This window comes from Silene latifolia, chromosome X, assembly GCF_048544455.1.
Source record: "Silene latifolia isolate original U9 population chromosome X, ASM4854445v1, whole genome shotgun sequence".
Taxonomy (NCBI): domain Eukaryota; kingdom Viridiplantae; phylum Streptophyta; class Magnoliopsida; order Caryophyllales; family Caryophyllaceae; genus Silene; species Silene latifolia.
Window position 1 is genome coordinate 28,802,662 of NC_133537.1, and position 72,089 is coordinate 28,874,750.

The 72,089-nt window shown below is 39.4% G+C and overlaps 3 protein-coding genes and 1 non-coding gene across 4 annotated transcripts; 2 read left to right on the top strand and 2 right to left on the bottom strand.

Annotated features, from left to right (window-relative positions):
• Positions 1 to 21,676: 21,676 nt before the first annotated feature.
• LOC141624586 (small nucleolar RNA R71) lies at positions 21,677 to 21,783 on the bottom strand. The gene has a single exon (XR_012534391.1). It is a non-coding gene; the product is annotated as a small nucleolar RNA R71 (small nucleolar RNA).
• A 9,654-nt stretch (positions 21,784 to 31,437) lies between these two features.
• Positions 31,438 to 31,935, bottom strand: LOC141617104 (uncharacterized). Its single transcript, XM_074434280.1, has one exon. The coding sequence runs from the start codon at positions 31,933 to 31,935 to the stop codon at positions 31,438 to 31,440; it is 498 nt and encodes a 165-aa protein (XP_074290381.1).
• A 16,039-nt stretch (positions 31,936 to 47,974) lies between these two features.
• LOC141617105 (uncharacterized) lies at positions 47,975 to 50,160 on the top strand. The gene is made up of 3 exons (XM_074434281.1): positions 47,975 to 48,218; positions 48,330 to 48,682; positions 50,152 to 50,160. The coding sequence occupies exons 1-3, from the start codon at positions 47,975 to 47,977 to the stop codon at positions 50,158 to 50,160; spliced, it is 606 nt and encodes a 201-aa protein (XP_074290382.1).
• Positions 50,161 to 67,239: 17,079 nt separating this feature from the next.
• Positions 67,240 to 70,099, top strand: LOC141617106 (uncharacterized). Its single transcript, XM_074434282.1, has 5 exons — positions 67,240 to 67,713; positions 67,959 to 68,097; positions 68,206 to 68,656; positions 69,174 to 69,506; positions 70,090 to 70,099. Exons 1-5 carry the CDS (start codon positions 67,240 to 67,242, stop codon positions 70,097 to 70,099), a joined length of 1,407 nt encoding a protein of 468 aa, XP_074290383.1.
• The last annotated feature ends 1,990 nt before the right edge of the window (positions 70,100 to 72,089 follow it).

A 72,089-nucleotide genomic window follows, 5' to 3' on the forward strand; every position in this document is an offset into this window, starting at 1 on the left:
TTAGTATTATTTATTTTACACATTCATCTAAAATAAGAATTTTAGAAAGATAAAATCTTCCTTCTCCTCCCACTCTCTTAACCGAAATAATAGAGAGACCAAATTATTTTGGGTCATTTTACACAAAATTAATATTGTTCTAGTAATAATAATATTAATTTTATTAAGTTGTTATCTTGGGTATAAAACCTTGGGAGGGATTCTCTTCTTGAATCCTTGTTCATCCATTAAGGAGAGCTGAAGAACAAGAGAGTAGGAGAACTCTCTTGTGCCCATATAAACCGAAATCCTCAATGTAAGAATGAAGATTTCTTCCTTATTTTACTTATAGTTTGCATGCATAAGATCATCTTTTAATTTTATGACTAAATTAAAATTATAACATATATGAATATGTTTAGTAAGAGATCTAGATTTCTAACAAGCGGTATCAAGAGCCTTGGTTGTTTGCATGCAAATCGGTTATAGTTTTTCCGAGTTATACGATTAACATATAAAACTTGTAAATTTGTGTTATTATGATATATCACGAAATAACTTTATGCATGTTAAAGTTTCTGGTCCTACAATGTTTTTAGGATATTTTGGTTAATTTATGGATTTTTATTGTTCATCTTATATAATAATGGCATTAAAAATATGATTTTATGATTAAAATATCATTTTCGGACTAAAATTAGCTAAACTTCGAATGTTCCAGTCATTTTTGGATATGTTAACACATGTTTTGTTTTTAGATGACCTGTAAATTTTCATAATTTTTGGAGTTCTTATGCTAGAACTATGGATTTTTCATGATAAAAATCGAATTTAGAAGAAAAATAGGTTAATATGAGATAAATTTCGAATCTGGTCATAGAAATTTAGTATGTTATCACATGCAATTTTACAAGATGTGTGTAAAATAATAGGCTATATTGAAGTCTTTATGCATGATTTATGAATTTTTGATGAAAAATAGCATAAATAGTGACTTAATTAGTGAATAATTACTAAAACATACTCCATGACTTAGGAAAAACGTCACATGTTGCATTTTATTATCTTTTTCAGATCTAAAATTGAAAAGTTGATGAATATAATTTTTTTCATGTTTTTATGATTATTATTGATAAATCCGATAAACCGCAACATAGTTTTTCCGATAATTTTACGAAATTTTAACCTAAGTTTTTGAATATTATGAGTGTCATGGTATTTTTCTAGAATGTTCATAAGTTTAAATTTTGAATTTTGAATTTATTTGGAATTTTTGTGATTTATTTGAAGTTTATAGCATTTTTATTGTATTGTTAGGTCCATTAATGAACAATTTTAAGAAATATGAGTTAATTATAGTCAAATAGTTAGTGGAGACTAATTTTGAGTCCTAAGAGGTTAGGGTAATTAACTTGTGCATAAATATGAATTTATGTAATTTTTGTGATTATAAAACGTTGAATCACGCAAATCCGTAAAAACCGTGTAATTTACGATATTGGCTCCTTAAAGGCGATTTAGCATAAAATTGGGCATGTTCAACCATATTATAATGCTGCATTTTATTTATGATTGTCATAATTTTATTTTATGTAATTTTACTTAGTATGGCCCTAGTTTTTAATTGGTATTACCCGAAATGTATGGGAATATCGATTCGGTTGTAATTATTGTGATCTCGTATTACCGTTTTTTAATTTAATAGATTAATTTTATTTTAATTACAAATGTATAATAGGAAATTATGTAATTTGTTATGTAATTTATTTATTCCGGAGTTCCTTGAAGACGGTGTCATTCAAGAAGGCGATACATAAAGACGGTGTTACCTCGAGTTGCGTGCCATAACCAAAGTTCAAGGGACCAATGGAGTTAGTTTCCGAATATGTAATAGTTAATTAGATTTTCTTTTTTTTAGGAAGGCCATACTAGGATTTATTTTATGTTTTGCATTTTATTTATATGTTGCATGCATCGCTAAATCGCCATAACTATAACATGCATTGTCTTCATAATCGAGTTTATCGACTGTGTCAATTAGAATTATCGTAGTTCACCGCTTTAGTTCACTTAAAACGTGATAGATAATAAATTGACATGACCTCTCGCTAAAATAATCAATTGAGACATAGCCTTACCAAAAAGTAGAAACCATGAAAACCTATTTCGTGAGGGAGTGCACTCGGCTTTACCGGGGTACAAACCTTGTTACGTAGGGGAAGTAGGTGATAAATGTCTACCTACCGAATTTATAAAGATGAGGGTTGTTTTCGGCTTTACCGATGCCCAAGTTGATGTAAGTTTGGATCATGGACACATTTATTCGAAATTTGGGTTGAACTCAACGAAAGTATTCTCGACGGTTGCCGGATGTGTTTCGGGCTAAAGATAAATTTTAATGTAAATTTATCGACCAAGAGTTCTAAAAGTAGAATCGATTAAAAGGTTAATCCACCGAGTTATATTGATAAGGGTTGTTTTTCCTTTACCGATGCCTAAATTAATATGAATTTGGGTCTTGGAATCATTTATCAAGTTGGGTAGAGGTCACTAGATAAATGCAATAAAACTTGTTTAAACTTATTTTTACGAGTATTATTATGAAAACGGCATTTGTTTTACTCCTTCTATTTTGTTTTGTAGACCGCTTCTATTTCTCATAACAAATGGCTACTCCAAACCCAAACGCCACACCTCTCGCTAATACTTCATGGCTCCGATCCTTCATGGATCGATGTAAACCTGAAAAGAATGGGTCAAATTTCTCCGATTGGGATGCCCAACTCAAGTTAGCCGCCCAAGGTGACGACAAGCTTCGTTACCTCACCGAGGCCTCTGCACCCGAACCTAATACTAGGTCGACCGCCGCCACTAGGGAAGCATATGAGGCTTACCATAAGGAGTCCACCGCAATGAAAAATGTGTTGATCTTTGCGATGGAGGTGATGCGTGTCTTTTATATAAGGTTTTCACCTCATCTTTACACGCATTTCTATGCTTTTATGTAGCATCTGGCTACAAATACCCCCGAATATTCTACTTTGGTCCGTTATTTTTAATTTGCAGGAATTGAACCGAAGAGAAGCTAAATCGAGCCATAATTGTCCCAATTGTATGCATTCATGGAAAATAAGGAGCCGGAGCTGGGAAATCTAACACTTGGAAGACGTATGAGCTGAGTTCGGAAGCAATTCAAGTCCTAACGTACCTATATAGCTCGATCGAGTGATTCACTACTCGATCGAATGCTCTATATACTCAGGATTGGTCGATCGACCAGTTTAAGGGGCCATCGAGGAGTTTTTGCAAGAGCTGCTCGATCGAGTGATTTGTATCTCCTCGATCGAGTGGTTTGGTGATGATTTTGCTCGATCGAGTAGATTATCCCTACTCAATCGAGTGGTTTCGTGTGCTTTAGTTAATTTCCGCCTAATCATATTATGGGCTTTTGTAATTAGTCCATAGATTAGGTTTTAGGATGGATTGCTAGTATAAGACTGGAGAAGAGTAACTACGTTACTGATCTCTTCCACACACGTTAGTTGGACTCTATTTCTTGTCACTGTTCTTTGGATTTTGCCTTTCTTTTACTTTTGCTACTCGGATTTGGGATACGATTGGTATTTTCGATCTACTGTTATTCTTAATTTCATTATTGCTTTTAATTCTTCCTTCTTTCGAATTGTTATCATTGCTTCAATTGAATTGTTGTCAGATTTTATCATTATGTCTAGTTTTAATTATTTGTTCGTTGTTACCGATAATTCAATGGTTATGAGTAGCTAATTTTCTTATGCTAAGACTATAGGGGATCCGTAATATGAAGGGAGAGTAATCGATTTATTAGGTTAATGTATTTGTCTCTCGTTGGTTAAATGCTACATTTAACTGTATCTTTCTAATTGAGTCGACGCAATTAGACCTATAATTCCTAGTGATCCTTGACCTGGACCGAAAGGTTGGAAAAGGTAGACTAGTAACGAACAATAGAGTATTGCAGTGAGGACGAAAGTTAAGCTGTTTACACTTTAGGGTGAATTAAGGGCCGCAAGGTGACGTTCGCTACCCCTTAGACCGTATTTGCATTGACCTGAGACCTAGATTACTCGACCGGATGATTATGGTGAACCGTTTGTCTTAGCTGTTTTTCTCTATCTGTTTTTACCTCTCTTTTATTTCTCTTCTCCTTTCTCTTAGTTTAGAAATCACATTTATAAACCCCCAATTTGGTTACCTTGACGAACCTAGTTTTAGCCGACAATTTCCTACCTCTCTGTGGATTCGACCCGACTTCCCTAGCTATATTAGTTAGAGCCAGTTGGTATTTTTGACAGGTACGCGACAGACGTGTCAAATTTTGGCGCCGTTGCCGGGGAGGTGGCGCAAACTTGTTACTTTAATTAAGTTTGTCTCTCGTCTCAGGGAATTTATTCCTTGAGGCCGATCTCATTTCTGCAAAGCTTTGATTGGTTTTGCAGGTTAGTTGTTGCTTTGAAAGTTTATTTGCCAAGATGCCTACGATTACAGAGCATATAGAGCCATGTGGTAGATGTGGCGAGGAAGGGCACGACCTTTATGAATGTATGGCAAGTGTAGAGCGCGCCCTTGCTTATAAGAAGTACAAGCAAGGGGTTCCTTTCTCTCAGCTATATGAAGAGATAAAGAGCGTCTCTGCCCCCTCCACGCCAGCTCCGCTACCGATTCCTCCCTCTGCAAACGAAGAAATTGCCGAGTTAAAATCCATTATGATGAGTATGTCACGGCAATCTGAAACGGTTATATCGGAATTGAAAGAACAAGTCGCGCAGTTAACACTCGCAACAGACCAAGCCAAGCTTCTTCCAGTTTGTGATCCAGTCAGCGCAGTGAATTTTCAAAATGACCCTATTCATGAAGAAGACGAGGTTTTGATAGCTGATGATAACTCAGATGATGATCTAGACGAGTTTTTGAAGGAAATACTTGCTGCGTGTGCTGTAACCACTCGATCGAGTGACTCTTCTACTCGATCGAGCGGTTCTAATCATCCAGTAACTCGATCGAGTGGAAATGGCGGTCGATCGAGAAGCACAGAATTCCAAGTTGGTCGATCGAGTGACAATCTTACTCGATCGAGTAACTATGCTGATGAAATCACTCGATCGAGTGATAAACATGGTCGATCGACTGATAAAAGTACTCGATCCAGTACTTTAAGTGGCGGGGATTCTAATTTACTATCTAATACCGCTACCGTGTCATCTTCCCCTGCTGTGGAGACGTCACGCATTGATAAGGGTAATGAAAAGGTTGCGGGACCGCTCATCGCTACCACGGTACCCTTCCCAAGTCGTCTGAAGGACGCAAAGATCGAGCAACAGTACGGTAAGTTTGTGGACATCGTGAAGGACCTCCAGGTAACTGTCTCTTTTTCCGAACTTGTTACTCAGGTACCCACTTACGCTAAGTTCATGAAAGATATTGTGACGCGTAAGAGAAATTTGAGTGAATTTGAGACAATTTCATTTATGGAAGAGTCTAGTAATCTGCTGTTGAATAAGGCCCCTCCAAAAATGAAAGACCCGGGCAGTTTTTCTATTACCTGTGTCATAGGTAACATGGTTATTGATAAGGCCCTTTGCGATTTAGGTGCCGATTGTCGAGTGTCATGCCCCTTCCCGTCCGCAAGAAATCGAAGATGAGTCATTTCAAAGTGACTAACATTACCCTACAGATGGTGATAGATCTGTTAGGAGACCCTTAGGTGTCTTAGAGGACGTGCATGTGAAAATAGGCAAGCTTTACATCCCAAATAGATTTCATTGTTTTGGATATAGCCGAGGACACTCGGACCAAAATTATCTTAGGAAGACCATTCCTTTGTACACTGGGTACATTATCGATGTCGACAAGGGCGTCGACTCTTGCGATAGGGGATGACGCTATCACGTTCGATGCGCCAGTACTTTAGCTCGCCCAATGATAGAGGACACTTGCTATTCGGTCGATGTCATTGATGAGTCTATTTATGACTTCTGGTCGGGTTCTTTTATGAAGGACCCACTAGAAGCTCTAATGCTTTTTGATGAGTGTGTAGATAGCCCAGACGATGATGACGCTGCGTTGGATTTGCTTGTTGATGATTTAGATGAGCATGAGGGAGAACAGGTGGAACAAATGATTAGCACTCTTTGCTCCATTGAGGTAAAGGTACCGGAACGTAAGCCTCTCCCTTCTCATCTTAAATATGCTTTCCTAGACGATACGAGAGCAATATCCGGTCATTGTTAGTGCAAGCTTAGTGATGATCACTGACCTCTTTGTTAGTGTACTTAAGAAAAAACAGAAGGCAATGGGCTATTCATCGGACGATATCACGGGGATTAGTCCCGATATTAGTATGCACATGATAGAGCTGGAGGAGGATCATAAACGTTGCAGACAGGGTGGTCACTGAACCAAGAAGATGCAAGATGTCGTGACGGCCGAGGTAATGAAGTCTGCTGGATGGGTATTATTTATTTCGTCGGTAATTCTAGATGGGTGAGTCCAAGACGGGTGGTCCCGAAGAAAGGCGGGACAACCGTAGTTAAGAATGAGAAGAATGAATTAATACCTACTCGAGTAGTAACTGGTTGGCGGATGTGCATAGACTACGATGCACCGAATGCCGCCACTAAGAAAGATCACTTTCCCCTTCCTTTTATTGATCAAATGGTAGAAAGGTTAGATTCTCATAAATTTTTCTGCTATTTAGACGGGTATTCAGGGTTCTTTCAGATCCCTATCCACCAGCACAATCAAGCTAAGACTACATTTACCCGTCCTAAGGGCGTTTTTGCGTACGCACGAGAATGCCTTTTGGTTTATGCAATGCCCCCGCCACCTTCCAAAGGTGTATGATGGGGATATTTTCAGAGTATATTGAGTCTATCATGGAAGTTTTTATGGACGATTTCAGTGTATATGGAAGTTATTTTTCTAACTGTCTGTCTAACCTTGAGAAAGTGTTTATTTAGTATTGTATTGAGGTTAACCTTGTGCTGAATCGGGAGAAGTGCCACTTTATGGTCAACGAGGGAGTTGTCTTAGGGCACTTAGTTTCGATAGGGGAATAGAAGTTGATAAAGCAAAAGTGGAAGTGATTCAACAATTACCACCTCCCGTTAATGTTAAGGGGGTGAGGAGCTTCCTTGGTCACGCCGGCTTTTATCACCGGTTTATCAAGGATTTCTCCAAAATTGCTAAACCACTTACACGGTTGCTACTTAAGGATGCCCCTTTTGTGTTCATGATGCTTGTCTTTCTCGCTTTTAACAGGTTAAAGCAGGCTTTAGTCTCTGCGCCGATCATACGACCTCCCAACCGGGACTTGCCGTTTGAGGTCATGTGTGATGCGAGTGACTATGCACTAGGAGCGGTGCTTGGCCAGAGGAAAGATAAAGCCTTGAATGCTATCTACTATGCGAGCCGAACTAACGGATGAGGTTCAAGTGAAGTACACTACCACCGAGAAGGAGCTATTAGTCGTAGTTTATGCCTTAGAGAAGTTTCGTACTTATTTAGTTGGGTCGAAGTCACGTTTTTACCGACCATGCAGCTTTGAGGCATCTCCTTGCTAAGAAGGAGGCCAAACCACGGCTATTGAGATGGATACTCCTTCTTCAGGAGTTTGATTTGCAGATCAAGGATAAGAAAGGAGCCGAGAACGTTATAGTGACCACTTGTCGCGATCGATGCGACAAGAAGGGGAAGATTCTCTACCCATTGATGATTCTTTTCCGACGATACTTTGATTGTTGTTATATCGTCTATTGTTAACCAAGAACCTTGGTATGCAGATATAGCTAACTTCGTTGTCGTGGCAAGTCGCCGCCCGACCTTCTCATCGCCAAAAAAGCGTTTTCAGATAACGCTAAGCAAGACTTCGGGATGATCCTTACTTGTTTAAGGAATATGCGAGACGGTCTCTACACACGGTGTATTCCGCAGTGGGAGACCAAAATAGTCCTGGAAGGCTGTCACTCCTCTTCATATGGTGGTCACCACGGTCCATCGCGCACCGTGGCTAAGGTACTTGATCTGGTTTTTTATCGCCTTCTTTGTTTCGACGCTAAGTCTTTTGTTTCAGCTTGTGATGCTTGCCAACGATCGAGAAACATTTCAAAGAGACATGAGATGCCACAAAACGGCATCCTAGAGGTTGAGGTTTTCGATGTCCGGGGCATTGATTTCCAAGGACCGTTCCCATCCGATAAAGGTAACGGTACATCTTAGTAGTGTAGACTATGTGTCAAAATGGGTTGAGGCAATTGCTTCACCCCATTGTGATGCTAAGACCGTGATAAAGATGTTCAAAAAGATCATATTCCCCCGTTTTGGTGTCCCTAGGGTCGTCATTAGTGATGGGGGGATGCATTTTAAAGAAAAGAAACTCACTTCCATACTGTCTAGAGTTGGTGTCCAACACCGGCGTGGTTTGGGGTATCATCCCCAAACTAGTGGTCAGGTAGAAGTCTCTAATCGCGAGTTAAAAGAGATCTTGTCTAAGGTAGTTTCTAAATCACGGAAGGACTGGAGTCTTAAGCTCGACGACACATTATGGGCTTATAGAACCGCCTTTAAGACACCAATTGGTGCATCACCTTATAGGTTAGTTTATGGGAAATCGTGTCACTTACCTGTTGACTTGGAATGTAAGGCCCGGTGGGCAATTCGTGAGCTTAATTATGATCCTAAGTTGTGTGGTCAGAATCGTCTTTTGCAGCTAGATGAATTGGAAGAGTTTAGGCTTAATGCCTATGACAGCTCGCGCATTTACAAGGAAAAGACGAAGAGATGGCATGATAAGAGAATCCTACCTCGGGAGTTCCATGTTGGGCAAAAGGTCTTTGTTGTTTAATGCCCGGTGAGACTATTTCCTGGCAAGCTGAAGTCCAGATGGAGTGGTCCTTATACGGTAAGAATAATTTGTTACTAAATTTGGATCCGTGGAGCTTGAAGATTCCGAGGGTCACAGATTCAAGGTGAATGGCCAATATGTGAAGCATTACCACGAGGCGACCGGCATAATCGTGTTGAAGTCTTGCGATTCGACGAGCTCGACGCGCCGATTAATTGATGCGAGAAAGGTCGTGCGGGACCTCTTAAACAGCGCTCTCGGGAGGCAGCCCGGATCGTTTTATTGTACTTCTGTTGAACTATTTATTTTTCTTTAGCCTTACGTTGAACTTTAGACGCTGTTTTAGGAACTTCCTACGTTGTTTTCTTGCTTTTTATGCGTGTTTTGCAGGTCAAAGTACTCGATCGAATGATATTGTGTTCGATCGAGCATTTTCTGAGGCAGCTATCACTCGATCGAGTGATATTCTCCTCGATCGACCAGAACCTGACTCGCTCCCACTCGATCGAGTGGTTTTTCATTCGATCGAGCCCTTCCAATGCAGCAGTTCATTCGATCAAGCTGTTCCAAGTGCTCGATCGAATGGCTTTGACTTCCAGCTGTTGTTTTACGTCTATGGAGCTACTGCTTGACTTTCTTTGACCTCCCATGTTCATGGTCGGTTTGGGGAGGTCCATCCTTATGACGTTTTGTAAGTTTTCCGACTCCACCTCTCCTTTTCCTTTCATTTTGCATTTCCTTCCCTATTTTTGGTACAATGAGGGCATTGTACGGTTTGGTTTGGGGAGGTATGCATCCATATCTGTGTCTGCATGTTTTCTTGCATTTTTGCTTCCATGTTTATTATTTCCGCATGCATTGTTGTTTCTTTTACTTAAAAAAAAAAATCATACAAAATTTTCAAAATTTTCAAATTTCATGTTTAATTTTGGGTCGGAACGTTTGAACATCGACGCTACTTTGAACCCTTACTTGAGCCCTGCATATTCTTGACATTTAGTTGGCGTGGTCATGTGCATAATCTACGAGTTTTTGTTTCTTCCTTATCTGAACGAATAGACTTGATTCATTATGTCGGCAAGCTACATTACATTCTGAGGTTAGAGCTTATTAAGCTGGTGACATTCATGACCGGTTTCATTTAGGATGTGAGTAGTACTCTCTTTAAGACATGTAACATCAATTTGCATAAGCATGAGTCTAGTCTTCTTAATACCTGTATGCATTCGGTCTGTGGATGGTGACACGTGTTAGGAGAGGCAGTCCCCTTTATTTCATTCTACCCATGAGCCTCAGATAGCCAAATTGCCCTTTTTGTCCTAACAACTACTTTCTGTAATACTTCCTACCCTAGCTGAGCTAGTAACGAGTAGTTCTTGGAACGTTTTATTGCAATATGGTTATTTTATCTGATTTCAGAAGATGGTGGGAGAATTGAAGGGAAAGAAAGAAAAAAAAAAAGGAAAAATGTTGAATTGAAAAAAAAAGAAAGAACGAAAAAAAATAAAGGAAAGAAAAAAAAGATGGAAAAAGAAAGAAAAAAAATATCAAAAATGAAAAAGAAAGTGAATTGTACAATGATTCACACTCCCATGTCTTATCTATATTTTATGGGGAGTTGACGATTTTTGGTGTTTTGTGAGTTAGTGCATAATTTTGCACCGTTTTATCTTCTTTGTCATGAGTACGAAGTTGGGATGCGATCTATATTTGGATCCGTTGTTGCTAGCTTGGCTACTAACCCCACATATCCAAATTCATTTTAGCCCCTTCTCACCCATTACCTCACTTACCCAAATGTAAGTCCTCGGCACGTGTCTTGGTCATTAGTATGGTTGGAATGCATATGTACGGTTGTAGAGACTTTATTCATGTTAACTGCATGCATGTTCTTATAGGTCGAGTTAGGTGAGTGTCTTACTTCTTCCTATCTTTCATATATATACTCACCTTGTGCCTGATTTGAGTGACGAGCGACCCGTGAGAGTTCCATATCTTTTGAGTCTTGCAAGGTTGACGGTTCAGTAAGTTTGAAACATTAAATTAACTCGTTTGCACTTTTCACTGCCACTTTGTCATGTTATCGCATTAAATTGGTTCTAGTGGATGATTTGTAGCTGATGCGTTGGTCCCGTTCCATTGTTCACCCTTAGTTGCATTCATATTTGCTTGGGGACAAGCAAAGGTTTGGTTTGGGGAGATTTGATGCGTGTCTTTTATATAAGGTTTTCACCTAATCTTTACACGCATTTCTATGCTTTTATGTAGCATCTGGCTACAAATACCCCCGAATATTCTACTTTGGTCCGTTATTTGTAATTTGCAGGAATTGAACCGAAGAGAAGCTAAATCGAGCCTTAATTGTCCCAATTGTATGCATTCATGGAAAATAAGGAGCCGGAGCTGGGAAATCTAACACTTGGAAGACGTATGAGCTGAGTTCGGAAGCAATTCAAGTCCTAACGTACCTATAAAGCTCGATCGAGTGATTCACTACTCGATCGAATGCTCTATATACTCAGGATTGGTCGATCGACCAGTTTAAGGAGCCATCGAGGAGTTTTTGCAAGAGCTGCTCGATCGAGTGATTTGTATCTCCTCGATCGAGTGGTTTGGTGATGATTTTGCTCGATCGAGTAGATTATCCCTACTCGATCGAGTGGTTTCGTGTGCTTTAGTTAATTTCCGCCTAATCATATTATGGGCTTTTGTAATTAGTCCATAGATTAGGTTTTAGGATGGATTGCTAGTATAAGACTGGAGAAGAGTAACTACGTTACTGATCTCTTCCACACACGTTAGTTGGACTCTATTTCTTGTCACTGTTCTTTGGATTTTGCCTTTCTTTTACTTTTGCTACTCGGATTTGGGATACGATTGGTATTTTCGATCTACTGTTATTCTTAATTGCATTATTGCTTTTAATTCTTCCCTTCTTCTGAATTGTTATCATTGCTTCAATTGAATTGTTGTCAGTTTTATCATTATGTCTAGTTTTAATTATTTGTTCGTTGTTACTGATAATTCAATGGTTATGAGTAGCTAATTTTCTTATGCTAAGACTATAGGGGATCCGTAATATGAAGGGAGAGTAATCGATTTATTAGGTTAATCTTTGATCTTGTCTGTTGGTTAAATGCTACATTTAACTGTATCTTTCTAATTGAGTCGACGCAATTAGACCTATAATTCCTAGTGATCCTTGACCTGGACCGAAAGGTTGGAAAAGGTAGACTAGTAACGAACAATAGAGTATTGCAGTGAGGACGAAAGTTAAGCTGTTTACACTTTAGGGTGAATTAAGGGCCGCAAGGTGACGTTCGCTACCCCTTAGACCGTATTTGCATTGACCTGAGACCTAGATTACTCGACCGGATGATTATGGTGAACCGTTTGTCTTAGCTGTTTTTCTCTATCTGTTTTTACCTCTCTTTTATTTCTCTTCTCCTTTCTCTTAGTTTAGAAATCACATTTATAAACCCCCAATTTGGTTACCTTGACGAACCTAGTTTTAGCCGACAATTTCCTACCTCTCTGTGGATTCGACCCGACTTCCCTAGCTATATTAGTTAGAGCCAGTTGGTATTTTTGACAGGTACGCGACAGACGTGTCAGGAGGCGGATCTCCAAAGGAGAGCCTTTAAAATGGGCACCGCTAATGAAATCTACTCCAAGCTTGTGACAATGTTTTCACAAACTCCGCGGATCGTCCAATATGAGGCGGCCGCGGCATTCTTTGATCTCGACTTCAAAGAGGGCCAAAAGGTTAGCCCTCATGTGCTCAAATTAATGGAGCTAGTCGAGACTTTGAAGATTCAAATAGTTGAAATCCCCAAAGAACTCATTGTAGATAGGATTCTACACTCCTTATCCAAAGTCAAGGCATATGTTCAATTCCGGGTGAATTTTAACATGCAAGACAAGGACGTGTCTCTTGAAGAATTGCACAAGTTACTTGTGCAAGCCGAAAGAGACATGGGGTTAAATGTGAACCCACCTAAGGATGTGCTTAACATTAGCACCAAAAGCAAGGGGAAGTTCAAAAAGAATGGGAAGAAGGGTAAGAAGCAAGCTCCCACTTTCACCAAAGCTAAGACTTATGAAGCTAGCACCTCAAAGATCAAGAAGGGTCCTCTTGATAAATGCCATTATTGTAATGTTGTTGGACATTGGAAAAGAAATTGTTCCAAATACCTTGGTGACATTAAGGCTGGAAAATCACTCCAGTAGGTAAATGACTATCCTTTCTTTTATGTTTCTATTTCAACTATGGTATGGTGATACAAAGTTGTGATAATGTATCCCCCTTTTTATTGTAAATAGGGCCTCCACCAAGCAAGGACAAGGGAAAAGAAAAGCAAGCTTGAGAAACCATAGAGAATCTAGGGATAGCTTCCATGAAGCTTCGCTTTTTATTGTCTTATTTTAATTATGTTTCGGATTTTAGAACCTTTCGATTTCCGTGTTCGACATGGAAATGCATTTTGGATATTGGTTGTATTTTGGATAATGGTGGCTTGGTTTGCAACCCAAGTCACCCGTTTTATCGTTTTTATCCTTGTTCTAAAATTCGTCTTTATCCGCTTGCTTATATAAACATATGATCATTCACTTAAAGTGATCTAATTAACAACTATAATGATGGGATTCATTATATGTCCACAAGCTTAAGGCTTGTGTATGATCATTTATAAAGTGATATTGAGTTAATGAACTCTCTTAAAGGAAAGTTAATCACCAAGTACACTTGCGAAATCTAAAACAATTAGTCAACCTATGAGATAGTCCTCCTTCTACTTCAAAAATCATTATTTGTGTCTCATAAGCTATCTTTGAATCTCTAGTGTATTTATTCTAAAGATAGAGTGGGAGAAAGATGAGGACACAACACCACGATAAATTTGTGTGTGTACTTGTGTAAATGAGATCTACGCAAAGGAGAATGATTTGAATAAAGGTATATATATATATATATATATATATATATATATATATATATATAGTATACCCAATAGATGAGATCTATGGTCTCAAATAGATCTACATGACAAAAGAGATCAAGTGAAGTAATCAAAAGAATATGTTCTCAAGATTACTACACGAGGAGACCAAAAGAAAGTTTTGGAATAAGAATGACTAATATAAAGTCTTAACAAGAGTTTTGACTAGTTTATGATAAATTTTGACCAATAGTTTCAACATTGATATTTACTTAAGAGCCTAAATGAATCAAAGTTACATCCTAGAAAATAAATGAGATTTATGATTAGAAGTTGCACGGATTGATATACCGATATCCTCAATAGCTAAGTTAAGTATTAACCACGCTAATGTCATTACTTAACCTCATTATGAAATGAAATGGTTAAACCTCCTTCCGAAAGGGGTATTTTGAAGGACGTGTATTAGATATTATTTATATTTAAATAATGACATTGCTACGCATCATTATGATATGAATGAGTTAGAGATTAAAATCTCTTTCCATAAGGTTAAGATGAGACCACTTCAAAATAGGTATTTTGAAAGGATATAAGGGAACATATATGGTTTTATCTCAATAACTTAAACAAAGCAACATATATTTCAATTCTTGAAATGTCTCAATTGAGTAGTCAATTACGAAACATCTGGAATTAAGTGGGAGTTTGGAAGTTATCATGTGAAGACATGGAATTTAGTGGGAGCAATCATCTTGTAAAAGTTTATAACTCATCACTCATTGAAGAATGACGAGCTAATACCTTCCTTCATAAAGGAGTATTTGAGTTTTCAATTCTGGATGAAAATGGACTATGATGAATCCAATCACATCATGAGATGTTGGATAAGTATTGAGACATACACATCGAATCAACAAGAAACGTACGTTATTCATGTAAATGAAAATAGAATTGCCATTAGCAGTCATGGTCGTTCCTTGAACCTAAGAATAGTTGATGACATGATTAAAGGTTACAAATGTTTCCGCCATTAGAATAATCATGCACATATCCAAAATGAATCATATGCAGAAGAGCATGATGGATCATTGGGAAGCCATAAAAGAAACGTCATGAATTCTCGAGGAGAATCCGATGAGCGATTTCATTGTTTGACAGAAGACTCTGTTGTGTATCAAAAGGTTGCACATATTGCAGTTCGAACACATGTAAGGATTTATGAGAATCCTAAGCCTTTCAAGCTAAAAAGAGAAATAAAAGTTTTGGAAAGATACTTAGTTGAATAAGAAGTTACTCAAAACTAATTTTTCCTATTATGCTAGGACTTGTGAGAAGTGCTAGGCTATTCATCTTGATAATTGTTGCAAGACTCTATGAAACATATACCTAGTGCATTGTATGTGGGTGGAGTAGTTGACCAGTACAAGTTATATCATTCACCACAAATTCGTTCGTTATGTGATAATCGACAAGGAAGTTCTTTCAAGATAAAGAACCGAAACCGAGGTTGGGAACCTAGATGTGTACTTGGTAAGGTTCATGCTAAGATAGATAACATGAACATAAAGGAAAATGCGATCAAGTTTAAACACATGGACACATGATATGTTAAACTTCTATTGCAATCAACAAGTGTTTACACACTTACGATATGCATCACAAGGTTGTAATATGGTATTGACTACTAGAGTGTGATGTTGACATTTGTCGTTTGAGGTATTATTAACTCACCTTATACTTTGTTACATCCAAACGGGTTGTAGAGACAATTGAACCCCGTTAAAGTGAACACGGATTAGCATTGTATTTGCCCATAGTTACTTACATGAGGTGACGTCTCGAAGTGACTACAGTGTGATGCGATTGATGGCAAGTTCAAATGCCATGGAGTTATATGAGAATGACTAGTCGATCACATAGGCAGACTGTTGGGAACATTTTGTCGAGCCTTATGACCGCTTATAGAGTTCTGGCAAATTTATATAGTCTGGTCGTGGCGAGAGCTACTATAGTATTCTAATGAGTCGATTCTTTTGACTAAAGACTATTCGCCTAAGATGGCACAGTTTCAGATTAACTTTGATTTGTGTTACTACGACCTTCGTAAATGGGGTCAAATGGGCATATTTTGGGTTATAATGGCTGTGGCTAGTCGAAGGGAATGAGTGCGATAGGAATTGTCCACCCCTAGTCAGGGTTATAATAATATCTCAGGGCCACTCGAAGAGTAATGAACTGGAAATGCGTGGCCAGGCTCGGACTATATCCATGGTGGATAAATCCGGTCAATTAGTTATTCTCCAGATCGAGGAAACCACTCTCGATATGATCACTTGCAAGTACGACCTGAAAAACACCTTGCATTGAGTGGGACATAGTAATAGGAGAAGAGAATTGCTGACGCACACTTGTCGAGGACAAGTGGGAGATTGTTGGAATATGTGTCCTCCGACAATAATGCGATCACAACTGTTGATCATGATGATCACATGTTAAAGTCTCGTTTTAAAGAATACAATTGGGAAGTAATATTTTACTGTCAACTGGTCCACACATATCGGTAATGACTGGCTAACTAGAGTTTGACATTACTGTCGTGCGACGGTGGTGATCAGTTGATCCCCTTAGGTCATACCTAAAGGGTAACACACTTGATTGATCATTTAATTGATCGTATGACGATACGGGTTAATTAAATTACTTAAAATTGACGGACGATTTTGGAAGTAATATTTACGTGTCTCATTGTAATTTGATTAAATAAGATACGGTCTAAGTAATCGAATTGTTTTAATTACTTAGATGAAATTATTGTTTAAGGAAACAATTGCATTTGAATGAATAAATTATTATAAATACAAGATGTTGTGATTTATAATTGGTAAAATATTTTGGTACAAGTAATTATGAATTACTAAGTCGATTTTTGTATATGATTTATTTTTATTAATGCGTTGATTTTTAATATTTTAAAAATACATAACAATTTTATGTGACATGTGACATGTGACATATGACAAATTGACATTTTGACAAAGATAAAATGGAGTCCATTTTATCCATGTAAACCGAAATTAAGGGGAGTATTAGGAAGATATTGTGTTGATTATGTTAGTGGTAAACATAATCATTTCCTTCTAGACCTAACAATGCAACCCTAGTGCCTCTTGTGAAGAGCACCTTGCTCATGCATTGGCCCTAAAAACCTCCCCCCTTACCCGGTTTTGACAATAGAAAAGACCATGGGTTTTCTCTATAATTTGTCTAATACACTACTTGAAAAATTAGTATTATTTATTTTACACATTCATCTAAAATAAGAATTTTATAAAGATAAAATATTCCTTCTCCTCTGATGTAAAACCGGGTACTAAATCGGTGTGAATGTTAGACACGAAAAGGCCTGATTTGGTAAAGTATTGTGAGTGATATTTTTGGTGTTTTATGAGTTTAAATTGCAGCGGAAAATGTTAAGTAAAATGGATATGGATTAGCTAAGAAACCTCGCAAGATAACTCAACTAAAACTGAAATCTCCAACCAAGACCACACAGGAACAAGGAGGGAAACAAAGGATATTTCAACCAAGAACACACAGTAAACAAGGATGAAATAAGGCGCCGACCTCGCAAGGAAGACAAGAACACTCGCAAGCGTTCAAAGTTTGAGAGAAAATCTCTACACTAGGGTTTATATTTCTGAAAATTGGATGATTACAAATGAGGATTTTCGCCTCTTATATAGCCTAGGATGTACTTGGGCTCCAAGGCAGCATTAAATGCTAAAAACTATTTCCTAGGCATGCTTGGGCACCAAGGCATTATTTAAAATTATATAGAAAAAATATGCTAGATTTTTGTAAAAACTAGGTGAGGAAAACTAGGTGAGGAAGACTAAAATAATCCTCTAACATGGGCGGCACTCTCCTTGGACGGTGCTTCGTGTACGGCATTTCTCGGATCAGTTTGAGCTCGACGTCTAACTTATCTTTGTGACATAGCTCGCATTTCTTTTAGTACCAAAATAAGGACTCGGATCAGCGTTAAGTAAGAGTGCGCTCGACATTGCTCCCACATCATTATCTCCTTCTTCAAAAGAATTTGTCCTCAAATTTTCATCATCCAAGTATGGAGAAAGATCACCAATATTGAAAGTAGCACTTATACCACCATATTCATCAGGGAGTTCAATTTTGTAAGCACTTTCACCGTAGCGCTCAAGCACTCTAAATGGACCATCGGCCCTTGGCATTAACTTGTTCTTTCGCTTCGAGGGAAACCTCTCCTTGCGAAGATATAACCAAACAAGATCTCCCACCTTGAATGTAAGCTGTTTTCAATGCTTATTAGCTTTCTCCTTGTATCTTGCATTAGCCTTCTCAATTTGAGTTTTGATTTGCTCGCACGTACGCAAGAATGCAGCTTGTCTTTCCTTAGCTTCAAAACTTACCATCTCCTTCTTTGGAATAGGAATAAGATCAATAGGGAGATAAGGATTTATCCCATAAACGATCTCGAATGGTGCACGGCCAGTAGTCATAGACGGTGTACGATTATAGGCAAACTCAGCATGTGCCAACTTCACATCCCAATCCTTTGTGCTCTTACTCACTAAACCTCGTAACAAACTTCCAAGAGTTCGATTTGTCACCTCCGTTTGACCATCAGTTTGGGGATGGTGAGAAGTACTAAACAACAACTTAGTACCAACCAAACGCCACAATGTCTTCCAAAAGTAGCTTAAAAACTTAGTGTTTCGATCGGAAACAATAGTTTTAGGAATGCCATGTAGACGAACAACTTCCTTGTAATACAACTCAGCAACTTTAGAAGCATCATCAGTTTTGTGACACGGTATGAAATGAGCCATTTTTGAGAATCGATCAACCACCACCATGATTGAATCTTTACCTCTTTGAGTTCACGGCAACCCAACAATAAAATCCATGCTTACCTCGTTCCATGAATGTGTAGGAACTGGTAAGGGAGTGTAAAGCCCCTTAGTGAATGAACTTTTCGATACTTGGCATGTAGCACACCTTGCTATCACATCTTGCACATCCTTGAGCATCTTAGGCCAATAGAAGTGCTCTCCAAGTATATCATAAGTCTTATTGACGCCAAAGTGTCCAGCCAACGCTCCTCCATGTGCTTCTCTAACCAATAGCTCTCGAATTGAGCTCTTAGGAATACAAAGCTTGTTTCCTTTGAACAAATATCCTTCTTGCACCGAGAACAAATTAGTAGGACTGATAAGTTCATTTGAAAAATCAGGATCATCTTTGTATAATTCTTTCAATTGCTCAAATCCAAGTAACCTCGCATCAAGTGCAACAAGCAAACAATGCCTCCTCGAAAGCGTATCAGCCACAACATTAGAGTTTCCCATTTTATACTTTGAAGAAAAGGTGATGTGACCATAATTGGCGCATATTTAGCCCCCGAATTAGCCTTGTTTCCATGCTTTTTAGTGCTTATTTGGGTCATTTCTTATCTTTAGTTCTTTGTTTTGCATATTCTTTGAGATTTTGATCCCTTGGTAGGAGAGGAGTAAGAATCTTGCATTTTCTTGGCAAAACGAGACTAAATTGATCGAATTCAATGACCAAGCATCAAGGAGAGACAAGATTAGAAGGCCTTTGTACATATCATAGTAGAAGAGCAATGTTGAGGAAAGATCCTTGAGTCCCCAAGGAAATCCCCAAGGAATTTATGAAGAAAAGGGAAGAAAAGAAGAAGTTACTATGCTGACTGACAATCCGAGCGGATTGTCAACAATCCGCCCGTCCAGCCCTTGCACAATCCGAGCGTCTCGTGCCTGAATCCGCTCGGATTCCCCCTCAACAATCCGTCCGGATTCCTCAGAATCCGCTCGGATTCCACCGCCCAAATCCGTCCGTCCCGACCTTATTCCGCCCGGATTTCTTCACAGCACGGATTGTCTTCTTCAAGCTACGAAAAGAGAAGCCCTTCTCTCCAAAAATACCGGGTCCTCCTTGCTCAACTTAAAAAGTGTAATTACTAGTTTAGCCCTTAGTTAACCCTAATGCATCCTCCCTAATTTTCACTATAAATACCCCATTAGGCTAATTAGAGGAGCATGTTCTTCTTATCAATAATTAGTGTAGTTAATATCAATCAAATCTCTCTTCAATATTGTAATCAAGTATTAATCAAGTTTTAATCCAAGTTTTAGTTCTTTAATCTCTCTTTTGTTCATCCTTTATTTTGGGTAATTGAAGATTATTTGGGTTATTATTGGGAGATTGACAACCTCTCAATCTAGCATTCAAGTACTTCTATTATTCTTGCTTTATTATTGGAATCATTAGTAGGTATAATCTCTTAATCCCTTTTTAATTATTGTTAATTACTTTTATTTATTCATCATGTTTCATATTGTTGGTATGATTGACAACCTTGCTAGCATGATCAACATGATAATGAGTGAGTAGTCTCTTAGCTAGGGTTAATGGGTGATTAGGGAAACCAACATGGGGAATGATTCATGCTTAAATTAATATGCTTTCATGTTTTATTTGCTTGCTTGTTTTGATCTCAACTCATGCACATGTTATATTTGATGAAATGCTAAGCCTATGAATCCTTGCATTTACTATCATCTCCTATCTTTTCAATGAGACTTGTAAGACATAACCCAACTCGAGTCTCATTAGACCATGCATGTTGTTGAGTAGGGAAGATTAAGTCGACTTTTAGGTGTTGTACAATCTAATCGATTCGGCTCCGGGACCCAAACTTTCCTAGGATTGTAAGATATAACCCAACTCAATCCATCACAACAATAATTGCTTGCTTATAATTTGAGAACATGTTTGTATGATCATATCCCATGATTCCCCCATGATCCCATGACACCCTAGTGCCTTTAATCAATTGTTTACACCCCTTTTTATTCATCTTGCTTGTTTATTTTCATTGTTATTCTAGTTTAGTAACCTTCTACATCAACCCAATTTGTGACACCCCTTAGACACCGCTAGTTACAATAGAAATCTCATTTCAACTCCCGACCCTTGGGATCCGACCTTTACTTGCCTCTTTACTAATTATAGAGTTGCTTGTTAAGCTATAAATTGTGTTTTGATTCGACCGTGACCAACGACCACATCTTAATTTGTGAACACTTAGCGGGATCGCATCAAAAATGGCGCCGTTGCCGGGGACGGTGTTTGTTTGATTTAGATTTCTTTTTATTGTTATTAGTTGTGTCTTTCTTCGCCTTGAGGAAGTAAAACTCCTCAAGGTTTGTTCTAATTGTTTTCGAGTTGTTTGATATTTTGCATGTCTAGAAGGTTACAAAGTGATTTGTTACCTTTTGACCGTGAAATCGAAAGAACCTTGACGAACAATAGGAGACTTGTTAGGAGGAATTTGAGAGGTGTTGGTGAAGTTGTTCAACCCACAAGTGAGTTTGTCAATCCTTTCGCAATAGAAGGAGAAGAAAACCCATTACACAATACCCCACAAAATCCACCTACAATGCTAAAATACTCGTCACACTCCGTACCCACCGAGGAGAATCTACCAAATGGTACTCCTACACCGCAACATCTCACCGGAAATTTTATTGCCAAGTCCGCCTTCATCCAACTAGTTGAGAGGAGCCAATTTGGGGGGATGCCTAGTGAGGATCCTCATTCTCATATGGAAACCTTTTGCGATTATTGTGATGCTATCTCTCAAACGGGCGTGACTCAAGACCAAATTAGATGGGTCTTATTTCCTTTTTCCTTAATCGGCACCGCAAAGCAATGGTAGAAGGGCCTTGATAAGGCCACCCTTGGAATAGATTCTTGGAAGAAGTTGGCTCTAGCTTTCTACAAAAAATTCTACCCACCGGAAAAGACGAACATGCTAAGAGCTCAAATTAGGGGTTTTAAGCAAAGGGATGAAGAGTCTTTGTGTGAAGCTTGGGAGCGGTTCAAGGGAATTTGTCGCTCATGTCCTCACCATGGACTTACCGAATGGTTTTTGGTGCAACAATTTTGGAACGGTCTTTATGAAGACTCAAGAAATATCCTTAATATGGGATCGAATGGGATGTTCACCGAGGTTGATGACAACCAAACTTGGAGCAAAATTGAAGAGATGGCAATCCACAATTCACAATATAGTAGGCCTCGCAAGGCCACTAGAGGAGGAAAGTATGAAGTGGACGCCGTTACTCAATTAGGTGCCCAACTAAGCTCCCATATCGATACAATCAACTTGAAGTTTGAACAAGCTATGGCTAAACTTGAGGAAAACTCAAAATCATCGAAGCATCATGTCAATGCCATGACGGCATCCTCATCAATCCCAAGTGGGATATGTGAGAATTGTGGAACTTTGGGTCATGACCCAAGTGAGTGTAGGGGAACAACCGAACAAGTGAATGCTTTCCAAGCATACAAGAATGGTACCCCCTATTCAAATTTTTACAATGAAAACACCAAATTCCATCCAAATCTCTCATACAAAAGCCAAAATGTTCAAAACCCTCAAACAACATACACTCCACCACCCATGAGAAACCAAAATCAAAGACCCTTTTACAATCAAAACCAAGGTTACCAAAATCAAAATCCATACAATCACCAAAATGACCAAGGTTTTGATGTCCAAAAAGCGGTCCTCCAAATGCAAAAGAATCAACAAGAATTTTTCACCCAAATGCAAAAAGATAGCCAAGCAAAAGAAACCACCATCAACAACATTCTAGCTCACACCAAGATGTTGGAAACACAATTGACTCAACTAGCATCTTCAAACTCACAAAGACAAAAGGGGCAATTACCACCTCAAAGTAATCCCCCTAGACATGAAACGGTTAGTGCCATTCACTTGAGAAGTGGTACAAGGTATGAAGCACCGAAGAAGCAAGTTGAGGATGAAGTTGTGGAAGCTAGTGAAAAGGAAGAAATTGTGCAAAACTCCAAAGATGGAGAATCATCAAAAGAAGAAAGTTCAAAGAAAAATGAAGACAAGGCCAAAGAGAAGGAGCCCATTGTGATTAGACTTCCTTTTCCAAGTCGTCAAGCCAAGCCCAAATTTGATGATCAACTTGGGAAGTTCATGGAAATTGTGAAGAATTTAGAAGTCTCAATTCCTTTCACGGAATTAATCAATCACGTTCCGGCCTATGCGAAGTACATGAAAGATATCCTCACAAAGAAGAAGTCGATCCGGAAACTTGAGACTATCGCCTTCACTAAGGTGAGTAGTGCAATACATCAAGGGAGTTCACCTCCAAAGTTAAAGGATCCGGGAAGCTTCTCAATACCGTGTACCATTGGCGACACGACGATCAACAAAGCCTTATGTGATCTAGGGGCTAGTGTGAGTGTCATGCCGTACTCGGTGAGTAAAAGGTTGGGGATGGGAGAGCTTAAATGCACCAACATCACACTCCAAATGGCCGACAGATCGACGAAGCCACCGTTAGGGATATGGGAAGATGTCCCCGTGCGAATTGGGAAGTTTTTCATCCCGGTGGACTTTGTCATTGTTGATATGGAGGAAGATTCCAACATTCCAATCATCCTAGGAAGACCTTTCCTACACACCGCCGGTGCGGTGATTGATGTGAAACATGGTGAGCTCACTCTAGAAGTGGGAGATGAAAGCATAACTTTTAATCTTGACAAGACTATGAGAGCTCCTCGTTTGCATGAGCCATGTTTCATGATTGATCATTATAGCCGAAAAGATGAAAGGAAGAAATCGGAACTCCAATGGAGGAAGAAAATTGAAGATGCTCCATTCAAAGAGCAAGTGAATTATGACAAGGAGAGCTTGCAAAGCTCATCAAAATCAACCAAGGAAGAAGAGGATGGCCTCATTGGCCAAGAGAAGAAATTGGGAGAGTTGTCTCCATCTAAGCAAGAGATTTTCAATGATCAACTCAATGAAGTTTGTGGTCTTTGGGACGACGAATTTGAAGGGATTTTCAATCCCTACATTGGACATGCCATCGATCATGATCAACAACAAGGGCCACGGTCTATTGAGGACCTCTACCATAATAATGAACAAGCTTTTGATTACTTCTTCAAGGTGTTGAGCAACATCAACAACACCTTGAACATGCCCCCTTGACATCTCATCAAGAATGAGAGTTTGGTGGAGTCCTCCCTAAACCACCACTTGTAAATATTTCTAACCCCCTAACTTACATTTCAATTCTTGTATTGCATTTTTGTCATCTTTGTATTTTTATTTACTTTGATCAAAATAATCGTGATGTAAGAGAGAAGTGAGGGAGGGACTAACAATTTCAATTGATGTGTAGTGCTTTACCTTAGTGTGGGGATGGCAATTGCCTAGGCTATCCATGCCTTAGTAGTGCCCCCACAATGAAGAACACAAGACTTGAAAGAAAGAATGGAAGAATGATAAAGGGAATGCGCTGTGCACGGGTGGAACTGAATCCGTGTACATAGGGGAAGAATCCGAGCGGATTCCCAAGAATCCGCCCGTCTTATGCAATCCGAGCGTCCTGCAGAAAAGACGCCCGTCTTGAGTGAGCTGAATTTTGAAATTTTCGATGTTAAAGAATCCGAGCGGATTTCTGAAAATCCGCCCGTCTTGAAGAATCCGTCCGTCTTGTGAGAAAGACGCCCGTCTTTGCAGCTGAGGAAAACAAGCAAATTTCTCTGGACAGAAATCCGTCCGTCTTTGGAGAAATCCACCCGTCCCGTGTTCAGCAAATCCGAGCGGATTGTACCAAATCCGCCCGTCTTTAGGCGAGTTTTTGCAAAGGTAGAAGAAGCAGAATCCGCACGGATTGAGCCTACTCCGCACGGATTGCCCCCGATTTTGAAATTTTCGGCCTCTTTAAAACCCCTCCCACCTTCATTCATTCATTCATTCATTCATAAACACTACCCACAACATCAAAACCCTCATCCTCTCCATCATAAAAACAAAAACCCTCAACAACATTCACCAAAATCAAATCAAACCATCCTTCCAACAACAAATTAATCACTCCTTCTTCAACAAAAATCAAAACCAAGAACAAAATCTTCAACCTTTGAGTCGATTTTTGTTTTCATAAAGGCAAAGCCTTTCACCTTCAAATCGATTTGGGCATACTACAAATTGAAGATTTTTCACTCTTTTCTTGGTTAAGCTCATCAATGGCAAGGACTAAGGGAGCAACAAAGGCAACAAAGGCACCAAAGGCTAAGGCACTCTCACAAAGGCAAAAGGCTCTTCAAACAAAGAAAGCTTTGGCTATGGTGGTGGCAACACCAAACTTGGAAGTGCAACAACAACAACAACCTTCTATGGGACCATCAACATCTTCTACTCCGGTAATTAATCAACTTTTGCATTATCCGGAGGTAACTTTTATTTCCGATACCCATAGAAATACCTTTGTCAAGTTTGCTATGAAATCTATTCAATCCACCAAATTCATATGTAAAGATACCTTGGAAAAATTGGGTGTTCTTGAACAAACAAAAGCCTTTTTCAAAGCCATGGGGTTGAAGAAATTGTTTGAAACAAAGGAATTGACATACCCCTCCCTTGTCTTGGAATTTTTAAGTTCTTTGAAAGTCACCAAAGTTGAGAATAGAGAAAATCTCGAGTTTCGTCTAGCTAATGTTAGTAGACGCATTACCTTTACGGAATTAGGTGAAATTTTGGGTCTTAGTGATGAATCGCGTTATCTTAAGCATTATGGAAAGTATGACCCCGAGCCTCTTTGGGAGGCAATCTCCGGGAAGAAATTTGAGGATTTTCATGCATGTCGTGCTCTTTTGGTCCATCACCCGGGCATAAGAGTATGGCACAAGGTTGTGGGAAATACCATAATTGCTAGGAAAGACACCAATCATTTCACAAGACTTGATTTTATTCTCCTTGAATCGGCTTTGAATATCGGAAGAATTCATACCGAGCCTTACAATTCTTTGAGGCTCTTGGTAGATAGATGGCTTAATGTTGATAGTGGGAAGAAGGGCACGACCGTTATTGTCAACGGCGGCCTAGTCACACTCCTAGCCAAGCACTTTGATCCTAACTTCAATAAGGATAACAAGTACAAAGCAAAGGAAGGTGGCCATCTTATTGATATGCATATTATGATTCACAAGTTCAAGCGGGTTGCCCATAACCCCCTTGACACTAAGTATGGATGGCTAACTAGTGAAGCTAGATCGTTCACCTTGCCCTCGAAGATTTGTCGTCTAAGCGTCCACCGGACCAATTATCTACTTCCCCTTTCCGAAGAAGCCGAGTATATCATCCAACAACAAAAGGGTGATCTTGAAACCCCCTCCTCTTCCATTGTCATACCACCTTACCCCTTTGAGTATGAAGAGTTCAAGCCGGAAGGAATTGAAATTGGGAAAGACTATGTGACTCTTCTCATGCAAGCAATGCACAAGCAAGCCCATGAAGATCGGAAAAATGCGTATTTGGCTCAATATCCACCCCTCCTACATCTAGCTAGGCAAGGACTCCTTGATCCATCTTGTCCTTTGCCTAGTTGGGCGGATAGACAAGTCTTATTTCCGGGTGCATCTAGGGACGTGGTGGGAGACAATGAGGTTGTTGGAAATGATGAAGAAGTTGATGATAATATTGAGGAAGAAGCAAGTGAAGAAGAAAGGGATGGTGAAGATGATGAAGATAAAGATGAGGAAGAAAGTGAAGAAGCAAATGACAAGGAAAGTGGTAATGTGACCACTTCTCATGAGGGAAGTGATGATGATGATAGCATGATGGAAGACTAGCAAGCCTTGGAGACTCCTACACTCCCATGGTTTGTCTATTTCTCTCTTTGTATTTTATTTCATTTTGATCATTGTTGGAGTAGTCCTAGCCCCATCAAAGGACTCACACCTCGGTACCATTGAGGTGTTCTTATTCTATTGTTCCCATTTGTAAAATCCAAAATGACAAATTAGTTTCATGCATAGCATAGTGTGTGCATAAATTATACCCATCCTTGGACATTAGCAATAGTGTCTTACTCGGTTTGGGGAAGTTAATGCATACGCAACGGGAGGTAATCTAAATTATCCTCTCCGTCATAACAAAAACCATGCATCATGTAGTGTAGCTTAGTGTAGATTGCATTTAGTATAGAAATCATGCATCATCTTTGCATAATTTCCATCATTTTGGCCATTGAGGACAATGCCCATATTAGTGTGGGGATGGGAATTCTAACATTTAACTCTTATTCAAAAATCCAAAAAATTGAAAAATTTCAAAAATCATAAAAATTTGAAAAATTGAAAACCCAAAAATATGTTTATTTCCTTTGTATATATTGTCTTGTATATATTGTGTTTGTTTTATCCTTGTTCACATTGATCGACTACGCCACATCCGAGACATGAGGATATTGAAGACCGCATGGTATGATCTTTCCAATCTCCTTTTTCCTCTTTATGTTAATGACTATGTGGCTTTATTTTGATTGATGCGGTAAAAACAATGTGAACTTAGGACTTGCATTTAGTTTATATGTCATATTAGTTGGTAGAATCACTTGCATTAGAATGTTTATATTAGTTGCATCATGGCATGTAGTTGCATGTTAGAAATGTTTTGAAAAATGCCTATTTAGGAACTTTGACAAGAGCAACTAAGCCATTATAAATACTTGTTCAACTTAAGACTTTGCCTACTAGAATGGTGGTAAAACACCCTAGATAGTGTCATACTAGTGTCTTTTGACCCATGACCCAAGACCTAGTCAAGAGTTTGCATGTGAGTCACCTATCCAACCCCGTGATGCGATATGGACTTGGTTAACTTGTCTAGGTGACCTTGATTGACCTTGTGGTAAGGCAACCCAAAAATTTTTCTATCAATAAGCTTGAAGTGCTCATTTCAAACAAATTTTGTCATGTGGAAGTAATGTAATGCCAAAGAAACCTCAAATGTTATGAATTGTTGAATGTTGAGAAATTTTAAGTTGTTTTGATGGAGGTTTACCACTTCGATGTGCTTTGGTGTGGGATCCATTGAATTGGGCCCCCATACGGTTGTGAATTCGGCCGCCCAGAGATAGAGTGACTTCACCCCGAAAAGCTATTGTCTAGAGGTTAACCGGTTGCCTAATAAGCGATTGGCGAAAGCAAAGGACACTAGCCCGGAAGGGACAAACCCCATCTTAAATTTTTGAAATGTGAAAGTGAAATGAGGACAATTTTGAAATACTAGTCATATCCACCCATTGTGAATAAAGATTTGAGCATTTCATTCCCAAAAAGCCTTTTGTCAAGCCACTTGGTCGAGCTTGGGATGATCCATGACCTTTACTTTTGTAGAGAATTTGAGACTTGTCATGTCATATGCCACTAGCATCATAGGGATCATCATTCCACCACCATCCGATCGCTCTTGACGAAAGCATTTGGAAATTGAGGACAAAAGTAGTCTAGTTTAACACCATTTGGAGGTGATTTAGTGCCATCCTCTTAGACTTAGTAATTTGTTGAACTAGTATTTGTGAAGGATTACATGCTCTTAAATTTGTTCCTCTTTAGTGCCTCCGCCACTTGATGAGGGAGTGGCTATTCTTTTTGTAGATGCATCCATTATGTGTTTTTGTGTGCTTAATGTTTGGATGTGTCGCCATTTTGGCAAGACCCACCTTGCCTTGCAAGAAGGCATCCTACCTCATGGTTGTCTTGTTGTGAGTTGAAGGGGCGGAGTGAGACCCGCTAATTGTCTCATATCGGCTATATTATTAGGATAGGTTAGTATCGGTCCTAGTCTTTTTCACCTCTTTACTCGGGACGAGCAAAGGTTCGGTTTGGGGATATTTGATGTGACCATAATTGGCGCATATTTAGCCCCCGAATTAGCCTTGTTTCCATGCTTTTTAGTGCTTATTTGGGTCATTTCTTATCTTTAGTTCTTTGTTTTGCATATTCTTTGAGATTTTGATCCCTTGGTAGGAGAGGAGTAAGAATCTTGCATTTTCTTGGCAAAACGAGACTAAATTGATCGAATTCAATGACCAAGCATCAAGGAGAGACAAGATTAGAAGGCCTTTGTACATATCATAGTAGAAGAGCAATGTTGAGGAAAGATCCTTGAGTCCCCAAGGAATTTATGAAGAAAAGGGAAGAAAAGAAGAAGTTACTATGCTGACTGACAATCCGAGCGGATTGTCAACAATCCGCCCGTCCAGCCCTTGCACAATCCGAGCGTCTCGTGCCTGAATCCGCTCGGATTCCCCCTCAACAATCCGTCCGGATTCCTCAGAATCCGCTCGGATTCCACCGCCCAAATCCGTCCGTCCCGACCTTATTCCGCCCGGATTTCTTCACAGCACGGATTGTCTTCTTCAAGCTACGAAAAGAGAAGCCCTTCTCTCAGAAAATACCGGGTCCTCCTTGCTCAACTTAAAAAGTGTAATTACTAGTTTAGCCCTTAGTTAACCCTAATGCATCCTCCCTAATTTTCACTATAAATACCCCATTAGGCTAATTAGAGGAGCATGTTCTTCTTATCAATAATTAGTGTAGTTAATATCAATCAAATCTCTCTTCAATATTGTAATCAAGTATTAATCAAGTTTTAATCCAAGTTTTAGTTCTTTAATCTCTCTTTTGTTCATCCTTTATTTTGGGTAATTGAAGATTATTTGGGTTATTATTGGGAGATTGACAACCTCTCAATCTAGCATTCAAGTACTTCTATTATTCTTGCTTTATTATTGGAATCATTAGTAGGTATAATCTCTTAATCCCTTTTTAATTATTGTTAATTACTTTTATTTATTCATCATGTTTCATATTGTTGGTATGATTGACAACCTTGCTAGCATGATCAACATGATAATGAGTGAGTAGTCTCTTAGCTAGGGTTAATGGGTGATTAGGGGAAACCAACATGGGGAATGATTCATGCTTAAATTAATATGCTTTCATGTTTTATTTGCTTGCTTGTTTTGATCTCAACTCATGCACATGTTATATTTGATGAAATGCTAAGCCTATGAATCCTTGCATTTACTATCATCTCCTATCTTTTCAATGAGACTTGTAAGACATAACCCAACTCGAGTCTCATTAGACCATGCATGTTGTTGAGTAGGGAAGATTAAGTCGACTTGTAGGTGTTGTACAATCTAATCGATTCGGCTCCGGGACCCAAACTTTCCTAGGATTGTAAGATATAACCCAACTCAATCCATCACAACAATAATTGCTTGCTTATAATTTGAGAACATGTTTGTATGATCATATCCCATGATTCCCCCATGATCCCATGACACCCTAGTGCCTTTAATCAATTGTTTACACCCCTTTTTATTCATCTTGCTTGTTTATTTTCATTGTTATTCTAGTTTAGTAACCTTCTACATCAACCCAATTTGTGACACCCCTTAGACACCGCTAGTTACAATAGAAATCTCATTTCAACTCCTGTCCCTTGGGATCCGACCTTTACTTGCCTCTTTACTAATTATAGAGTTGCTTGTTAAGCTATAAATTGTGTTTTGATTCGACCATGACCAACGACCACATCTTAATTTGTGAACACTTAGCGGGATCGCATCAAAAGGTAAAGGATTGTAGGAACTCTACCCATTTGGCATGTCTTGCATTCAACTTTTGCTGTCCATGAATGTGCTTTAGAGCCTCATGATCAGAATGCAGGACAAATGGTTTTGGGCGAAGATAATGAGCCCAATGATCCAGTGCTCGCACAATCGCATAGAACTCCTTGTCATAGGTGGAATACTTCAGCCTTGCTCCACCCAATTTCTCACTAAAGAATGCAATAGGTCGTTTCTCTTGGATTAGAACAGCTCCAACTCCAACTCCGCTAGCGTCGCTTTCAACTTCGAACAATTTGTCAAAGTTGGGCAAGGCTAGAATAGGTGTTGAACACAACTTATCTTTGATCTCATCAAATGCCTTTTGTGCACTTGGATTCCACACAAACTCTCCTTTCTTTGTTAGCTCGGTGATAGGTGCAACAATAGAGCTAAAATTCTGAATGAACCTTCGATAAAACGAAGCCAATCCATGAAAACTTCTAACTTTAGTAGTTGTTTTAGGAATAGGCCACGATTGAATTGCTTCCACTTTTGAAGGATCAACGCTCACCCCTTCTTCTCCAACGATATAACCAAGAAAGGTCACACTAGGCACCATGAACATGCATTTCTCGAGCTTTCCATAAAGTTTCTGTTCTCTTAACTTCTCAAATACCTTTCTCAAATGTTCCAAGTGTTGCTCCTTATTTCTGCTGTAAATAAGAATGTCATCAAGATAAACAACAACAAACTTATTAAGAAATGGCCTTAGGACCTCATTCATCAGCCACGTGAAAGAACTAGGAGCATTGCATAACCCAAATGGCATAACAAGCCACTCATACAACCCTTGCTTTGTTTTGAAGGTTGTTTTCCATTCGTCACCTTCTCGAATCCTCATTTGATGATAACCACTTCGAAGATCAATTTTCGAGAACACACGAGCTCCATTCAACTCATCAAGCATATCATCTAGCCTCGGCATAGGAAAGCGATACTTGATTGTAATATTGTTCACCGCTCGGCTATCAATACACATACGCCATGTCCAATCCTTCTTGGGTACCAAAAGAGCAGGTACGGCACAAGGACTAAGACTCTCTTGCACATAGCCTCAATCAATCAACTCTTGCACTTGTCTTTGCAACTCTTTAGCCTCTTCTGGATTGCATCGATAGGCTGGTTTGTTTGGAAGTGTAGCTCCTGGAATAAGATCAATTTGGTGCTCTATGCCACGCTTAGGAGGTAATCCAAGTGGCAACTCTTCCGGGAACACATCACCAAACTCATTCAACAACATTTGGACAGTCTTGTCATGAACTCCAATTCTTTCTTCCATATCTCGAACCATAAGAACATAAGCTTGTTCCCCTTGTTCTAATGCTTCAACAAATTCTTTAGCATTTATAAACAAATTTTCATTTTTCTTCCTTACTTTGTTAGGTGACAAGGGTTTCAAGTGGAATCTGTTTTTACCCTTGCTAATAATGTAAATGTTATCCCTTCCTTGATGAACAACTTCTCTATCAAACTGCCATGGTCGTCCCAATAGAATATGACACGCACTCATGGGTAACACGTCACACCATACTTCATCTTCATAGGGACCCATAACAAATGAAAGTAAAGCTTATTTCTTGACTTTAATCCCACTGTTTTCATTCAACCAATACAGCATATATGGTTTATGGTGATTACGAGTCTCAAGCTTAAAGGAATCCACCAATTCAGTAGCAACCGCATTTGTGCAAGACCCACTATCAATAATCAAATTGCAAGTCTTACCATGCACCTTACAACGAGCATGGAAAATATGCTCACGTTGCTCCATTTCAATGGGTGTGGATTGAATATGCAAGTTTCTCACCACGAACATCTCCTTATCAGTGTCATATGATGGTTCGACAATATGAGTGTGAACCTCATCATCTTCTTCATCTCCATCGTTCTGGACAGAATTGACCTCCGTCTCATTTGTCACCACGAAACATGGAGTAATCTCACCTAACTCTTGAAGAGTAAGCGCTCTCTTTTGGGGACATTCGTTAGCGATGTGTCCATAACCTTGGCACTTAAAGCATCTCCTAGCACGCATATCTTTGAAATCAGTAGCAACTCCTTTGCCTTTGTCTTTGGGTTCTTCCTTTTTGACTTCCTTATTGAACGATGATGTAGCGCTTGACTTATAAAAAGGATTAACACCCTTAGAACCATCACGATCAACCAGGGGTTTCTTTCCTTTGTCCTGCTTTTCAAACTTAAGAGCAAGCTTACACACATCATTAAAATCAAGGAAATTCTGAACTTCAACACGTTGAGCCAATGAAGGACTCAAACCCTTAATGAATCGAGCAATTTGCATCTCCTCCCGTTCCTCAAGGTCACACACCATAATTAGTCTTTCAAACTCCTTAATGTAATCAGTCACACTTAAATTACCTTGAGAAAGAGATGTAAGCATCAAGTACTGCTCTTGTTCATAATCTCTTGGCACGAAGCGTTTTTGCAAGTGCTTCTTCAACTTATTCCAAGTCTCAATCTTACTCTTTCTTTCACGCCTTCTTTGCTTCTTAAGGTTCTCATACCACAAGGATGCATACTTGGTCATTTTCAAGGTAGGAACCTTGAATTTCTTGTGTTCATCATAGCCTTTATATTCAAAGACTCTCTCTGCTTGTTTCACCCAATCTAGGAATTTTTCAGCATCAAGTTCCCCTTCAAACTCCAGGATATCAAGTTTTAATCCACGATCATCATCATTATTCCTCCTTGGTTCAGGAATGGAATGATGGCTCTCATCGGAATCTGAACTTTCAACGTGCCTCCTCCCCTTCTTTCTAAGAGTATGATTACAAATCTGATCAATCTTGTAATTCATTTGTGCCATTCGTTTTGTTAAGTCATCCATACGTTCCTCCCATGGTTCTTGATATGAACCATCATGAGACATTTTTTTTTCTCACGGGTGAACAGTAACAGACGTGAACAGTAAGTTTTTTTTTCTTATTTTTTTTTCACGGGTGAACAGTAAGATTTTTTTTTTAACACTAGCAATGGATCGTCTTGTTTATGGAAAAGCAAGAGGCGAAGCTCTGATAACCAATTTGATGTAAAACCGGGTACCAAATCGGTGTGAATGTTAGACACGAAAAGGCCTGATTTGGTAAAGTATTGTGAGTGATATTTTTGGTGTTATATGAGTTTAAATTGCAGCGGAAAATGTTAAGTAAAATGGATATGGATTAGCTAAGAAACCTCGCAAGATAACTCAACTAAAACCGAAATCTACAACCAAGACCACACAGGAACAAGGAGGGAAACAAAGGATATTTCAACCAAGAACACACAGTAAACAAGGATGAAATAAGGCGCCGACCTCGCAAGGAAGACAAGAACACTCGCAAGCGTTCAAAGTTTGAGAGAAAATCTCAACACTTGGGTTTATATTTCTGAAAATTGGATGATTACAAATGAGGATTTTCGCCCCTTATATAACCTAGGATTTACTTGGGCTACAAGGCAGCATTAAATGATAAAAACTATTTCCTAGGCATGCTTGGGCACCAAGGCATTATTTAAAATTATATAGAAAAAATATGCTAGATTTTTGTAAAAACTAGGTGAAGAAAACTAGGTGAGGAAGACTAAAATAATCCTCTAACTTGGGCGGCACTCTCCTTGGACGGTGCTTCGTGGACGGCATTTCTCGGATCAGTTTGAGCTCGACGTCCAACTTATCTTTGTGACATAGCTCGCATTTCTTTTAGTACCAAAATAAGGACTCGGATCAGCGTTAAGTAAGAGTGCGCTCGACATTGCTCCCGCATCATCCTCCCTCTCTCTTAACCGAAATAATAAAGAGACCAAATTATTTTGGGCCATTTTACACAAAATTAAAATTGTTCTAGTAATAATAATATTAATTTTATTAAGTTGTTATCTTGGGTATAAAACCTTGGGAGGGATTCTATTCTTGAATCCTTGTTCATTCATTAAGGAGAGCTCAAGAACAAGAGAGTAGGAGAACTCTCTTGTGCCCATATAAACCGAAATCCTCAATGTAAGAATGAAGATTTCTTCCTTATTTTACTTATAGTTTGCATGCATAAGATCATCTTTTAATTTTATGACTAAATTAAAATTATAACATATATGAATATGTTGAGTAAGAGATCTAGATTTCTAACAGCAGACGCTCCCTAAAAGCAGCCAGCACGCCTGTGTAGTGCTCCCAAGGCCACCCGACAAACTGCACTCAAGTCAAAGCTAATCAACTAACTTAGGGCTTTCTAGCCTACCTAGTCATCCTATTTCTATCCGTTTCTACAAAACAAAAGAGGTAAGAAGCAACGACTTACGTCACCAACTTGGAGGGCGTTCACCCGACGCCTACAGTCCTCGTAAGTCGGCTTGGTCGACTTCTTCTGAGCCACCGTCCAGGTCTCAAAGCAGGGTAAGCCGAAGGAACATCACCAGTCGTCCTCGGGTGCAAGGGGACAAAGTAAGCATACAACCAACCCTGTAACAAAACATAGCAATCACAAATCAGCCAATTTTTCAAAAATTGCCAAAACTCAAAATCAATCCAAAAATCAACCCCAAATCAAAACCTAAGGCATGCAGGTAACGGGTGAAACTCGCCAAAGCCGGCGTAACCCAGTCAAACTGACCTAAGGCATCCAAGTCAGCAAGCCAAGGAAGTACCTTGGTCGACAAGCGCTCACCCTTATCACCAAAGTACGTGGTACCCAGGAAGTACCACAACTGCGCGTCAGCCTCGGCCTCAGCCTCCGGACTCGCCAACGGCGCCGGTACAAAGCCCGCCACTCTCCCCCTGAAGTGATCCCTCACATATGAGTTCGCGATCAGGGAAAGAGTGATGTCAGACGACGCGGGCAAAACATTGCCGATCAAACCCATAACCACGGCGGAAGACACACTCTTCGGCGTCTCCGGGAACTCAACAGGCATCTCGCCACAGGGGAGGACCGATATCATGGCAAAGTCCTCGAAGGTCATACCGACCTCCCCAAACTCCGTGTGGAACGACGACGTCGTATCCCAGTTACGGTCCAACATGGCACGGATCAGACACAGGTTCGACCTAATCGAAGCCATGTGAATGTCACGCCAAGCAGCCACCAACGGCCCCATAGTCGACCTCTCTATCAACGACCTCATACCAGCCCGGAGAACGTCGTAGAAACCCAGACAAGTCGAGAAGCCTGAGAAGGTCCTCATGGTAGCAATCTCCTGAAATTGGAAAACAAACAGAGTCAAAATACCTATACAGGTCTAAAAATAACAAAAACAGCAAAAGCTCGACAAAGTAGTAAACTCACCAAGTCCTCGTGTGCACGGTAGGAGATGTGAGTGTCTAGCTCCAGGAACAGCTAGCTACCGTCAAAACCCTCAGCCCAAGTAGGCGTGCCCCGCGGGTTCAACCCCCGCGGAGCTGTAACCCGTCTAGCATCCCAGCCTGCGACGAAAGCGTCATCCGCTTCCGTCTCTGCTCTCCGTCTCTTCTGCCCGCAAGACTTCACGCGACGGGGAGGAGGCCTCTCAATGACCCTAACGAAGTTATGGAGCGCCCGTCTAGTGGGCCTCAGACCCTGTCTGAGCCCTCCCAGCACCAACAGCCTCAACAACGGGCTCCTCCCGAGCCCCCGTGACTCCCTCAGCACCAACGGCCCAAACAACGGGCTCCTCACGAGCCTCTGTGGCTCCCTCGGCTCTAACAGCCTCCTCAGTAGGCTCCTCCTCCTCGGAAGCGTCCTCTACCACCGCCTCAAATGCACTCGCCAAAGTACTAACCGACCAGATCCACAACAAGACCTCTAAGGTCTCAGCAACGGACCTAGTATGCCAATAACACTCCCCTACCATCAGGACAAAACAAAAACGTCAGCCGAAATTTCGGCATTACGACGGCACAAAATGGACAAAGCCAAAAAAAAAAAAACCACCTACAAATGCAAAACAAAAACAAGGGTAAACCCGCCCAAACCCATCCAACAAAAACACTTCACGAAAAATAGCACAAAAAACAACTCGCCCTTCTTTTCAAGCAAAAGACGAGTCAATACAACAACAAAATTTTCAAAAAAAAACCACCTACACCTCAAAGCCCACACAAGGCCCGCAAAACAGCAATAAAAATTTCCGATACAACTGGGTACTTTTCACAGCTCAAAAAGGCAATTTTACGCCAATACGGACACAAACAGGTCAAAAATTCAAAGTACGACCACAACAAAGATTTAATCACGTCTCAAAGTGACCTAAACTACCGTTAAGGTCCATTTCAAGACAAACTGACTCAATTTAAGCTCAAACAGACGCTTGTTTGGGCCAAAATCTGTATATTGACCTAATAGGAAACAAGCCCGTCTGGTCTCGTTTGGCAAATTGGGCCGAGGAAGCTTAGAAGTTACAAAAAGCCCACGAATAGAAGAAGCCCGTGCGCTGTGGAATCATTAGGAAAAATTCAGGGAGACTTCAGGGAGATCAGGAAGAATAGAGAATAAGGAGGCGTTTATGGAAAGAAGCGTGGTAGGACTAATATTACTTGCCATAAAAGGAGTAGAAGACAACTAGGGTTCCTACCCTATAAATAGCCAAGGAGACAAGGAAAAATATTCATTCAAGAACTATCATACAAACATAACGCATTGTACTAGTTAGATCATCAAGCCGTACCCTTTGTACTCATTCTTATATTAAAAGGTAGTGCACTCATTGGAAGGGTACTGATACCCGTCGTTGTGAGTGCCAAAAATAATATTTATATTTCCTATTAAAACTAACCTAGGCTAGTGGTAACAGGGTCGAACCACAAGGAGACGAATGTAATTAATAATTGTCTAATTCTAGTCTACGGTAACGAATGTGGGGGTTGAATTGATTTGGTCTAAAGCTAAAGGCAATAAACTAAATAGACGGATAAAACGGATAAAAGAAGGGGTACTAGGATGGTCGGTTCACTATAATTTCGGCAGCAGCATACTAAGTAGGTCTAAATCAAACACATGAGGCGGGAAAACAAGAGGTCCTCTCGGTCCACTCTTAACAAGTAGCATCTTTCGATCTCGCTACAAGCCCCTAATATCACTAATACTGACTTTCGTCCTGAAAAGTGACTAAAAACCAAAACTTTACCTATCTTTCGATCTCATCATAGTTTAGTCATTTTAATTGATGGTCAATCAACCTTCCCTATCTTTCGATCTAATGGGTCAGTCATATCCTAAACATTCAACTAGTCGCGTGCACTCGATTCGTCAAATATAGAAATTAAAACAATTAAAACGAAGGTAACACCTCACGTGGCCAGTCGATCGACCAAGTATGGCAGTCGATCGACTGACACGCGATTTCAGGGCACTATTCTAATGCCGCCTAATCCTACAGATCCCCTACATCCTAGCACGAATAATTTAGCTACTCATGACTGTAGTGGAAACAACAATAACATTAAGGATTAAAACTACTGATTTCATGCCTGAATTAACGGAATAAAAGATTAGCATAAAATGATAATTATGGCTTCGGGAAATTAACTATCAATTCCTATACTATCAACACAATAAAGATGAACTGAAATAAGAGTAGGGGAATACCGAAATTGCAGAGGAATTGTAACGGAATGATTAATAGCATAAACAAAAATCCAATGCGAAAACAATATTTCGAACCCTAGTTATTTCCTAAAGAACTGTATGCTAAACTTGAATAAAAATTGGATGATTATTCTGCAAACCTAGCTTACGTTATATAGAATACAATGTAGCTCTTATTTCCAAAACCTAAATACAATGGGCTTCAAGTTCCTCGATCTTTTAATTCACGTCTGAAGTATCGGTCTGTTCGATCGACTGATGGAACTGGTCGATCGACTGGTCTATGCTGAACAGTAGCTACTGGAACCCGTGGGTTGGTCGATCGACTGAAGGCAGTGGGATCGACTGAAGTAGCTGATACTTGACTTCTAACTTCTCGTGGACTTGTCTTTCGGGCCTCGAAGTGCGCACCAAGCTCGTTCCTTGAGTAAATACTTCACGTCAAATGCAGTGCAAGATACTCGGGGACGGATTTGGCTCAAAATCTACTCATTTCCGCATAAATCTGCAATATTACATAAAAATACGAAAGTGGACGAAATGGGGTAAATAGTAGCCTTAAACTACATAAATGAGCTCTGAAATGCGTGTAAAATAGGGTGTAAAACATCATATAAAAGACACGCATCAAACTTCCCCAAACCAATTGAATAGCCTAAACCGATTTAATTCACAACTAACAATCAATTAGAGATGTGAATCATGCAAACGAGTTATAGAGTCGTTAAATACTGCTGAACCGTTGACTATAGAGACTTATCAAATTGGATTCTCACGGGTCGCTCAAATCACTCAATAAATACAGGTGAATATAAGTATAAGATAGAAAGAATTCATTTTGTAAAGACTCTCACCTAACTACGACCTATAAGAACATGCCTGCAATATATATAATATGAAAGTAATCTCTATGACCGTACATATGCATTCCAACCGAACAAATGACCATGACACACGCCGAGGTATATATAGGATATGTGAGGTAATGGGCAGAAAGAGGCAAAACATTTATGGAAACGTGGGGGTACAGGTGATCAAGCTAGTACCGAAACAAAGCCATATAACAATATCCTCTTCTTGCTCAAAATTCAATCGATACGGTGCTATAGCAAGCACAAAACTCACAATCTCCGTAATAAATCAACTCCCCCTAATATATAAATGAAACATGGGAGCAAAAATCGCTATTTGATAAAGAATTGAATCGTGCGAAATGATTTTTTCTCTTTCTCTTCTCGGGTCCCAGTCGATCGACCGATGATGCCAGTCGATCGACTGCCTATACAGTACAACACTCTTTTTTTTTTCTTTTTCGAATCATTTTTCTCTTCTTTTTTTTTCTCTTTTCTATTTCTTTCTTTCCTTTCATCTTCCCAACAACATCTCAAACATGAGCATATGCTACCAAAAACGTAGTAACAATCCCAAAAACATAAACTACTAGCTTGACAAGGGCAGGCTAAATGTAGGATGTAGTAATGGGACAAAAAGGTTGTTTTTGGCAGTGTGGAGCTTATGGGTAAAATGAGAAAAGGGGACCTCTTCCACATGTGTCAACTAACCACAAACCGAATGCATACAGGTATTAAGAAGATTAAGTTCATATTTATGCAAATTAATGAAACATGTCTCATAAGGAGTAACTACTCACATCCTAGATAAACTGGTCATAGATGTCACCAGTTATAGGCTCTAATAACTCATAAAATATAAGTAGTTTGCCAAAAATCTAAGTTAAGTCTAAAGTCCAGCAAGAAATTAACGAAAACTCGTAGATATGCATTTATGATTCTACTAATAACATGTTAATCAGCAAGGCTTAGGCAAAAACAGATGCAAATGCAATGTCATCATTGAAATACTACCGTTCCGACTCGACCTACATGCTAAAATAAACATGCATTTTTTTTGAAATTTTTGAAATTTTTCAATTTTTTGAATTTTATATATATGAGAAACGAAATAAACAAATGCAAACTGAAATATAAACATGAATGCAAGCAAATGATATGCGACGCAAAACCCTTCCCCAAACAAAATCGCACAATGTCCCCATTGTGCAAAATCATGTAATGAAGAAAAGGGAAACGGGAATTGCGAGAAAAACTATAAAGGACATGAAGTAAGGCTTAGAAAGTCACAAGACTTTAAGCGCAGCAAAAGGAAACCTCAACAAACCAGCGTGAGCTAGGAGGTTTCAGTAGCCAGCAGTGCTACCAAAAAGTACCTGAAAAGACAAAGGAACCACGCATAAGTCCGAGAAAACAATTTTTGAAGCAGTATAATGTGCATAAGATGAAGAAATTGAAGAAAACAGAATTATGTCGGAAAATAAAGAGAAGGAAAGACTCCCTCAATTCCGCAAAACGACCAAACACAGCAGGGGAAAGGTCGTGAATAGGTACATCAGCAGGCAACGGTCGATCGACCATCTCACCCAGTCGATCGACCAGGTGAACAGGAACAGAAGCTCCTGGAACTGTGCAGCTCAGTCGATCGACCATAAGGATCAGTCGATCGATTGGAAATACTGCTGTAACTTTCTGATTTCTCAATTAGCTCGAGAACTTGAGCTAATAAGGTCCAAAAACCTGCAAATGCACAATAATACGTGCCCAAAATTGCGCAAAACCCAAAGTAACCATCCTAAGTGTTTAAAATCCTAAGCGAACGGAATAAAATGCGAAATCTCGCGCACACAAAAGCAATAAATAAAAAGGTTCAAAAGCAAATATAATGTAAATGTTTTGAAGAAGTCTCAATCAACTAATAGTTGATCAAGAACGGCCATGGAATGGCCCACTTGACTGGCTTCTGGCTACAAGAGGTAGCCTCAACAGTGCTCGTCTGCTCAGCGGCACTCTTCTCAACTTCTTCGTCCGACAAGCTCAACGGATCAACATGTCGGGCATCTTCCCACTCAATGACCTCCTCTCACTCGTCGGAATCCAGATCTGACTCCGTTGCTTTGACTGGCTCATCTTCGGGCTCCTCATCAGTGCCATAGCTAAGGCATCCTAGACCACCTCTTTGAACAATTGGCTCCTTCACAGCTGGAACAACATATGACTCTTCCTTCCCCAAACCAGCTCCTGCAATATCTAAAACAGTAGAATCTTCCTCCACTTTGCTCCCAATCTGGGGCGGAGGTGTCACAACAGGAGTAGGAATAGAGACAGGCATATTAGGAAGTATAAAATAAGATTTCTTTTCAGAAACCGTATTGCATATGACAGGCCACATGGGGTCTTTCTTCCTAGCTATATGGGCAAAGACAATGGAATGCTTGCCTACCTTAAAGGTCAAAGTTCCCGAACCAACATCAATAACTGCACCAGCAGTGTGTAGGAATGGTCTACCCAAAATGATAGGGATGTGGGCATCTTCGGGCACATCGAGCACAACGAAGTCAACAGGGAAGAAAAACTTCCCTATTTGCACGGGGATGTCCTCTAAGACTCCTATTGGCTGGACCGCAGAGCGATCAGCCATCTGTAGTGTCATGTTGGTCACTGCAAACCTAGTCAATTTCATCTTCCTAGCAAGACTCAAGGGCATTACACTAATAATGGATCCTAGGTCACATAAGGCTTTCTCTATAGGAAAGGTGCCAATATTACATGGGACAGAAAAACTACCCGTGTCTTCTAGCTTAAGGGGTGAAGTATGGGTCAAATAAGAGCATGTCTCCTCAGTGAGTGCGACAGTGTGCACAGTTTCAAGTGACTTCTTTTTAGACAGTAATTGGTTCATGAATTTTGTGTAAGCAGGCACTTGATTGACTAATTCGAGGAAAGGAACTTGCACATTAAAACTACGAATAACTTTTTCAAACTTATTAAATGATATCTGTTCCTTTGTCGGCACCAATCTCTCTGGATAAGGGGCTGAAAGTAGCAACTTAGCCCGCTCCTCTAGATCTCTCATGCCGGCATCGGTGGACTTAGGCTGGAAGTCCACAACCTTCTCCTTGTTGTAGCTCGACCCCTCTTCAGACCGTCTCAAATGTGAACCATTAATCGACAAAGGGTCGTACTTCGGAACCGGAACAGACCCATCAGCATTCGGGTCTGTCCTCAATATTTTCGGGCCAGTAGTACCCCGAAACAAGTGGTCCCTCAAGTTGTCGGGCATTGGAGGACGAAAAGAATCACCTTCAGTAGCAATCTCAGTCGATCGACCAGTACAAGACCAGAAGCTACTGTTTGTCGCACTTCAATCGATCGACCGGGTATGTCAGTCGATCTACTGACATACCTGCTGATCGTCTTTTTCTTGCTTTTGTTCGTTCCAGCTTTCTTCTGACTCGGTTCTGCCTCATCTTTTTCAGGGGCATCCTCTATCATAGCAGGCCCTTCAAGGGTAGATCTACTCCTCAAAGTGATAGCATTGAGGGTCTCTTTTTGCTCCGTCTGAGTCGGTAAGTGTCCCGGGGCTCGAGTTGTGCTCTTACTAGCCAATTGGACAATTTGGCTCTCCAACATCTTCATCCCGGCCTCTCTAGCCTGGGATTCCTTCAGCAACAAATTCTTTAACTCATTGAAATCAGAACCTTGGGTTTGTTGCTGCTGCTGTGGGACATACAGAGGCTTTTGGAACTGTTGTTGCTTATGAGGGGGCACATAGTTCTGCTGCTGCTGCTGCTGTGGAGGTTGAGTCGGATTCAAAACATTTTGGCTACTCCACCTCAGGTTGGGGTGGACATTCGGCTCATAGTAAGTATTTGTTTGCCTATAATGTTGAAAGGCAGCGCAAGACTCGAAAGGACTAGGACAATTGTCTGAAACATGTCCCTCAGCTCCACATCTTTTACAGACGAAAGGACCGTCTGAGACAGCATTTACATGGTAAATCCCTCCTTTGGAAGCTCCTCCCAATTCGTACTTGTCAAATCTCGTCGTGAGAGCTTCTAATGCAGCTACAGAAGGAGATTCAGCAGCTCTCCTTTGATTTCCCCGGGAATTCCCATACTCAGCTTTGTGGGTGGCCAAGTCATCAATGATCTTCCACCCCTTAGTCTCTCCCATATTCTCCTGGAATCTGCCTTTAGCTGTCGCATCAAGGATAGCCCTTTGATCGTCATATAGCCCATTGTAGAACTGATTGCATAGGCTCCACTTCTCAAACCCATGATGCGGAATGGTTCGCACCAGTTTCTTGAAATGGACCCATGCCTCATGAAAGTTCTCATCAGGCCCCTGTTTAAAGCTCGTGATTTGAGCTCTAATAGCATTCGTCTTCAAGGCAGAAAAGTACTTCTTGTAGAATGCCAAGGCCAAAGAATTCCAGTCGGTGATCCCATTAGCAGCTCGGTCCAGATTTTTTTACCACTCCCTTACAGCATCGCGGAGTGAGAATATAAACATGGTCTCCTTTATCTGGTCCTGGGTCACATCGGTCGGCGGGGGTATAGAGCAGCAATAATCAATAAAAATCTCCATATGCTTGGCTGCATCTTCATTTGCCGCTCCCCCGAATTGGTTCCTCTCAACCAAGTTGATATAAGCAGGCTTCGGTTCGAATTTCCTATCAGCTCCAGGTAATTAAAACCCCTTGTATAGATTTGCAGCTGTCGGCTCAGAGTGACTTACTATACTCGCTTCTTCAGCCATAACTGGAAGTTCTGGAGAAGTGACTGTCTCAGCTGAAGAAGTGGAAATGGGTGATGAAGGTGGATCCTCTTCGTATAGCTCGTTCTCGTAGTAACTAGACAGAGTACTCAGCTCCTCCCTTGTCGGCAATATCCTAGATGATCGTCTCAACTCACGCAAGGTCTTCTCAATCTCAGGATTGAAAGGTACTAATTCACCACCCTGTGACCTGCGCATAAGAGGAAACTACAAAAAGAATATGAGAATAGTTTAAGGAACGAATGTTCCTTAAACTAAGAAACAGACTAAAATAAAACAACTAAATATTAGAACAATTGCCTCCCCGACAACGGCGCCAAAATTTGATACCCGTCGTTGTGAGTACCAAAAATAATATTTATATTTCCTATTAAAACTAACCAAGGCTAGTGGTAACAGGGTCGAACCACAAGGAGGCGAATGTAATTAATAATTGTCTAATTCTAGTCTAAGGTAACGAATGTGGGGGTTGAATTAATTTGGTCTATAGCTAAAGGCAATAAACTAAATAGACGGATAAAACAGATAAAAGAAGGGGTACTAGGATGGTCGGTTCACTATAGTTTCGGCAGCAGCATACTAAGTAGGTCTAAATCAAACACATGAGGCGGGAAAACAAGAGGTCCTCTCGGTCCACTCTTAACATCTAGAATCTTTCGATCTCACTACAAGCCCCTAATATCACTAATACTGACTTTCATCCTGAAAAGTGACTAAAAACCTAAACTTTACCTATCTTTCGATCTCAGCATAGTTTAGTCATTTTAATTTATGGTCAATCAACCTTCCCTATCTTTCGATCTAATGGGTCAGTCATATCCTACACATTCAACTAGTCGCGTGCACTCGATTCGTCCAATATAGAAATTAAAACAATTAAAACGAAGGTAACACCTCACGTGGTCAGTCGATCGACCAAGTATGGCAGTCGATCGACTGACACGCGATTTTAGGGCACTATTCTAATGCCGCCTAATCCTACAGATCCCCTACATCCTAGCACGAATAATTTAGCTACTCATGACTATAGTGGAAACAACAATAATATTAAGGATTAAAACTACTGATTTCATGCCTGAATTAACGGAATAAAAGATTAGCATAAAATGATAATTATGGCTTCGGGAAACTAACTATCAATTCCTATACTATCAACACAATAAAGATGAACTTAAATAAGAGTAGGGGAATACCGAAATTGCAGAGGAATTGTAACGGAAAGATTAATAGCATAAATGAAAATCCAATGCGAAAACAATATTCCGAACCCTAATTATTTCCTAAAGAACTGTATGCTAAACTTGAATAAAAATTGGATGATTATTCTGCAAACCTAGCTTACGTTATATAGAATACAACGTAGCTCTTATTTCCAAAACCTAAATACAATGGGCTTCAAGTTCCTCGATCTTTTAATTCACGTCTGAAGTATCGGTTTGGTCGATCGACTGATGGGACTGGTCGATCGACTGGTCTATGCTGAACAGTAGCTACTGGAACCCATGGGTTGGTCGATCGACTGAAGGCAGTGGTCGATCGACTGAAGTAGCTGATACTTGACTTCTAACTTCTCGTGGACTTCTCTTTCGGGCCTCGAAATGCGCACCAAGCTCGTTCCTTGAGTAAATACTTCACGTCAAATGCAGTGCAAGATACTCGGGGACGGATTTGGCTCAAAATCTACTCATTTTCGCATAAATCTGCAATATTTCAGGCCACTATTCTAATGCCGCCTAATCCTACAGATCCCCTACATCCTAGCACGAATAATTTAGCTTCTCATGACTATAGTGGAAACAACAATAATATTAAGGATTAAAACTACTGATTTCATGCCTGAATTAACGGAATAAAAGATTAGCATAAAATGATAATTATGGCTTCGGGAAACTAACTATCAATTCCTATACTATCAACACAATAAAGATGAACTGAAATAAGAGTAGGGGAATACCGAAATTGAAGATGAATTGTAACGGAAAGATTAATAGCATAAACGAAAATCCAATGCGAAAACAATATTCCAAACCCTAATTATTTCCTAAAGAACTGCATGCTAAACTTGAATAAAAATTGGATGATTATTCTGCAAACCTAGCTTACGTTATATAGAATACAACGTAGCTCTTATTTCCAAAACCTAAATACAATGGGCTTCAAGTTCCTCGATCTTTTAATTCACGTCTGAAGTATCGGTTTGGTCGATCGATCGATGGGGGTCGATCGATCGGGTCTATCTTGAACAAGAGCTACCTGGAACCCATGGGTTGGTCGATCGACTGAAGGCAGTGGTCGATCGACTGAAGTAGCTGATACTTGACTTCTAACTTCTCGTGGACTTCTCTTTCGGGCCTCGAAATGCGCACCAAGCTCGTTCCTTGAGTAAATACTTCACGTCAAATGCAGTGCAAGATACTCGGGGACGGATTTGGCTCAAAATCTACTCATTTCCGCATAAATCTGCAATATTACATAAAAATACGAAAGTGGACGAAATGGGGCAAATAGTAGCCTTAAACTACATAAATGAGCTCTGAAATGCGTGTAAAATGGGGTGTAAAACATCATATAAAAGACAAGTATCAGGTACCATCCCTTCCCGCGGTCGTTTTCCAAATTGGGTTTTCCGCGTCACCAAATCTCTTGTGTTAACCTTTTATGTACATCTTTAATTTCTTTATTTAGGATTAACATAAACACTCAATCAACGTACAACGAGTAAGACCACATTGACCTTGCTTAACCTAATTCGGTAGAAAATTACCAAAACAGTTTGGCGCTCACCATGGGGCATTGTGGTCGTCAATCGTTAATTACTCAGACATATAATGGACAAACAAACACCAACAGCTGTGTCAGGGAGCGTTCAGCTATCGATACCACTAAATCCTATCCAAAATCCAGCATCAGCGGCTCAAACTCAGGCCCCCGGACACACACCAAGAATCACAACCGTGACAAAAGCCACTCTGCCTCCCAAAACTCCTATTGTGGTGGCACAACCCAGATCAGACAGGGGAACAGGAAGTTCAGGCCTTACTCCACTGCCAAGTCCAACACAAACCTTGCTTAGTGGCATGGAAAATCTGCAGAAGGTCATGAAAGGTATGCGAGAAGACCAGAGGAAGGCAGAAGCTGAGGCAAGGAAGAGGAAAAGGGAACTCTAGGCACATATAGACATCCTGAGACAACAATCCAGCACACGAGCAAGCGCGGAGGATGAAGGTCGTGCCCAGTAGCAGATCTCACATAGAGGGCATCAGGCAGTAAGAGTCAACCTCGGCAGATACCAGCCGAACTGGTAACAAGATTAGATCTGACAGCAGTACCAACAGGAGAAAGGATAATCCTGCAAGGACTTCGATACCTCACACCAGACAGCTGGCAGCCCGCCAGCCGTGTGGGAATACAACTAGGTAAAATCCCAGTTGGTAAACTCGTGACAACTACCCAACCACCAGGTGCAGGATCCATGGTAGTCCGCAGGTAAGCTGGCACCAGGGAACGTTCGTGACTTCAGCTCCATTAGGTACCACGCCGCATCAGAATCCTCAAGAATTCGGGCCTTGAAGTAGCACTCTAAATCAGCAGATTGTAGACAGACGCAGCTCGGACTCAGGATGCCTGACCAATCAGCAGTATCTAGAACTGAGGGAGATGCTAAGCAGGGTCCCAGGACTGCCACCTCCACTCGAGAAGGCAGCACCAGACAGTTATGCTGACTCGCAATTCGTGGATGCAATATTTGTTATCGCCATGCAAAAGGGATTCACAAATCCAAACATGTCTCTCTTTGATGGCACAACAGATCCCTTTGACCACATAAGCCAATACAAGCAGAAAATGATGACAGTGACAGTTGTAGGACACGTAAAAGAAGCATGTATGTGCAAGGGGTTTGGATCTACACTGTCGGGGCTAGCACTCCGATGGCTCGTAATTTTGCCTAACAGATCAATATCCACGTTTGCCGACCTGGTAAACGCATTCACTCAGCAATTCGCAAGCAGCCGGAAGCCACAAAAGCATGCAGGCGACTTGTATAGAATTGTTCAAGGAGCAAGTGAGACCATTGGAGAGTACAACACTAGATTTAACGATGAGAAGGTGGTAGTACGAGAATGTGACATGTCAACAGCAGTGGATGCCTTCAGAAGGGGCCTACACCATGAGTCAGACCTGTATAAGCAGCTGACTATGCACCCTTGCCATAGCTTTGAAGCAGTGCAAGAAAAGGCAACAGCTGCGATCAGACTAAAAGAAGATATCCTAGCCAGAGCCATCATACCAAGTACGTCAAGCGTATCCAGCGCATCGGCCATGGAGAAGTCAAATAGAAAGTAACCCACCAGCAAGAAAGAGGAAAGATACATGCCATATGGTAGGGGAGTCAACAGAATCGATGCTGGCAGAGTATGGATTAACAACTGGCGTTGGAGGAATCGTGAAAGCACTTAGAGAGATGGGAGAAGGGGTAAGGTGGCCCAGGCCACCAGTAGAAGGACAGTCATGGCGAAAAGACAGTAAGAAAAAATGTGAGTTCCATCGTGACATCTGGCATAACACGGAGGATTGCAACACGCTGCGCAGGGAGATTAAGCGCCTATACGAGCAAGGGGAACTGAGCCACCTATTACCACGTGGGGGCAAGCAACATGATAAGGTTGGCTCCGTAAAGCCTGCAACGCCACCTACATGCACCAAGATAATAAACGTGATAACAAGCGGCTCAGACTTAAGCGCATTGACATATTCAGCAGCCAAAAGGCGTGCTACTGAGACTAAGGGAGATAGGCCAGAAGCTTCCTGTAGAATTTCTCACAGTGACCTGCCAGGTGTTGCTTTTGACGAAGAGGATGTACATGACGGACAAAAACATCATGATGCACTTATCATAATACTGTCAATGGCTAATTGCACAGTTAGAAAGGCTCTGGTAGATACTGGTTGCTCGGTCAATCTAATTATGCTGAAAATCATAGAAAACATGGGATTCAGCGAGAAGGACTTGCAAAAGAAAATCGTCCCGCTGGTAGGGTTCAGTGGAGAGATAGCTAACTCACTGGGAGAAATCGTGATCCCAACCTATGCAGGAGGAGTTAATAAACAGGTAAGGTACTTGGTCATAGATGGACCATCTACCTACAATGTTATTCTCGGAAGACCATGTTTGCATCTGATAAAAGCAGTCCCCTTAACATACCATCAATGTGTAAAGTTCCCCACACCATGGGAGTAGAGACAATACGAGGAGACAAGGAGGAAGCTAGAGGCTGCTACAAGAAAGCGTTAAAGTGCACTGCCAGCCCCCCAGCATAGCAATTATAGAAGCAGCATGTCCAGGATTAGTACATTGAACCTCCAGCCTGTTGGAGCTTGTGTCCTCCAGTTAGTGCGGATAACGTCATTGCACATACACTTGTACGGACAAGTGGGAGCTTGTTGGGGTTGGTGTCCTTAACAGTTAGTGCAAGGACTTATAAACCTCTAAAAGGATCAAAGGGCATACTTTTGGTATTATTATCAGTTGATCCACGTTTATCAATAACGGTTGGCTTGCTAGATAAGTTTGACGTTATTGTCATACAGATGACGGTGATCAACTGGTCCCTAAAAGTCACACCTATAGGATACGTTCGAGAGATGTGACGGTATGAAAATACAGTCATGTAGATGCCAAATCTGACTAACCAGTTAGTCCGAGTTATTTGACTAGTGATTAGTCAAAAATATGATGTTGAGATATTATATTTAATACGGATTAAATATCATGGGCTAAGGCGAATTAACCAGTTAATTCGTAAAATTAAATATAAGCGATTTATATTTAATTAATGTATATTGAATAAATTATACAATATCGTCTTTGTCGGACATGTATTAATACTTCAACTAACCTGTGTTATTAGTTGATGTTTTAATAGCCGATAACCGATGACGATTTATAATATAAACCGCGTCATATACATCTTAGCGAGTTTTAGACCGGACCACGAGTTTAATAAGGAGGAAGTGGACAAGCCCACTCCCTCTGTTGAAGCTCTCGGCCGAACTGCACAAAAGGAGAGGCTCCCTCTCCTTTTGACCTAGACAATTCATTTTACAGTAAACTAGGGTTTCGAAGAGCATTCTTCTCTGTAGAAACCGAGATCTCACATCTCAAGAAAACTCACATCAGTTCTCCCAATATTGCAAGTCAATCGGAGAACACCATCTAGCACAAGGGCATATCTTGGACAAGTCTTGGGTGCAACTATTAGGAGGAAATCTCTGTTAATTTCTGTTCTTTACGCCGCACTATAAAGGACCCGAGGTTAATTCTTGTTCCTTATCGTTTCTTTATTGTATTTATGTTTTATGACGATAATCGCATGCTAAATTTACGTTATAGTCCTAAATTTAGAGGGTCTTATACGGATATAACCCTCAAGTGGTATCAGAGCGAGGCCACGTAAATTTTTCTATGTGTTTTTCATAAAACGATTATGAAACGATGATTTTGTGCATTGAAAACCGTGCGGCTCTTTACACGGCTGATTTTGTTTTCAATTCGTTTTTGCATCTTGTTATTTTATACAGATATTATAGCAATATGTTAAAGTTTTGTCAATTATAAAATTGATTTTATGCGTTTTTGATCAAAATTGTTTTGATTTTGTATCATAAAACTTGTTTCACGAGGGTTTGGAGTTTTTCAGAAAGTTTTGTACTCGATCGAACAAGTTTTTAATCGATCGAGTGTGTTTTTCTGTCATGTTTTGTTCGATCGAGTCCCTGTTGTACTCGATCGACCCCTTTTCAAAACCCTACTGCTCGATCGAGTTGTCCTCGTACTCGATCGAGCAGATTTGCTGATTAAAGTACTCGATCGACCACGGTTGATCGATCGAGCACTTTCTGATTGGCCATCCACTCGATCGACTTGCAGTTCAGTCGATCGAGTCCCTTTTGTTCCTCGATCGAGAACTTTTGTCCCTGGATCGAGGGTTTTCGTTTCTGACAGCTTTGAAAATTTGTTTCTTTTGATTTAAATTTTCTTTTGGCTTCAATATGTACTTTATACGGATATTGTACACTCGCTATGATTGTGACACGGTTCACACACGTACCATTAAGTTATTTTAAAGCGCATTTAAAGTAACGGATTGTAATGGATTAAAATTAAATGATAGAAGCGGTTTTATCACATGAATTTTAATCATTAAAAGGTGGTTTGGATAAATTTAACATAATTACGGAATTATGTCACGAATGAATTTGTTTTTAGTTGATGCATTTTTATTTATCGTTTATCTTGAATGCCGTGAATGTTTTTTTATTACGTATTTAATTTTTGCAAACGGTTGTAACTTAGTGTGGCCTTAGTAGAACGTGTTACCGTAATGATGGAACACGGTCTTGGTTGTATTTTGAGATCTCGTATCTCCGTTTTGGATTTTTCACTTGTAATTACAGTTTTTAATTAGAATGTAAATAGGTTTATTTTTGTAATTTTAAATTGTAATTTTTGAGAAGACCAAAGATGGAGACCGGATGCTCACTCCCGCTACTTGGATCAAGATGGAACATCAAGACAAGCTTCTCGGGTCCAACGGTGGATTCCAAAGTTGTTTTATGTTTTGTTTTACTAGGATAGGCCACACTAGGAATTTTTATTTACGTATTGCATTCAATTATTTATTTTTTTCGTAACGATTATATGCATCATATTCCGCCTAAAAACCAAACCACCTAATAATTGCATGAAAACTGACACATATAGAGGTCACGAGTTAGTTTTCTTTGACATTCGTATGTCACACGATTTTTATAAGCCATCACCCAAATTAATTCATTCACGCAGACGCTAGTTATTCGTTCACTTAATATGAATTATAATTTAGTTGATGGGATCTTCCTCGTATAAACAAAAATTGAGAACGGTCTTTATAGGTCAAACTCCAATGAGTCCCTTCTTCGTCGGTAGGCATAATATGACCCCTTCTACGTCGGGTAAGTTGGAACCGATTGACCTATTTTATCTCAACACTATGGTCACTCGTACGATCCTGTGATCATGGTGGACTATAGATAGGATTTACGGAAATCTATCGACCAAGAGTTCTTCCGGAAGAATTAGCTAAACAGTTGGCTTATCAATTTACAGAAATTGAGTCTTGGGATCACTTGTATCATTCTTGAGGAAGATCAATTATGCAAGTGCAAGAGTCTACATGTTTAAAATGAATTTTAAAATAGACTTAAATCACCTCGATGAGTTGCTTATTTCGTTTTGTTTTTCTTTCTTTTCAGTGTAGATCACGTTTTTAAACTGCTAAACAACAAATGGCTGGTTCTACTGATAACCCAATGCCAAGTGCCACATTGGACCGTGAGTCCTGGCTTCGGATCTTCATGAATCAGATGAATCAGTCTACTCGACTGAAGAATGATGGATCCAACTTCGCGGACTAGGAGGCGGCATTACGGAATCTGTGCTGGCGACGGGAAGCTCAAATATCTATTAGAGCCCATCCCGGCAAACCCAGGTCCTACGGCTAGAGCCGCTTTGAAATCACCAAGTTTAATGATTTACGTATGGAAGCGGGTGCGATTAAAAACGTACTCATTTTTGCAATGGAACCCAATTTGCAGAAACGCTTCATAGCCCATGGTGCAAACAAGATTTTCACCACACTCACTAAGGAATTCTCGAAAGCACCGAGAATCGTGACCTATGAGCATACCACTCGCTTCTTTGATGCGAGACTCCAGAAGGGCCAACCGGTTAGCCCACACATTCTCAGCATGATTGAGAATGTCGAGAAACTGGAGACCTTTAACTGTAACATCAGCGAGAACATTGTTATCGACCGCATTCTTCACTCACTCCACGATGGTTATTCGCAATTTAGAGCGAATTACTATATGAATGATTTGAAGAAAACTCCGCATGAATCGCACTCCTCCTCGTACGGCACCGAGAAGGACATGAAGTTCAGTGGGAGCATGAAACAGGATGTTCTCGTTGTGTCGAATAAAGGGAAAGGTAAGGGCAAAGCTCAGGCAAACCTAGCAGTAGGTAAGCCGAAGTTTAAGAAGTCGGGATCAGGTAAGAGTGGGCCTGGTGAGGCAAGTAACTCATCAGGCGCGACAAAGAGCAAAACCGAAAACATGGAATGCTATCATTGCCACAAGACTGGGCATTGGAGGCGTACATGTCCTGCTTATCATGAGGACATAAAAGCGGTCGCGTTAAACCTGTTGGTATGTCTTCTCCTTCTACTTTTATTCATATGATTGAGATTAACCACGCAAGTTACGGAACTTGGGTACTTGATACTGGTTGTGGTTCTCATCTGTGTAATCATGTGCAGGGCCTCCGAAATCTCAAGCCTCTCGTAAAGGGTGAGGTTGACCTGCGTGTCGGGAATGGAGCAAGAGTGGCTGCCGTCTCGAGGGGAACATATGTGATCCAGCTTCCTAGCGGATTTGAGTTATCATTATATGATTGCTATTATGTACCCAGTCTTTCAAAAACATTATTTCAGTTTCTGCACTTGACAAACTTGGTTTTTCATTTGTAATTGAGAATAATACTTGCATTTTCTCTTTACACAATATGATTTATGGCAAGGCAGTCTCCATGAATGGAATTTATGTTTTAGATCAGACCACCGAAATATTACACGTAACGAATAAAAAGTTAAAGGTTGGTGACAAAGATCAAACGTATCTATGGCACTGCCGTATGGGACACATTAATGAGAAACGCGTAAAACAGCTCATCAAACATGGAGCTATCTCGGCCTTTGATTTTCAATCATTTGGCACGTGTGAATCATGTCTCATTGGTAAGATGACTCGTATTTCCTTCAAAGGTGTTGGAATGCGCGCTGCTGACCTATTAGGACTCATACACACGGATGTATGTGGACCTATGTCAATCACCGCATGAGAAGGCTATAGGTATTTCATCACTTTCACGGACGATTTAAGTAGATATGGCTATGTCTACTTAATGAAGCACAAAAGTGAATCCTTTGAGAAATTCAAAGAATACCAGAATAGGGTGCAGAACCTATTGGGTAGAAAGATTAAAACACTACGTTCGGATCGTGGTGGCGAGTATCTTTCTCACGAATTTGATCAACACCTCAAAGACTGTGGGATTGCCTTACATTTAACTCCACCTGGAACACCTCAATTGAATGGTGTGTCCGAACGGAGAAATCGAACTTTACTTGATATGGTTCGATCCATGATGAGTCACACGGTTTTACCTGATTCATTATGGGGTTATGCTCTTTTGTCAGCCGCTCTAATACTTAACCGAAGTCCGTCTAAAGCTGTTGACAAAACACCATATGAACTATGGAAGGGAACGGTCCCTAACTTGTCCTTTATACGGGTTTGGGGCTGCGAGGCTTATGTCAAGTGGAGACCTGAAGATAAGCTCGGCCCGCGATCGGTCAAGACATACTTTATAGGTTATCCTAAAGGAACACGTGGTCATTACTTTTATTCGCCAATCGAACAACGTGTTTTTGTTGCGGCTAGTGCGACATTCTTAGAGAAGGAATTTCTCGAGAATGCAAAGAGTGATAGAACCTTCGACCTGTCGGAGATTCCAGAACCAAACACCGAGCAACCATTGGAGGAACCTGTTCCTTCAATCCCGGCTGCGGTGAATATTCCTGAGGAACCTAGGAGGTCGGGAAGAGTCTCTATTCCTCCAGACAGATACATTGGTATGGTCGAGGAACATGATATAGATGACGTTCTACTCTTAACGAGTAGTGAACCCGCAACCTATAAAGGTGCCATGACTAGTTCTGACTCAAAGCTATGGCTTGAGGCCATGCAATCCGAAATGGACTCCATGTATGAGAACAACGTGTGGGATCTTGTTGACTTACCTGCTAAGGTTCGTCCCCTTCAATGCAAATGGCTTTACAAGATAAAGCATTCTGTGGAAGGTCAACAAGATATCTACAAAGCACGACTAGTTGCTAAAGGTTTCACCCAAGTGCCAGGTTTGCACTACGATGAGATTTTTGCACCCGTAGTCATGCTGCGTTCCATTCGGATTATCTTAGCGATTGCCGCTTTTCATGACTATGAAATTTGGCGGATGGATGTGAAAACCGCCTTCTTAAACGGTTTTTTGGAGGAAGAGTTGTACATGGTACAACCCGAAGGTTTCATCGATCCAGAACATCCTAAGAAAGTGTGCAAGCTTAAGCGTTCCATTTATGGACTTAAGCAAGCATCAAGGAGTTGGAATCATCGCTTCGACCAAGTGATAAAAGAAAATGGATTCACTCGATCAGTCGAGGAACCATGTTTATATATCAAGTCGAGTGGGAGCAAGATTGTCTTCCTAATATTGTATGTTGACGACATACTCCTGATTGGGAATGACATACCTCTCTTAACTTCGGTGAAAGTATGGTTGAAAAACCATTTCCAGATGAAAGATCTGGGAGAGGCACAAAGAATTCTAGGCATCCGTATCTATCGAGATAGATCACGACGGATGCTATCTCTCGATCAGAGTCTTACATAGACAAAGTCCTAGAGAGATTCAGCATGACTAACTCCAAGAAGGGGTTCCTTCCTATGTCTCCAGGGGTGCATTTGAGCCAGTCTCAGGCACCAGAGACACCGGAAGAGAAAGAGCGCATGACACGAATTCCTTATGCCTCGGCTATAGGATCAATCATGTATGCCATGATATGCACACGTCCGGACGTGGCATATGCATTGAGTATGACAAGTCGATTCCAACAAAGCATCCGGGTGAACCACATTGGTGGTTGTCAAGAACATTCTTAAGTACCTACGGAGGACTAAAGATTGGGCATTGACTTATGGAGGCTCTCAAAAGCTATGCGCAACCGATTCTACGCAGATGCTAGCTTCCAAACGGATCGAGATGACTCGAAATCTCGGTCTGGATTCGTTTTTACTCTTAATGGCGCCGCAGATCGGTGGAAGAGTTCGAAACAAACGATTCACAGATTCTACGACGAGTCCGAGTACTATGCCGCGTCGAAGCTACAAAGGAAGCGATATGGATGCGTCAATTCTTACATGGACTATCTGTAGTGCCTAGTTCGAATGACCCGATCACCATCTATTGCGACAATAGTGGTGCCATCTTCCAAGCTAAGGAGCCAAAGTCTAGCAACAAGTCTAGACATGTACAACGGAAAGCTCATCTAATCCGGAATTACGTGGAGCAAAAGGAAGTAGTGATAGAAAAGATTGCTACTGATTATAACATAGCAGATCCTCTCACTAAAGCATTACGACAAGATAAGCATGAAGGGCACGTTAATTCCATGGGAATTAAACGTGTTCCTAAGTTGTAGTACTCTTTTATGGATCGGATTCATTCTCTCTTGTACTCTATACGACATCATCGTTTTGATATTTTATATATATATTTTGTTTGTCATGTGGATTTGTACGACAAATTTTGAACACCACAAAGTGAACTGAACGAACATTATATCTTTTCAGTCCTTAATTGCCCACATGAGCTGATAACTCTGGCAATTATTTTGTGACGTTGGTTGATGGTGGGTTCAACGAGCCATAAGTCAACCGGTTGTGACCAATCACGAGGCGATTTATACGGATATTTCGTAGGACACACTTGTGACATCGACGTGGAGTCCTAAATGTTTTATAACATTCGGTGCCGGTCGTGGATAGGACCTCCATGGTGATCCTAAGAGTCGATTCTTTTGACTATCGATTGTCTCTTGAGACTAAGGCAGATTTTGGGTGACTTTGGTTTCTTTCTCACGGTCATCCGTAGGGGGCCAAGTAGATTTTTTCTGGGTCATTTCATGCTGTGCTTAGATCGGAAGGAGTCGAGTTGAAGGAAATATTCAGCCTTTATCAGGTACTCGATATTTCTCAGGGCCACTCGAGGAGTCAGAATCGAAATGCATGGCCATGCTCGAATACGGATTCGTTTTATCAGTTAAGTTACTCTCTAGTCGGGGAAACCACTCTAGATACAGATCGATTGTAAAATACGACCTTTGTGGATCCAGATCTGCAAATTGTTTTACATTGAGTGGGAGAAATTTTAAATGAATATGAGAATCGGTTATCGCACATACACTTGTACGGACAAGTGGGAGTTTGTTGGAGCTTGTGTCCTCCAGTTAGTGCGGATAACGTCATTGCACATACACTTGTACGGACAAGTGGGAGCTTGTTGGGGTTGGTGTCCTTAACAGTTAGTGCAAGGACTTATAAACCTCTAAAAGGATCAAAGGGCATACTTTTGGTATTATTATCAGTTGATCCACGTTTATCAATAACGGTTGGCTTGCTAGATAAGTTTGACGTTATTGTCATACAGATGACGGTGATCAACTGGTCCCTAAAAGTCACACCTATAGGATACGTTCGAGAGATGTGACGGTATGAAAATACAGTCATGTAGATGCCAAATCTGACTAACCAGTTAGTCCGAGTTATTTGACTAGTGATTAGTCAAAAATATGATGTTGAGATATTATATTTAATACGGATTAAATATCATGGGCTAAGGCGAATTAACCAGTTAATTCGTAAAATTAAATATAAGCGATTTATATTTAATTAATGTATATTGAATAAATTATACAATATCGTCTTTGTCGGACATGTATTAATACTTCAACTAACCTGTGTTATTAGTTGATGTTTTAATAGCCGATAACCGATGACGATTTATAATATAAACCGCGTCATATACATCTTAGCGAGTTTTAGACCGGACCACGAGTTTAATAAGGAGGAAGTGGACAAGCCCACTCCCTCTGTTGAAGCTCTCGGCCGAACTGCACAAAAGGAGAGGCTCCCTCTCCTTTTGACCTAGACAATTCATTTTACAGTAAACTAGGGTTTCGAAGAGCATTCTTCTCTGTAGAAACCGAGATCTCACATCTCAAGAAAACTCACATCAGTTCTCCCAATATTGCAAGTCAATCGGAGAACACCATCTAGCACAAGGGCATATCTTGGACAAGTCTTGGGTGCAACTATTAGGAGGAAATCTCTGTTAATTTCTGTTCTTTACGCCGCACTATAAAGGACCCGAGGTTAATTCTTGTTCCTTATCGTTTCTTTATTGTATTTATGTTTTATGACGATAATCGCATGCTAAATTTACGTTATAGTCCTAAATTTAGAGGGTCTTATACGGATATAACCCTCACAGCCGAGGAGTTAGACCAGATCAACCTGGAGAAGCTCCACCCAGAGAGAACCGTGCTAATAGGGACAGGATGCACACGAGACCTCAGACAGCACCTAATCAAGTTCATGCAAGCTAATATGGATTGTTTCGCGTGGTCCCATGATGACATGATAGTAATAGACCCATCCATCATAACACACAAACTTAGCATAGATCTAGGATGCAACCCCATCCAGCAGAGAAAAACAAATTTCGCAGATGAGAGGAATAAAGTGATCAACCAGGAGGTAGACAGCCTGCTAGCAGCAAGCAAGATAAGAGAGGTAAAGTATCCAGAGTGGCTATCAAACGTGGTAGTGGTGCCAAAAAAGAATGGAAAATAGAGGGTATGCGTGGACTTCACCGACCTTAACAAAGCATGTCCAAAGGACCCCTTCCCACTGCCACACATTGACGCAATGGTGGATGCGACAGCTGGACATGAAATGTTAACTTTCTTAGATGCTTGGATCGGTTACAATCAAATCAAAATGAATCCTGCAGATCAGGAGAAGACATCATTCATGTCTGAAAGAGGAATATACTGCTACAATGTCATGCCCTTCGGCCTAAAAAACGCAGGGTCCACATTGTTAGAAATCCATATCTCATATTTCGACATATTCATATATGTTACATTTTAATTTAGTCATAAAATTAAAACTAGATCTTATGCATGTAAACTTAATAACAAAAGATGAGAAAATCGTTTTCTCACCATATGATTTTCGGATTATAAGGGCACCAACAAGATCTCCTTCTTGTTAGTTCTTGAGCTTTCCATTAATGGATGAACATAGATTCAAGTATAGAATCTCTCCCAAAAGCATATACCCAAAGAAATCTCTTAATAACTAATATTATTTATGTACTAGAAATAATATAAGTCTTGCTTAAAAATTGATACAAAATAAATTGCAATGCTCTTGAACATTTCGGTCAAGAGGATAGGATAATGTGAGTTTATTTCTCTAGAATTATCATAAATTGTAGAGAGGAAAAATCATAATTTTTAACACACTAGCAAAAAAATGAGTTGAAGTGTGAATGAATAATAATAGAGAAAAACTCTATCATTTTCTCTTGGATAAACCGGTTGGAGGGGATTAGAGTGCCCAATGCATGGGTTAATTTTTCTACCCAAGAAAACATAGGCATGCAAGGCTATGAGAGGTAGTAATCATAGTGTTTCCACTTATTAAAATAATCAACACAAATTATCCACTAAAACCCTCCAATTTTTTCGGCACATATAAATATAAAATGGAGGATCCATTTTATTTTGTCATTTGTCAATTTTGTCATGTGTCACATGTTACATGACATGTAACACTATAATGTATTTTTAACATATTAAAAATCAACATATTAATAAAAATATGTCATATACAAAATCAACTAGTAATTCTTAATTACATGTACCAAAATGGTTTATCAAATTATAAATTTCAACAACTTGTATTTATAATAAATTATTTATCCAATTTCAATTGTTTCGTAAACAATAATTTTATCTAAGTAATAAAACAATTTGATTACTTAGACCGTATCTAATTCAATCGAATTACAAAAAGACACGTTAACTTTACTCACAAAATCATCCGTCAATTTTAAGCAATTTAATTAACTCGTATCGGCATACGATTAATTAAATAATCAATTAAGAGTATTTCCCTATAGGTATGACCTAAGGGGATCAACTGATCACCACCGTCGCACGACATTAATGTCAAACTCTAGTCAGCCAATCATTACCGATATGTGTGGACCAGTTGACGGTAAAATATTACATCCCACATGTATTCTTAAAATGAGATTTAAACGTGTGATCATTAAGATCAACAGTTGTGATCGCATTATTGTCGGAGGACACTTATTCCAACAATAGGACAAGTGTGCGTCACCAATTCTCTTGTCCTATTACTATCTCCCACTCAATGCAAGGTGTCTTTCAGGTCGTACTTGCAAGTGATCATATCGAGAGTGGTTTCCTCGATCTGGAGAATAACTGATTGACCGGATTTATCTACCATAGATATTTTCCGAGCGTGGCCACGCATTTCCAGTTCATTACTCCTCGAGTGGCCTTGAGATATTGTTTTAACCCTGACAAGGGGGTGGACAATTCCTATCGCACTTATTCCCTTCGACTAGCCACAGCCATCATAACCCAAAATATGCCCATTTGACCCCATTTACGAAGGTCGTAGTAACACAAATCAAAGTTAATCTGAAACTGTGCCACCTTAGGCGAACAGTCTTTAGTCAAAAGAATTGACTCATTAGAATACTATAGTAGCTCTCGCCACGACCAGGCTATATAAATTCGCCAGAACTCTATAAGCGGTCATAAGGCCCGACAAAGTGTTCCTAACAGTCTGCCTATGTGATCGACTAGTCATCTCACATGACTCTATGGCACTTGAACTTGCCATCAATCGCATCACACTCTAGTCACTTCGAGACGTCACCTCATGTAAGTGATTGTGGGCGAATACAATGCTAATCCGTGTTCACTTTAACGGGGTTCAATTGTCTCTACAACCCGTTTGGATGTAACAAAATATAAGAAAAGAGTTTTTAAAGTAAAAACTCGAACGACAAATGCGATTATCACATATGAATAGTCAATGCCTGATTTCTATTTCATATTCTATAATCTAATTTGATCTTGAATGTAGTTGTTCATCTCAATTTAATTGAAATGACATGGCTCATCATGTTAAGTCTATGAGAAGGCTTTGGTAAGTAGGTTTTATCAACTTCTTGTACCTTACTCAACCTTACTACATACTCGTTTTCCTTTGTAATGTATACATTTGCATTACAAAACTTTCTGAGTACGTGTCGAGATCCAATCAGGACATAGGCCCTCTAGCCTTAGAATAGCTCCCACTGTTTTCATAGTGTGCGGGACTCATCCTTCTTGCACATCTCATGATTGCAAGTGTACTCAATTTCTGTTGTAAATATTTCTCATTGTTCTTTATTGCCTAGAACGATTCTAGAAAATCTATTTCTTAAATAACATAGCCACAATGGTATCTTAACCATCCTAATGTGTTTTGATTATGGTTTTGTCGGAAACCATGCGCAATCTCAATTGTCAATTGTCACTTGTGTAACACCCTTACACAAAATTGCATCAAAACCAATTTGCATTACATTCTTAATGCTTCTGCAAGCACTTAAGGGTAATCTTTATGGCTTACTAGGTAACCATTACTTAAATTCGATTTGAAACAATTCATCATACTCAAAGTATATGAAGTGTTATACATCATTTTCTATTTAATTGATTCGGCAGCGGAAGCAAATGGAATCAATCAAATATGTTCAATTTTATTGAACTAGTCATGAATCTTATCAACATGAGACTTCTTATTTGACGCTAATATCATGTAGATTTATCTTCATAAATCCGGATATTAAAGATGTATTATAAAACTCCAAAAGTCTTAAATCATTCTCAATGATCAATATGTCATCCACATATAAGACTAATTAAGATTTCCGTAACTCCCACTAAACTTCATGTATAAACACAACTTCTCGACTTATCGGAAAAAATTTTATACCATGATCAAATCATTGATTCCAACTCATTGATGTCCTACTCAAGACCATCTCTTAAGTTGCACATTATCTTAGGATTGTAAGAATCTATAAAACTCATGACATGTATTGAATACATTCCTTCTAATTGAAGAAGTGGGTTTTAGATTAACTCGTTATATGTATATCATCTTAATGAAATACAATCCCTAAGAAGATCCGAATAGTGCAAAACACTTTGCAACTAATCAAGCTATGATATCTCTCTTAGATATCCAAAAATTCCACTCGGAATTTATTTCGGATTTTCATGGCTCTAAGCCTTGTATTGAGTTGTGACTTAAACACTCTTATGTAAGTCATTTATTCATTACTTTCCAGAAGTAACTCGAATCAAACAATTTCTTTGTAAGTTGTAAGCTCTTGACTTTAAGCTCTTTACTTTCTTAAAAGTAACACTAATTCATCATCTTCAACAAGTGATGGCCTTAACCTCCTAGGTTTTGAAGAAACAACGTCTTACACAAAATGTCTCATGTAGCCAAGAAAGACCAGTTTCTTGCGACATAACATTCTTTGTGGCTCTTGAATAATTTCTCCCACTCTGTCTTTCAGAAATAAACTTGTATTTTAGAAAGACAGCTTCACGAGCCACAAAGCCATTTTACTCGTGATTATAAGAAGGAAAAATGAGCATTTGTTTCTTGTGAAAACTTACAAATTTGGTACTCTACCATTTCATATCTCATATGAATCGTTTTAGATTTAGTGGAAAAATAATTTAGACAAAAATGATAAAATTCCCAAAAGGATCAAGTAACTCAAAGTAACTTGATCGAAGTCCAAACCATATCGAATAGCGTTTGATTTCTTATCCAACCACACATTATTCCATAATGCGTGCTAAGAGAGATTAACTTGTGATTCTAAATCACATTTCCTTTGGGTTATATCAAAGTCTTCACTTTGATAATCCCATCACGACTAAATCGTGATTCTTTGAACATTTGAACTTCTTCAAAGATTTCTTTATTTACCTTATTAAGTGAACACATTAGGGTCAACTTAAATCGTTGGTAAAAGTAAATGATCAACCTATTATGTGTCAATGACTTACATTCTTGATCCCCTTTTCAACCAAAAAGCACGAGACATCTTGCTTTGAATACAAGATACGCATATACCATAAGATTAACAATCTAATGGTTCTAAGAGTACTCGATAACTCTTTGTGTTCATCATTCCAGAATTTAAGGTTTAATCTTGGGATACCAATTTGAGTCTTGCATCATCTACATGATATATCATCTTAGTTTGGTTTAGAATATACTCACCTTGATAATGGGCTAGCCATACATCAAATCATGGTGTATAGGGTCACAAAAGTGAAACCTCCTTTTGTATCTTAACAAGTTTATATTCTTATTTAGAGTTTATTTACTTAATAGTCACAATTAAGTACAACTCTAAACCCAAAAACTAGATTTAGTACACAATGACTCTATCTCTCAACATTATTGTCGCTAGTCGTCATATTCTAATCATCCTATGTATCAAACATAATGATGAAAACCACCACCGGTTTCTAATATTGACGAAGTAGTACTAGCAAAATTTATGTCAATCAAATAAACATTTAAAGAAGAAGATCCCATTAGATGTCCCACAAATAACTTGTTGATTCTTCAATAATTTGGGGTAGTTTCCTTTCTTGTGTCCAACATTTAAGACAATGGAAACTTTATTGGTCGGGATTGATAGGTTTAGCATTGTTATTCTCAATAACGTTACTTTTAACATTACCTTGTATCAATTCCATTCTAATTTTACTTCTTTGAACCTCATCCCTTTCTTAACGGTTTAAGAGAATGCTCCCACTCATTTCAAAGAATCTTTACTTAGAGAAGCAAAGTTGAATCTTATGAAGACTACTCTTCAATTCAATCGTTTTAGTCTTAAAACTTTCATTGAAGTGGTTGCGTTATTTTGGTCAATTACGAATTCTGACAAATCTAATTACCAAAACAATTTATCGCTTCAAGGTACTTAATTCAATTAAGTATATGAAAAACAATCCATTGTAAGTAGATGTGTTAGTCAAGAATCAAAAACCTGTTTGATAATGAATAACTTTAATCTATACTCTTTACAAGAGATCCTTAGCAATGGTTCATTTGAGGTTTTAGAAGCAAATTTATATTTTGTCTTTAGTTACGATGTTTTAATGGAGATTTGAATCAAAATCGAAATGATATCGTATATATAAATTGTGGTAAAGAAATAGAACAATATGCTAACGGAATAGGGGAAAACTTAACATTTATCGTTATAATAATACTTGTAAATAACAAGAAAAGCATTTACATAGTGACCTCTACCCAACTATGATAAATGATTCCACGACCCAAATTCATATTAACTTAGGCATCGGTAAAGCCGAAAACAAACCTTTATCAATATAACTCGGTGGATTAACACTTTAATCGATTCTACTTTTAGAACTCTTGGTCGATAAAATTACATTAATATTTATCTTTAGCCCGAAACACATCCGGCAACCGTCGAGAATACTTTCGTTGAGTTCAACCCAAATTTCGAATAAATGTGTCCAAGATCCAAATTTACATCAACTTGGGCATCGGTAAAGCCGAAAACAACCCTCATCTTTATAAACTCGGTGGGTAGACATTTATCACTCACTTCCCCTACGTAACAAGGTTTGTATCCCGGTAAAGCCGAGTGCACTCCCTCATGAAATAGGTTTTCATGGTTTCTACTTTTTGGTAAGGCTATTTCTCAATTGATTATTTTAGCGAGAGGTCATGTCAATTTATTATCTATCACGTTTTAAGTGAACTAAAGCGGTGAACTTTAATAATTCTAATTGACACGGTCGATAAACTCGATTAAAATGACAATGCATGTTTTAGTTATGGCGATTTAGCGATGCATGCAACATATAAATAAAATGCAAAATATAAAATAAATCCTAGTATGGCTATCCTAAAATAGAAAATCTAATTAACTATTACATATTCGGAAACCAACTCCATTGGTCCCTTGAACTTCGATTTTGGCACGCATCTCGAGATAACACCGTCTTTAATGTATCGCCTTCTTGAGTGACACCGTCTTCAAGGATCTCCGGAATAAATAAATTACATAAGAAATTACATAATTTCCTATTATACATTTGTAATTAAAATAAAATAAACCTATTAAATTAAAAAACGGTGATACGAGATCACAATAAATTACAACCGAATCGATATTCCCATACATTTCGGGTAATACCAATTAAAAACTAAGGCCATACTAATTAAAATTACATAATTCAAAAATTACATAAAATAAAATTATGACAATCATAAATAAAATGCAGCATTATAATATGTATGAACATGCCCAATTTTATGCTAAATCGCCTTAAGGAGCCAATATCATATATTAAACGGTTTTTACGGATTTGCGTGATTCAACCTTTTAAAATCACAATAAATTACATAAATTCATATTTATGCACAAGTTAATTACCCTAACCAACTTAGGACTCAAAATTAGTCTCCACTAACTATTTGACTATAATTAACTCATATTTCTTAAAATTGTTCATTAATGGACCCAAAATTACAATAAAATGCTATAAACTTCAAATAAATCACAAAAAATCAAATAAATTTGAAATTTGAAATTTAAACTTATGAACATTCTGGATGAAATACCATGACACTCATAATGTTCAAAAACTTAGGTTAAAATTTCGAAAAATTATCGGAAAAACTATGTTGCGGATTATCGGATTTATCAATAATAATCATAAAAACATGAGAAAAATTATATTCATCAACTTTTCAATTTTAGATCTGAAAAAGATAATAAAATGCAACATGTGACGTTTTTCCTTAGTCATGAAGTATGTTTTAGCAATTATTTACTAATTAAGTCACTATTTATGCTATTTTTCATCAAAAATTCATAAATCATGCATGAAGACTTCATTATAGCCTATTATTTTACACACATCTTGTAAAATTGCATGTGACAACATACTAAATTTCTATGACCATATTCGAAATATTTCTCATATTAACCTATTTTCCATCTAAATCCGATCTTTATCATGAAAAATCCATATTTCGAGCATAAAAACTCCAAAAATTCTAAAACTTTCCAGATCATCTAAAAATATTATATGTGAAAACATATCCAAAAACTACTGAAAAATTCGAAGTTTAGCTAGTTTGCGTCCAAAAATGACATTTTTATCATAAAAATCACATTTTAATGCCAATATTATATAAAAATGAACAATAAAATCCATAAATTAAACCAAAATATCCTAAAACATTTTAGTATCAGAAACTTTAACATGCATAATAAATTTCGTGATATATCATAATAAACACAAATTTATAAGTTTTATATGTTAATCGTATAACTCGGAAAAACTATAACCGATTTGCATGCAAACAACCAAAGCTCTTGATACCGCTTGTTAGAAATCTATATCTCATATTTCGACATATTCATATATGTTACATTTTAATTTAGTCATAAAATTAAAACTAGATCTTATGCATGTAAACTTAATAACAAAAGATGAGAAAATTGTTTTCTCACCATATGATTTTCGGATTATAAGGGCACCAACAAGATCTCCTTCTTGTTAGTTCTTGAGCTTTCAATTAATGGATGAACATAGATTCAAGTACAGAATCTCTCCCAAAAGCATATACCCAAAGAAATCTCTTAATAACTAATATTATTTATGTACTAGAAATAATATAAGTCTTGCTTAAAAATTGATACAAAATAAATTACAATGCTCTTGAACATTTCGGTCAAGAGGATAGGATAATGTGAGTTTATTTTCTAGAATTATCATAAATTGTAGAGAGGAAAAATCATAATTTTTAACACACTAGCAAAAAAATAAGTTGAAGTGTGAATGAATAATAATAGAGAAAAACTCTATAATTTTCTCTTGTATAAACCGGTTGGAGGGGATTAGAGTGCCCAATGCATGGGTTAATTTTTCTACCCAAGAAAACATAGGCATGCAAGGTTATGAGAGGTAGTAATCATAGTGTTTCCACTTATTAATAAATCAACACAAATTATCCACTAAAACCCTCTAATTTTTTCGGCACATATAAATATAAAATGGAGGATCCATTTTATTTTGTCATTTGTCAATTTTGTCATGTGTCACATGTTACATGACATGTAACACTATAATGTATTTTTAACATATTAAAAATTAACATATTAATAAAAATATGTCATATACAAAATCAACTAGTAATTCTTAATTACATGTACCAAAATGGTTTATCAAATTATAAATTTCAACAACTTGTATTTATAATAAATTATTTATCCAATTTCAATTGTTTCGTAAACAATAATTTTATCTAAGTAATAAAACAATTTGATTACTTAGACCGTATCTAATTCAATCGAATTACAAAAAGACACGTTAACTTTACTCACAAAATCATCCGTCAATTTTAAGCAATTTAATTAACTCGTATCGGCATACGATTAATTAAATAATCAATTAAGAGTATTTCCCTACAGGTATGACCTAAGGGGATCAACTGATCACCACCGTCGCACGACAGTAATGTCAAACTCTAGTCAGCCAATCATTACCGATATGTGTGGACCAGTTGACAGTAAAATATTACATCCCACATGTATTCTTAAAATGAGATTTAAACATGTGATCATTAAGATAACCAGTTGTGATCGCATTATTGTCGGAGGACACTTATTCCAACACAGATATCAGAGGCTGGTCAACTGGATGTTTAAAGAGCAAATAGGAAGGACCATGGAGGTATATATTGACGATATGGTGGTGGTCATAAAAAGCTAAGGATCACATGCAGCATCTGGAAGAAACATTCAGCACCCTCAGAGAATACAAAATGAAGTTGAACCCACCCAAATGCACCTTTGGAGTTTCATCCGACAAATTCTTGGGATACATCGTGACTCAAAGGGGAATTGAGGCCAGCACCAAGCAGATTAAGGCCATGTTGCAGCTAGAGTCACCGAAAAAGCCGAAGGATGTGCAAAGGCTAGCAGGAAAGGTGGCAGCTTTGAGCAGATTCATCTCGAGATCTTCAGACAAGTGCAGGCTATTCTACGACATATTGAGAAAGAGCCAGAAATTCGAATGGACTGCAGACCATGAGCAGGCATTCAAGGAGCTGAAGCACTACCTCAGCACCCCGCCGCTACTATCAAAGCCAGAGCAGGGGGAACCACTTTATCTCTACCTAGCTGTCACAGAGGTAGCAGTAAGTGAGGTTCTAGTCAGAGAGCAGGACAAGGAGCAAAAGCCAGTCTACTATGTAAGCAAGTCTCTGCTGCCAACAGAGACCAGGTACACATCTCTTAAAAAATTAGTACTAGCACTGGTAATTGCATCTTACAAACTGCGCCCCTACTTTGAATCCCACAACATATATGTTGTGACCAATTATCCACTAAAATCTGTGATGAGAAACCTGAGCTGTCTGGCAGAATGTCGAAATGGTCCATACACCTTACTGGATATGATACTAGGTATGATCCATGAACAGCGGTAAAGTCGCAGGCACTGGCAGATTTTGTGTCAGATTTCAGCCCAGCTATCCAGAATTTAGCAGACGAGGAGATCCTAACCCTCGAAGGGAACAAGGAAGCAGAAATCTGGCAGATGAATATTGACGGAGCCTCCAACCAAATGGGGGCAGGTGTAGGACTCATCCAGCGGTCTCCGCAGGGAGATCTGATAGCACAAGCAGTGCGATGTGAATTTAAGGCAACTAACAATGAAACGGAGTATGAAGCCCTAATACTAGGAATGCAGCTAGCTCTAGAGTTAGGAGTCAGGAACTTGCAAATATTCAGTGACTCCTTACTAATAGTTGACCACGTGAATGATGAATATATAGCCAGCGACTCAAAGATGATAGCCTATCTAAAAGTGGCAAAGGATTTGAAACAAAAATTCAGAGATTACAAACTCAAGCAGATCCCCAGAGACCAGAACGTGGAGACAGATGCCCTAGCAACTCTGGGGGCAACCTTCAAACCGGCCGAGTTGGCTAACATCCCCATCGCACACATGCTGGAACCATCTATCCAAAAATTAGAAGAAGCAGATAAAAGAGAACTGGAAAATCAGCAAGATAGGGCGACAGTTCTACCAACCACAGATGGCCATGCAGCTGTCCAGCCAAACGATCAGTTAGCTGACCAGACAGATGACTGGGACTGGGCGGACGCCATATCTAGATTGTTTCAGGCATGGCAAGCTGCCAGATGACAAAAAGGAGGTAAGGGGTTTTAAAATGAAAGCCTCCAGATTCGTACTAATTGACGATGTGCTTTTTAGAAAGTCGTTGGCAGGACCCTACTCACAGTGCCTGGATAAACAAGAAGCACAGACAATATTGCATGCCCTCCACAATGGCGAATGTGAAAACCATGCAGGAGGCATAAGTCTGTTAAACAAAGCCCTCAGACAAGGCTACTTCTGGCCCACAATGAGGGAAGACTCGACAGAATAGGCCCGAAAATGCAACGCCTGCCAGCGCTCAGTGCCAATGATCCATCAGCCAGCAGATCCCCTGCATCCCATCATTTCCCCCTGGCCATTCATGACATGGGGAATAGACATCGTGTGCCCTCTGCCTAGAGCTACATGGAAGAGAATATGGATGCTAGCAATGATAGACTATTTTTCCAAATGGATAGAAGCAGAAGCATTCACAGAGGTAAAAGAGAAACAGGTTATTTCTTTTATCAAACATAATATCATCTGCAGGTTTGGTATCCGGTCAGAAATTAAATGTGACAATCGATCACAATTCAACTCAAACGACGCGGAGGCATACTGCACCAGGTGGAACATCTCTCAGAAAAAGTCAGCACCCAAGACTCCAAAGTCCAACGGAAAAGCTGAATCCGGCAATAAGATCATCATGGATAACTTAAGAAGGAGATTACATGAGTTAGGAGGAAAGTGGGCAGATGAGTTGCCACTAGTGCGATGGTCAGACGTGACGACACCAAAGACGGCGACAGGCCAGACACCCTTCAGCTTGGTGTTTGGCGCGGAACCAGTAATTCCATCAGAGGTTCTAGTTCAAACTCACAGGTATGGATGTATGACAGGGGAACTGAACAATGCAGAGATGGTCAGAAGCCTAGACACGATAGACGAGCTGCGAACAAGCGCAAAAATACGTCTGGCTGCCTACAAATAGTCAGTCGCCAGAAGTTACAACAAGAACGTAAAAATCAGGCTCCTGGAGGTAGGAGACCTGGTTCTCCGTGAAGTGTTCCAAAACACCAAGAATCGTAAGGCGGGCAAATTCGCCTACAAATGGGAAGGACCATACCAGGTAGAAGGCATTGTTGGCCATGGGGCGTACAGATTAATGACCATGGACGGTCAAATCATACACAAACAATGGAACATACTTCACCTGAAGAGGTATCACTTTTGATAACAAGTAGAGTTTAGTGTACAGAGTAGTGTATCCAAAAAGCCAAAAAAAAAACGGTAGTAAGCATAGTACCAATTTTGTTCCATTTTCTTTTCTTTTATTTCTTTAAACTTTAAAACTACTGTTGGAGTTGTGTGGTATGTAAGCTTCCTGGGACCACAATTGCTCTGGCACCCCCATGAGATAGCATCGGGTACTTCACATCGCTCTGGTGGATTTTTTTGTATTCAGACTTCTATAAATGCATCTCTATAGACTCTAATATCTATGGTACATTGAAAGTGTTGCTAGCATGTGGACGTAGCCACCTGCTTATGCCCAGCCGATCTGTGGACAATGGTAGCGGTCTTTTGAAAGCCACGCTCGGCGGCGTAAAGATGCTTTCGACCGGATCGTTTTACATCGGTCGGTTTCGTCTCGGTAAGGGTCTCGAAACGATTAGAGATGTTCGGAGTCGCCACCAAGCATTTGTGGGATGCTTGGAACCCGTTCGAATCCACTTTATACCTCGGTAAAATGAAGCACAAAGCAGTGTTTGTCATAGGTACTAAAGATAAGGAATCATCCCTCTTTAGCATCCTATCTCTAGAATGACTCTCGTACGCCCTGGATAAGGTCGTCCACTATCCAAAGTTTCTGAGTAAGAGGTGAAGGTACGTATTGGGAAGCCCTTTAATCAGACACCCAATCCCGCCCGCGGTAGCGGCCTCTACAGATCGATCTTGGTTGGTTGAATGCAAATGTTGATAAAACGGTTTAAATGCATGAATGCGCATCCAATAGTTTAAACCTAACATGTGAGAGCTTTCTAAGTCGGTTGATTTAATCCAAGTATCAAGTATAAGATGTCGAGTTGGATTTATGATTGATTCGCATGCAAGACGGAAATTAAACATCTATTTAGCGAATTAGGTTTATGGTGCATAACGTGATCCATTTGTCTTAGTAAGGCATTTTGCAAATACGATTTTTTAATGACCAAGTTAGTCGTCTGATCCATCCTATATCCGGGTTAGCCGGAGTCGGGATCGTCCTTGACTAATGCTGGAAAGGGAACTGACCCTGCACCAAGCGGCCACATGAGGCGTGAGCCTGATAGCGATGTCAGAAGGTCTCCCCTGGTTTTGAAAATAGGAAAGAAATAGCCTGTTTTAGGCGCGGGTCAGTCAACGGTTTAAGACGCATTCTGACCATTTGAAAGACATTTGTAAAACGTGTTGAAAAATGGATATTTGAATCCGTTTTGGTTTGAAAGGGTCGTTTAGACCGTATTTGTGTTGATTTGAGGAACGAGACTTGAATAATCATCATTGTTTTGATGATATTCGATGTCGGGTTCGACTTTATAAGCTTGACATGAATAGTTTTGAAAATGAATATGAACTAATTGTTTTAAGTTCATTTGAATATAATTAGTCGGTACTCATCATCGTACCCGGGTTAAAATCCGGCATGGTATGTAGAACCAAGGATGACTTTATGTTGGTGACTAATACAAAATGTAAAGAAATGATGAAAGGCTTTAAAATACCTCCCAAAATGTGAAGAAATGAAATAAAAGGCTTTAAAATACCTTTGAAATGTAATTAACCAAATATTATCACCGAAACACGGATTAAACCGTCATGGTATTAGGAACCAAGGGTGAAAAATGTTTTATGGTTAAAAACTTGTAAAAGCAAATAAAATAAAAGAGGTTTGAAAATATTTGAAATGGTAAAAACGGATTACAAATATGAAAATGGATTAATGAGGAAAGACGAGAACAAACACTGTTGAGTCTGACCCGGACACCCCATTGAGGCGCGACCCTTTGTACAGAACAAGGGGCTTCTGTCTCAGGCCAAAACTTAGTTTTGGCTCGTCTACCCTATGTTTTGGATCGTGTTATGCATGACTTAGCATGTTATAGTCATGAAATAAGTAAAGACATGATAAAAGAAGGATTTTTACACCCTCATACTTACATGCTTTGTTATGGCAAGAAACCGACATAAGTGTAACAACTCGTTTGGTCGGAAAAGACTCGGTTTAAAACCGTTTTAGTAAGTAAAAAGAGTTTTTATTAAGATTCTGTGATGGTGTAGTGGTCGAAGTGGTCGATGAAGTGATTTAATGCACGATGACGGTACCAAACAATGTGCAAGGCTAGTATTTAAGATCGGTAGGTCGTAAATACGCGTCGGACTGTGACTTAGGAAGCCGAGTCGAGAATTTTAAGGCAGAAAAGA

Coding starts and splice junctions, on each gene's coding strand:
- LOC141617104 (XM_074434280.1), bottom strand. CDS start 31,935: ATGGGTCCCTATGAAGATGAAGTATGGTGTGACGTGTTACCCATGAGT.
- LOC141617105 (XM_074434281.1), top strand. CDS start 47,975: ATGCTGGCAGAGTATGGATTAACAACTGGCGTTGGAGGAATCGTGAAA. Junction 48,219..48,329: donor CCACCTATTACCACGTGGGG/GCAAGCAACATG, acceptor TGACATATTCAG/CAGCCAAAAGGCGTGCTACT.
- LOC141617106 (XM_074434282.1), top strand. CDS start 67,240: ATGCAGCATCTGGAAGAAACATTCAGCACCCTCAGAGAATACAAAATG. Junction 68,098..68,205: donor CTCCAACCAAATGGGGGCAG/GTGTAGGACTCA, acceptor CCCTAATACTAG/GAATGCAGCTAGCTCTAGAG. Junction 68,657..69,173: donor TCTAGATTGTTTCAGGCATG/GCAAGCTGCCAG, acceptor TATCATCTGCAG/GTTTGGTATCCGGTCAGAAA.